A 60,948-nucleotide genomic window follows, 5' to 3' on the forward strand; every position below is an offset into this window, starting at 1 on the left:
TCAATGGAAGTCACGCCCATGGAGATATGGTAAGTGCACTCCTTCTCCCTTTTCTTTTTTTTTTTTTTTAAAAAACCTTAAAATCCCATACTATTTTACCAAATCAAAATGAAGTTTAAAAAGAACATCCACTTTAGCCCGAATCAGCCTCGAGATCTCCCTTCAACTTCGACGTCAACGAAGCAAAGAAAAGAACTCCATGGCGTTTTTTGCACGGTAACACTTCCTTTCCCTTGTTTTCTTTATTTCTATTTTTTTTTTAAATGCAGTGATGAAGCACTTCCAGAAAATAAATCAAGAAAGAAGAAAAAACTAGAAAAGCTAAAATCACCTTAAAATGTTGATTAATTTCTCTCTATTTGATTTGCCTGTGTATGCGTATAGTTCGCGTAAAATGTATAGTACAAGTGAGGGCTTTTTATAGCAGGAAAAATAACAATTTAAAAATTACAGAAATCTATTTTGTATTCTATTATTGCTGCTTCTCGTGCATTCGATTGCAGGTATGGCCGTACGGAGGAAATGACCCGAATGGCGTGAAGGCCGTGTGCGGGGATCTCACGTGGGAAGCCAACCTTCTGCTGCCCTTCCAGTGTATTCCAGGAGCTTCTGGAGTTCTTGGCTGCTGAAATTCTTTTTCTTTTGAGTTCTTTTGGGTTTGGGCTAGGTTTAGGATATGGGTTTATGAATTTGGGTTAAAATTGTATTTGGGCTGGTATAAGCTCTTTATTTGAGCCTAAAAAATTTGTAAAAGGACATTGGTAATGGACTTTTATTGGTTTTCATCTTAATTTATTTTTTTGTTTTTGTTTATTTTTATTTTTGGTTTTTTAAATTTCTATTTTTTATTCTAATGGGCCCGGGCGAAATGGGCCTATTACAGCTGCCCCTCTTTGCTCATTGTCGTGTAATGAGAATAGAGCAAAGACTTCAAATAGGGCCAATTTTTGCCCGGTTCTGTTGAATCTTGACTGTGCTCTTAAGGACATAGGAAATCTTGACTGTGCTCTTAAAGACATAGGATAGGTTAACTCTGCTCCATTGTAAATAAGATTCACCATACGATCTCCACTATTACTTGAGGAAATAAGATCTTCAGTCTTCAGTCTGCTTCCTTGCTACCTCAGGAAGATAAGACTCCATCTTTAACCCGCTCTCTTGCCACCTCAGAGAAATAAGGCTAGTGGTAAAATCTACTCCATTGCCGATACATGGAGATAGGATTCACCATTCTTGATCTGCTCCACTGCAATCTCAGTGAAATAAGATATTCAAAACTCAATCTGCTTCCTTGCTACCTCAGGAAGATAAGATTTATTATTCAACCTGCTCTCTTACTATATCAGAGGGATGAGGCTGGTGATAAAATCTGCTCCATTGCCAATACATGAAGATAATATCCACCATTCTCGATCTGCTCCACTGCAATCTCAGTGAAATAAGATCTTTAAATCTCAGTCTACTTTCTTGCTACCTCAGGAAGATAAGACTCATTCTTCAACCTGCTCTCTTCCTACCTCAGAGAGATGAGGCTGGTGATAAAATCTGCTCCATTATCGATACATGAAGATAAGATTCACCATCTGCGAAGATCTGCTTTGCTGCAACACAGAGAAATAAGATCTTCAAATCTCAGTCTACTTCCTTACTACCTTAGGAAGATAAGACTCATTCTTCAACCTGCTTTCTTGCTACCTCAGAGAGATGAGGCTGGTGATAAAATCTGCTCCATTGTCGATACATGGAGATAAGATTCACCATCTGCGAAGATCTGCTCCGCTGCAACTTCAGGGAGATAAGATCTTTAATTCTCAGTCCAATGTCACTGAACTGTCTTCAGGGGAACCTATCCTGTAGACTCCATTTTATATGCTCATGCTTATGCCAAATAATTAGGATGCTATGGTTGAAATGAACTCAATGCTTCTAACTAAATGTGTTATGAATGATATATGCAGAAATGAGGATGATTCCATTTTAACAATTTAGGGTATCGTCACTCATTGCTCATTAATATGCTGTTACTGATTTGCTCAACAATCCTCTTGACGGAATATCCCAAAGACAAACCTATCTTATTTGGCGAGCTTGCCCCATTGTAATTCCAACGTCCCTTTTACTACTCTTTTTGAGACAAAATATTACAACTCATAGTTGAATTTTTCTCTAGTCAATTTGCTACCTCACTCCTCAGATGTTATAGCTCAAATGTACCTTTTTATATTTGCACGAATACATAATATCATCTCCCTTTTCTTGAGGATAATACTGTATCTTACCTTTTTGCTCAATTATCATTTGGACAGAGATCTCAAAAAAGTGATTTATCCAAATATATCTTTGAACTTGGGCGTATTCTAAACAACTATTCCACTTCAGACTCCTGCATTATCTAGAAACTCCTAGAGTAATATGCAAAACTTCTATTGTGAAAACATCACTAGTTCATCCATCATTATGTCAATGCAACATGCTTGCAATCAAATCGTAATAATGGACAAGAATGGAATTAAACTTGAGCTCAAAGTATACTATCAAAAGAACAACAATGATCATTAATTTGGGAATGTATATCTTGAAAAGAAGGGATAATTCAAAGATAACCAATTGGCTGAAAAATGAAGACTAGGTACCCTTGTTATCGCAACCTGAGCTTCTTTGTATGAACTTCTTGAAAAATAATTCAAGCTCAACATGTGTTTAAGAGATCAGAAGCACTTTGTCAATGCCCCAAGATGCACCATACCCTCTTCGTGGTTAATTCAAGTATAGCAAGACCACAGCCCTCTCACTTTGGATCCATATTTGAGCCGCCCTTTTCGAGTTTTCAACTCAAATCCCCTTTGGTCACAAGGCGCCCTTTGCGGGTTTTCACCTTAGCCTCTCCTTTTTATTTTCTTTATTATTATTATTATTGAGTCTCAAAACGCCCTTTGCGGGTTTTCACCTTGGCCCTTTCTATTTTTATTTGGTCTTAAAGCACCCTTTGCGGGTTTTCATTTTAGCCCTTTTTTTCCCCTCGAAAGCCTCAAAGCGCCCTTTACGGGTTTTCACTTTGGCTTCCATCTCTTGTTAAGCGTAGTACTTTTTGACTGCATCCAAGTTCACTGGATTAGACAAATTTCTCCCATCCATTTTGGCTAAGATTAATGTACCACCAGAGAAAGCTTTCTTCACCACGTAAGGCCCCTCCCAATTCGGCATCCATTTTCCTCTGAAATCCTTTTATATGGGAAGAATTTTCTTTAAAACCAAATCTCCCTCATGAAACTCTCTTGGGCGAACTTTTTTGTCATAAGCCCGTATCATTCTTTTTTGATACATCTGCCCATGTTGAATAGCCTTTAGCTTTTTTTCCTCAATCAAGTTCAACTGATCATAACGAGACTGTATCCATTCTACTTCATCTAACTTCAATTCTGACAAAACTCGAAGAGAAGGTATCTTCACTTCAATGGATAGAACTGTTTCCATCCCATAGACCAATGAGAACGGTGTTGGCCCGGTAGAAGTTCTGACAGATGTTCGATAAGCATAGAGCGCAAATGACAACTTTTCATGCCAATCCCTGTAAGTTTCAGTAATTTTCCCCACAATCTTCTTGATATTTTTGTTAGCTGCTTCTACTGCCCCATTCATCTTTGGGCGATAAGGTGACAAATTATGATGTCTGATCTTAAACTGACTGCAAACCTCTGCTATTGTATTTTTGTTCAAATTCAACACGTTATCAGATATGATCTTCTCAGGCATTCCATATCGACATATAATTTCTTTCTTTAAGAATCTACTGACTGCCAATTTAGTTACATTGGTGTATGATGCAGTTTCCACCCACTTGGTAAAATAATCAATGACTATACAAATAAAAAGATGCCCATTTGAAGCCTTTGGTGAAATTGACCCTATGACATCCATGCCCCACATGGAAAACGGCCATAGAGAAGTCATAACATGCAAAGGCGAGGGAGACACGTGAATCTTATTACCATAAATTTGACATTTATGACATTTCTTGGCATAATTGATACAGTCTCCTTCTATGGTCGACCAATAATATCCAAATCTCATAATTTGTCTGGCCATTGTGAACTCATTGGCGTGCGTTCCACAAACACCTTCATGCACTTCTTCCAAGATTTTCTTGGACTCTACGGCATCCACACATCTCAACAGTACCTGATCCTTCCTTCTTTTGTACAGGATCTCTCCATCTAAAACATAATCGCAGGCAAGCCTTCTCAATGTTCTTTTGTCATTCTCTGTGGCTTGATCTGGATATTCACGGTTTCTCACATATCGCAATATATCCTGATACCAAGGATGATCATCTCTTTCTTCTTCCTTTATATTATAACAATAAGACGGGGCCTCATAAATACTCATCCGAATGGGCTTCACATCCTCTTGTCTGCTTACTTTGATCATGGAAGCCCAAGTAACCAAAGCATCTGCTATTTGGTTTTCGTCACGCGGGAGATAATTGAAAATAATATCATCAAAATTTTCAACTAACCCCAACACCAGCCTTCTATAATTGATTAACTTAGTTTCTCTTGTCTCCCATTCACCTCGAAGTTGGTAAATTACCAATGCAGAATCTCCATATACTTCCAATGATTTGATCTTGCGCTTTATAGCTGCTCTGAGCCCCATGATACATGCTTCATATTCTGCTATATTATTCATACAATCAAAATCCAATTTACATGTGAATGGATAATGATCTCCAACTAGGGATACTAGAATTGCCCCAACTCTATTACCCACAGCATTTGAGGCTCCGTCAAAATTCAATTTCCAACAGTGACCTTTTGTGTTGTCCTCTTCAGCAGCTGCTACATACACTATCTCTTCATTGGGGAAGTCAAAATTCAAGGGCTCATAATCTTCTAGAGCTCGACTAGCCAAAAAATCTGCTATTGCTCTTCCTTTTACAACTTTTTGACTCATGTAGATTATGTCAAATTCAGAAAGCAAAATTTGCCCCCTAGCCATCCTTCCATTCAAGGCATTTGACTCCATCATATACTTTAAAGAATCCAACTTTGAAATTAACCAGGTGGTATGATACAACATATATTACCTCAATCTTCGTGCTGTCCAAACCAAAGCGCAACACATTTTTTCAATCGGCGAATATCTCAACTCACACTCAGTGAATTTCTTATTGAGGTAATATATTGCATTTTCTTTTCTTCCTGATCCGTCATGTTGACCAAGCACACATCCCATTGAATTACCAAACACGGTCAAATACAGTATCAACGGCCTGTCTGAACTTGGGGGTGATAACACTGGAGGACTTGACAAATATTCTTTAACTTTATCAAAAGCCTTTTGACATTCATCATCCCATTCCCCTGGGTTATGCTTTTTAAGAAGACGGAATATAGGGTCACACTTCTCTATTAATTGAGAAATAAATCGCGTAATGTAATTTATTCTTTCGAGGAAACCTCAAACTTCTTTTTGGGCACGTGGTGGAGACAACTCCTGTATAGCCCAGACTTTGTCTGAATCAATCTCAATTCTTTTCTCACTGATCACAAAGCCCAATAGCTTTCCAGATCTAGCCCCAAAAGTACACTTTGTTGGATTAAACTTTAACTGAAACTTCTTCAATCTTATGAACAACTTTCTCAACACCTGGATGTGCTCCTTTTCAGTTCGAGATTTGGCTATCATATCGTCAACATATACTTTAATATTCTTGTGTATCATATCATGGAATAAAGTCACCATAGCTCTGTAATACGTTGCTCCAGCATTCTTCAATCCAAATGGCATCACCTTGTAACAGAACATGCCCTACAAGGTTATGAAAGTAGTCTTTCCCATGTCCTCAGGATGCATCTTGATCTGATTATACCCCGAGAAACCATCCATGAAGGAAAACAATGAGTAACCAGCCGTATTATCCACTAGCGTATCAATGTGAGGTAAAAGGAAGTTGTCCTTTGGGCTTGCCTTAGTTAGATCTCTATAATCCACACACATTCGCACCTTACCATCTTTCTTGGGAACAGGCACAACATTGGCTACCCACCTGAATACTTGATCACCTGAAGGAATCCTGCATCAAACTGCTTTTTGACTTCCTCCTTGATCTTTAAGATAATATTTGGCCTCATTCGTCAAAGCTTCTGCTGTACTGGCTTGCAGTCTTCTCTTATGGGAAGGCAATGTACCGCAATATCAGGACTTAAACCGGACATATCCTGGTATAACCATGCAAAAACATCTTTGAATTCCTGAAGTAACCCAACAATGTCTCGCTTTGTCTCTTCAGATATGCATGTTCCAATTTTTACAACTTTCCCCTCCTCTAAAGTTACCATGTCTATGGCTTCTTTATAAAGCAAAATTTGCTTTTCCTCTTGTTCTACCATCCTTAACAAGTCCGGAGATAAATCACAATCTTTGTCATCTTCAAAGTCCTGAGATCCTTCTAAACACATGTCTTGCTCAAATAGTGATTCTGAGTCAGTAACAGCGTCGCTCATGACATTGATATCCAGGGACCTATTATAGGTACAAGAATATACAAAGAATGAATAAATTTGGTAATTATTGTTTTGTATGATATGTTTATGAATAAAAGAATGATTAAAGAAAGAATTAAGATAATTATTTAAATAGAAAGAATAACACAATTTCTTGTGAAAAGAATAATATTTATTCAAAATGATAGTAAAAATGTACTTCATTAAAATAATGATGTTTGAACATGAGCCTATTTCACAGAGAAATTTTTATTGTTTCTAGACTTAAAACAACAAGTTTGTTTCGAACATTACTCTGAGTGAGCTCTAAAAACTATAGGAAGATCTTCTGCAGTCCAATTGTCTAGAATACTCCCAGGCTCATATGAACGAATATTGGACGAAATCTCCTCTTTAATTGCCTCTTCAAATATGGCATTGATGTACACATCTCCTAATGCTTCTTCTATGTTTTATTTCTCTAGTATCCCTCGTTCAGGATAAATAATGCCTCCTGATACAAAAGACTTGAAGATATGAGAAATTATCATGGGCTCCCACTTGATTTCCCCACCACTCGACCGTGATCTTCTTCTTTCTTGTCTTCTTTCTAGTTCCTTTTTTCTTTGTCTTGCATCTGGCCTGAACCCTAAACCAAAATGATCTTATTTGTCTTTCAATATTGGAACTGCAATTCTTCCTTGAAGCCATCTTCCAAGTCCTTTTCCTGGCACAGCTCCCCGGCCTACCATCAGCTGTAAAACCATCATTGTGGTTTTGGACATTTTTGGCTCCAGAATTCTACGTTCCTCAGTAATAAATGTTGCATTCACAAACTCCAAAGACCAAAAAGAACACTCAATGGCTTCCTCATCTGTTTCTACATACGGCGCATCACAGCTCACGGCCGCGATAATATCTTCTTCAGCATTTATCGTTACCAACCGCCCTTCTGACACTAACTTCAGCTTTTGATGTAATGATGAAGGTACTGCCCCTGCCGAGTGTATCTATGGTCTTCCTAACAAGCAGTTGTAAGAGGGCTTAATATCCATTACTAGAAAATCTACCTCATATGTGGTTGGGCCAATTAACAAGGGCATCTCTATTCTCCCCATGACCCTCCTCTCCGTGCCATCAAAGGCTCGTACTATGTTCTGACATCTTTTCATATGAGAACTATCCACAGGTAACTTGTTTAGTGTGGACAAAGGTAACACATTCAACGCTGAACCATTATCTACCAATACCCCTGGCAACGTGTATCCTTTACATCTGGTAGTTATATACAAAGCTTTGGTAGAACCCATCCCTCCTGACGGAATCTCATCATCATTGAAAAAGATAAAGTTGTCTGCACTTATGTTGTTAACTAACCGATCCAACTTATTGGCGGAAATAACACTGGTTACATAGGTCTTATTTAGCACCTTCATCAATGCACTCCGATGCACCTCAAAACTCAGGAGTAAAGCCAATATAGATATGCGGGCTGGCTGTTTACGCAACTGTTCCACCACACTGTACTCGCTATGTTTCAGAAATTTCAAGAATTCCTTAGCCTCCTCTTCTTTCACTGGTTCATTAACAGGCATATCAAGTTCAACTGGTTTTCCTTTCTTTTGCTCAACCAGCACATCTCTTTCTTTCACTGGTTTTATTCGGGTATCATATCGTCTTCCACTACGTGTGTGAGAGCCTATATTTTGATCTTCCTTTAACGGACTAGCTGAACTTTCCTTTCCTGGGATTGTCACATTACAATTAAGAAAGAAGAAAAAACTAGAAAAGCTAAAATCACCTTAAAATGTTGATTAATTTCTCTCTATTTGATTTGCCTGTGTATGCGTATAGTTCGCGTAAAATGTACAGTACAAGTAAGGGCTTTTTATAGCCGAAAAAATAACAATTTAAAAATTACAGAAATCTATTTTGTATTCTGTTATTGCTGCTTCTCGTGCATTCGATTGCAGGTATGGCCGTACGGAGGAGATGAACCGAATGGCGTGGAGGCCGTATGCGAGGATCTCACGTGGGAAGCCAACCCTCTCTCGCCCTTCCAAAGGTATTCCGTGAGCTTCGGAGTTCTTGGTCTGAAATTCTTTTTTCTTTTGGGTTCTTTTGGGTTTGGGCTAGGTTTAGAATATGGGTTTATGAATTTGGGTTAAAATTGTATTTGGGCTGGTATAAGCTCTTTATTTGGGCCTAAAAAATTTGTAAAAGGACATTGGTAATGGACTTTTATTGGTTTTCATCTTAATTTATTTTCTTGTTTTTGTTTATTTTTATTTTTGGTTTTTTAAATTTCTATTTTTTATTCTAATGGGCCCGGGCAAAATGGGCCTATTACATAAACATTTCAATTAAGACACCATCACATCTTATATATTTATCAAACTCTGAGAATTAAAATTTGCATATAGTTTTATACATATGCATATCAACCATATATATATTACTACTAGGATATAAGATATAACATCATTCGACTCCTACAAAACCTAACCTATTAGGTACATGCCAAATATAAGTAATGATGAAAGCCAACAAACATGGTTGAGACCAGGATTGTGGATTGGATGCTGAGGTCGATGCTCTGAAATCTTGAATTAAATCTAACCTACGTACGGAGAAAAAAAATCGTACGCTGAGTAAAGCACTCAGTGGTATTTCTATAATTTAAGTAAGTAATACTAGTATTAACAATTCTACCCTACATAAACATGTATATCTATATGCACATATCTATCTTATACTTATAACTTGAAATTACCAAGCGTTACATTCTCAATATAAACATGTTATACATACCAAAATTAACACCAATTCATCCTACTTCAATATAATCTAAAGTGACAATTCATTATACTTATAATAATAACATTTTAAACATATCAATATCAGAACATGCCCTTATCAGTCATATTTCTGATTTACCACTTCTAGTATCACCTAATTCATTCATTTCAATTAATAGACAATCATTTTACATCAATTAAGCTTTTTCGAGACTTAATCGAGATTATGAAAGCTCGATTGCTAAACTGAACATGAAATAGGACTAAATTGTAAAGTTTTTAGAGTTTTATACTAGGTATCGATACCCTTTCTGGGTACCGATACCATTTTAAGTGTCGATGTTTCATAAAATCAAATTGAATCAAGAGGTATCGATACTAGGCTAGAAGTATCAATACCTTACTATATTATCGATACTGTTTTAACATTCTGTTTTGCAAAAGTTTAAAACAAGATTTCAATAGTATCAATACCCTTGTAAAGTATTGGTACTCTAATATTAAGTATCAATACCATCTTGGCATTCTGTGTTTGAGAAATTGATTTAAAAACACATTGTATCGATACCTTATCTAAGGTATCAATACCTTGTTGCCAAATATGTCAAAATTCTGCATTTTTTTTGTCTCTTTTACATGTTCAAACTTAAAGGAAATCAAAGCTGTCGTTAGGCACATAACAAAACATGCATAAACTATCCAAATGCAACCCAATTCATCACATTGAATAAGTTCTAATCACTAATACATGTCCACAATTTGATATAAAAACTACTTATTCAATTCCAACATATATAACCATTCATATAACCATTTCAAAACTTATATCACCATACCAACATGACCAAAATAGACCATTGACTTCCATGCCAATATATCAACATTATACCTAAACAAACACTTACATTGTAACATTTTCAACCATTCTCGTTTGTATAATCATTTCAAAACAACCAATTCAATAAGGCACCAATTAGCATTAACCATACCATTTCAAGATCCATTTACTCAATTATTTATTCAGCCTATCATTAATTCATACCACAATTGCTCACCTTACCTATACATACTTATTTAAGCTACTTAACTAATTCATTTAAACATATCACATGAAACATTTCTAAAACATATTTCAATAACCATATGAATTCTACCTATCAACTTTAACATTTAATCCTACAATTCTTTACCAAGAATGCGTGTAATACTTTAACCAACTATTAAATGGTCTCATACCAATTCACTTATCATATTACCAATTTACCTGTGCCAACAAAACACTAATCATTTATGTCACATTTCCATTCCAAACTTATATAATTCTAGCTTATCATCTACCAACATTAAAACATATAATCAAATTTACTAACTTCTATTGCCAACTTTGCAAAACATAATTATAAGCATTATTAGCTTCTAACTCAAATATTCCAAACATAGCAAAATACAAGGGACTCTACCAAGTACATGCTCTTTTATATACTATCACCACTCATATCCAATTTCATGAATTAATTAAATCATGCATCTCTCTATTCTATTCAATTTAGTCTATGTTTCGATATTCACTTCCACTCTTACCATTTTCATTCAATATCTATTAATAGCTTACCTTAATGCTATAAAATGCAATATACCATAAATATGTATTAACTAAAATTAGTTTCGAGTCATAGAAATACAAATCGAAAGCTCGCATTACTGATCATTGACTTTCGCCTTTCATTTCCCTTTCGACGATCCTGTATCATTTTTAGCTGCGAATAATAATTCAGTAATGGTATAATATCCAATTCTATCCAAGTCACATTCAATTACAAGGTCCTACATATTTTGTGAATGATTCAATTTAATCCTCTCTATCAACATTTCGAAAAGATAGAACTTAATTATAAATTATTTAGTGGAATGACTTCGTGACTAAATAAGTTTATAATTAATAGGCTAAAAGCTAGAACTTAATTATAAATTATTTGAACTCTAATTACATATGTTCAATTGGCCCCTTTGCTAGCTCATTGAAACCAAAAACGAATTGCATGTAGAACCAAATGAACAGAAATGGATGGAAATAATGAAGTTAGAAAAATCGGTCACATTCACAAATGTATATGTTTTCTCATTTAGTATAGAAATTACTTGATATTAATTTATGGTTTTGATTTATTATTTAATTAATTAGTCATTGTGAATCTGTTGAATATGAAAATTAAATATATTTCCTTATAAATTTTTTACGATAAAGTTGTTATGACTTTAACGGAATTAGAATTAGGTTGAGAAAGTTATTAATTGGAAAATTAATTTATCTAATTAAATTAATTAATTAAATAATATTTATTTTGAGAAATAGAAAATATGTATTGAGTTAAATTAAATTATAAAGTGTTGGGTTAAAAATTTAAGAAACACATGTAATTGGATCCAATACAAGAGAGGCTCAAATCCTCTCAATTATAAAAGAGGGGTGACATCCCTAGTATTATTTACTAGGGTAGGGTGTGCAACTCACCCTGTTCTACTTAGAATAAAACATTATTTTCTATTAAATAATATTATTTATATTTTATTAATTTAACCAAGATTCTCCTATCTCTCCCTATAAATAGATGACATTAGTAGAACTATTAATATAAGAGTTTAACAGAAGTTCCAAATATTGTTATTTTGCCAGAAAGTAGTGAGAATTTATTCTTTAAGAATAAATTTTATTTTTTGGGAATTACAATTCTACCGATTTCTATTAAGAGAGAATTGCTTTCTTACTTAAAGCAATAAAACATTTATGATTCTATGTTTGGTTCATGATTGTTTAAACTAAGGTTTGAAGTAATTCGTGATACGAGAATAGCGGGAAAAGTTGTTCAGGTGAAAGTCGGGAATGTATAGGATCCATCTCGCTCAAAGAACATATATTTTTTAAGAAAAATTTATTACTATAAATATCATAAATCAACTTAATTTTTAAAATTTTAATTTTTCACTATATTTTTTTTTTCTAAACTCAATTTTTCGAGCACATAACTCTTCCTTAAGCCGCTTATCACGCCCGTATGCCTTGACATAACTTGTCCATTTTGCAGAACCAGCATGTTAATATGATTATCAGAAAATGATTGTAATCCAGAGACACCCCCCCTTCTACATCATAATCAAGCCGTCATTCCTTCCAACACAATCCACCAGAAAACAACCTATCATGTTGGATTGTGTACTAGGAAGGCCCATCAAACGAGTCTCACAGAAAAATACAACATCGGGAGTTTTGGAGGTCACAAGCCTCTTTTGTCCAAGAATGCTGGATCCTAAGTATCTGAGGGAAAAACAAATTTCTTGTAAAGATCATTATTTTGGTTTGTAGGTGAGGAGAAAAAGTCCATTGTAGGCATGAATAAAGAGCCTAAGCCCAAAATTTCATGCCCAATTTAAATTATTATATTTTAATTGAAAATTTTAAGATTTTTTTGGCACTTTATACTGAAGAAATGGGAACTTACAGTCTATAAATCATTCAATAAATATTCGGGTGACCATATGATGATAACTAAGTACTTTTGAGTGTATGAATTTGTTAAGAAAGTTGATGGATTTTGACCAAGGTGGCATACTGAAGGTAAATGGAGTAAAATGTGATATGAATATAAAACATGTTAGTTGCAGAGACGAAAGCAATGGCTGACAGTTGAATAGTAATTGTATTGCTAGTCGTTTCCAAAAATTAATAAATTTCTCTCTACACAAAATGTACAACTTCTAAACATGAGACTACGAATTGATTTCCATTTTTGACATAGGTTTCTTTCTAAGGTCTACGCATGTTTCTCCTTCACTTTGCAACAAATATGCCTAAATGAGGATGAAACAAAAACAGAGGGGTTGGGATGCAGAAAAGAAAGCATCATTGACCTAACCTTTAGGTCCTTCCGCCTATGTAATCCGTCTCTATCAATCAAGTCAAAATTTTGGCTTCATTTCTATACTCAAATTTATGTTTGGTATTTCAAGATAATTATTCATTTAATTTAATATATGAAATTTGAGCAAGATGTGTCAAACCAGCTGGTTTAGGTAGATTTCTATAAGACTTTTTTTTAAAAAAAATTATTTTTTTTTAGATTCAAATTTTTTGGGTTCAAAAATCTTAGTATTTAGATCAGTTCAAATCAAGTAGGCTCTGATAAATTCAAATAATTTTAATATTTTTAAATTATAAATATTTTTAATTTTAAATGTAATAATTCATTTTATTTTTATAATTAATAACACAATTCAAATTTATCTTATAAAATGCGTAGATTATATATATATATATATATAATAGAGATCATGATAGTTGGTTCCATGGCACCACTTGTTGAGCTTTTACAAGTGGGTCGGTGGTACATGACTAAGTGGTATGTCACTATATGCTTAAGTAGGGTAACGATTGGACATACTTTTAATTATCTAGGATGGGACGTAATAGTTAGAGTCAGAGATTACGATTAATAAGTGGGGCCTTCATGAGTGTTAAGTCGAAGAGTGTTTCCGATGATGCATTCGAGGCGTTCACTTCACTAAGGGCTAGTTTAGCATTACTTTTAAGAAGTACTTTTAAAAAGTGTTGTGGAAAAATGATTTTAAAAAATTTGATTTAAAATTTAAGTATTTAATATTACTGTCAAAAAATACTTTTGAGAAATAAAATGTCCATTAAAGATATTATGTTATAAAGTAACAAATATGCATTTAAATAATGTTCAATTAGTTAATATTATTATATTTTAGTAAGAATATAAAAATAATTTATTATAATTTGTTGTTAATATTTTAATATATGAAATATAAATTTTAAATATTTTAAGTAATTAATATTAATTATTTATAAAATTTAATTCAATATATAAACTAAATTTTAAATATTAAATTATAACCAATAAAAATTAAATATATAATATTATATATTTAAAATAAATTTCAATAGGAAAATAATTACATACACAATATAAATATTATATAAAATATTTTATAAAAGTTAAATTGTCATTTGTTCTTAAAAGCGTTTTTGCTAAAAGCAAAAGTTAGAAAAAATTGCTTTTGCTTTTAGGTTGAAAAGTGCTTTTCAAAAGTACTTCTGACTTCAAAAGTTCTCTATTTTGTATTTATAACACTCAAAAATATAAAAGGTTAATTACAAAAAATGATTAAGTAAATGAATAGGCTTGATGATCGAGTGTTTAATTTATTCCCTAAAGGTCTTAGAGGTTTAAATCACATTTCTTCCAATTCTTTTCTTTATTTTTTTTTCCAGCAACCTATGATCAAAATCATACTTGAATAGATATTAAATAGTAGAAAATAACCAAGTGTAGGTAGTAACCTAATTGGTTAAGTATTTTCTCTTCTCCCTTTAAACCCAAGTTCAAGACCCGCTTTCCCTTCATATTCTTTTAATTTCGGCTAAAAAGGAGAAATTACAATGCAACCCCTTAGAATTTCCAAAATTCTAAATATCTACTCTCCTAATTAGACATGGATTTCAATTTCTTTCCAACCCTAAATAGGATTTTCCCTCTTCTCTTTATATTTTTCTTTTTCTCTTTTCTTTTATCAAAATTTACATCTTTTTTGTTGAGAATTATTTTTCTAGCCCGACTTAAAATGGATTTTCGTTAACTAGTTTTCTTCACTGGTTTCAAAATTTTTGACAATCGTATCCCGTATTTTCATCAAAATTTAGGTATGTACTCTCGTTTAGATTTTTAAGAACTCGTAAATTCTAAAATAGCGTCGGATCTCGCTAATCTTTCGATTTGATTACGATCCATTGTGAATTTTGCCAAAACTCTTGATAATCTTGTTTAATATTGAAATTCATTATTGATTCATGTGTAAAACTCGTTTGAATGATCTATTTTAGGTACCCCAGACCAGATTCCCTTAAAACTTTAGGTTATTTGATTCTCACATGGCCTCAGTTTGTTACACGGCCCAACCACACGGTCATGTACCCCCTCCACACAGTCCAGGACTTTTCACACGGTCCGGTCAAACGGTCTTGTGTCCCTTATTTTTCAAATTTTATAATTTTTCCCATATTTTCCATATTTTACACTTTTGCCCCTATTTTCTAGATTTTACACTTTTGCCCTATTTTTTAGATTTTACAATTTTTCCTCTATTTTAAAGATTTTATAGTTTTGCACATATTTTTCAAATTTTATAATTTTCCCTTATTTTTTAGATTTTATAATTTAGCCCTTATTTTTTAGATTTTATAGTTTTGCCCCTATTTTTTCATATTTTATAGTTTAGCCCCATTTGTCAAATTTTATAATTTTGTCTCCTATTTTTCAAATTTTATAGTTTTTCCACTATTTTTTAGATTTTATAGTTTTGCCCCTATGTTTTCAGATTTTACAGCTTAGCCTTATTTTTTATGTTTTATAACTTTGCCCATATTTTTCAATTTTACAATTTTTCCCTATTTTTTTAGATTTTATAGTTTTGTCCCATTTTTTTAGATTTTACTATTTTGTCCCCTGCTTTACCAATTTTACAATTTTACCCAAAATTTTATGATATGTTTAGTTTAGTCCCTGGTTGATTCCCTAACTATTTTTAGTGCTTTATTTTGTTCAATTGAGCCTTTGATAATATGAATAATACTATAATCAATGATCTAATTGACTGAGTTGATGCTATATACAAATTTGCATGAATTGTGAATAGTACACATGTATATTGTATCTGTATTTGTAATTGTACGTATAACATGTCTTATGTTACCGTTAAATCGAATACTTAATAAACATGACTTTTACTACTGAGTTGATCTGTTATAAGCATTTTATTTGCTATAGTATTGAACTATTATAGCATATTGATTGTTACTGTATTTTTCTGTTAAAAGTGTAATTAAATGCTACCGTATTAATCCATTTTGAGCTTGCCATATTGTATTGCATGGGGTGGGATGATATGTATGGAGGAAAAAGTGGAAGTTTATCTGCAAATTTGCTGTGCACCCACAGCCACAGCCTAGTGACAATGTTAATCCTTTAATTGCAAATATATTGTACATCCACAACTCATGAGCAACTTTTATTTGCAAATATGTTGTGCATCTATAGCTCAGTGACAGATTTTATTTGCAATAGTTTGTAGTGTACCTATAGTCTAGTGGCAAATTTTATCTGTGATATTTTGTTGTGTACCCACAATCCAGTGGCAGGTTTCATCTGCGAATTTTTGTTGTGTATCCACAGTCTAGTGTCAGACTTTATATGCAAAACCAGTGGTGGTTAAACCACAACCCAGTGTGTAGGTGATTGGAGTTTAGGGGAACTTCCATTGTGGTGTGTAGCGGTGGAGTAAGATATTTTCTATTAAAACAAAACCGTATAGAATACATAAAGTATATTTGGAACCCTGTATGTGTGAACCCTATAGGTGGACCCTATGTGTGAACACTATATGCAAACCTGTTATGTATGTGTTAACCGAACTAAACATGTTTATTCACATGAAGAAACTGTATATATGAAATTGTTTTCAGATTGCATAAAATAATTGCATTTGTGATATTGATATGAATTAAGAGCATAAATACATGCCAATGACTGCTAGTATGAAAATCCATACACAATATTAAAATGTAAAATGTGCTTGATAAGCATATTAATCGATTATTGATTGATAAAATAGCATGACATACTAAGTTTATGTGCATAATTACATGAAATTGGGTATGAAGGACGGAGGAGTTCCGTAGGAGAAAGTGGCAAATTAAGTCCACACCGAAAGTCAGTACTGCACGAAGTAGGCGACAATGCCATCAAAATTGAATAAACTAGGATGATAGTTTAAAAAGCCATCAAAACCAAGAAATCGAGATGGTAAGTTGTTATAGTAAAAATCATCGTCACAGATGACAAGTGAACTACCATCTTCATCGGGAAATTTGGAATGGTTAGTTTTTTTATATGTGTTTTAGTGTGTCAAGTGATGCTCGAAGGCGGATAGGATGGATAGGTGGGAATTTAAAATTGAAAATGCATTGCATCATGAACATAATTTATATATAGATTGATTTATTGAATGTTCCTTAAATCATGCTTAAAGTGCTTTGATGCTATAAATTCAATGCTTTACTGTTTGTACGATTATATATAATGGTTTAAAAATTAGGCTCACACTGAGCTGTCATAAGCTCACTTCCCATTTTTCATTTCCTCTCAGGTAACGCAGAGAACTAGGTCTCGAAATGGCATCGGAGGAACCTCAAATTAGTAGCTTGTTTTCTTTATGTTTTAACATTTCAATGAAGTTTTCTATACTCATTTTATTCTTTTTAGGGTTGTAATTATTAATTATTTCTTGCATTTATATATTATGTTTAGGATTGTTTAGCTTATTAATTCTAAGCATGATACTTAGTTAATACTTTAATAATCACATGCTATTTGGTTTAGAAAACAATTATTCTTAATAATGTTTTCCGTTGCATTACAAATACTGTAATAGCGTGTTTTCAGTAAAATTAGAATAATGGTTTTGGGACCATAAATACGAGGTCAAAATATTTATTTTATTAATATTTTAATGTCTACAGCATATTATTAGTGTCGTATAAAAATATCACTAAGCAATTTTACCGTTTGCATGCTCAATTTGATAAAAAGGACTAAATTGCGTAAAGTGTAAAAGTTGAGTTCTAATAGCTAAAAGTGTCTAACGGCTATAGAACTTCAAAATGGAGGTCCTTATGTGATAATTTTACCATTTATAAAGTAAGTGGACTTTCATGGACATGATTTATATGTTTTCAAAGGTTAATATTAAAGGTTAAAAATGTAATTTAATAAATAAACATAATAAAATAATAAAAACAAAACTGTTGTCTTCCTAAATGCATCCATCCACTAAAATTTTAAGCGTAGAAACCTCCATAGAAGCTTGTTAGATTCGGCTAAGCTAAACTTGGTGCATGGTGAGTATTTTTCAATCTATTTTTAATGATTTCTATGTTTTTGGAGTCGTTGTAGCTTAATCTAGCTAGCCCAGGGACGAAATTGTGAAACTGTTAAGTATTAGAGTTTTACCATTGATGAATGTGTATATGTTTTGATGTTTGATAATAGAAAATAATTGGTTGTTGTTAGATAAACAAGTTTTGTTAAGTGATTTTGAATGAAATTACAAATTAGGGGGTTAAATTGAGAAAAATTAAAATTATGTGGTAAATGTGTTAAATAATGAAAAATATGGCCTGCTATGGGTCTAAAAATATTTCGCTGTAATGAGTGTGGATTAAATTGCATGAATTTGCATTTTTATGAGTTAGGGACTAAATTGTAAATAAGGCAAAAGTTTAAGGGCAAAATAGTAATTTTTCCATAATATGTATTTTGGGCTGAATTGAATGGAATGAATACTAAATGGATTAAATTTGACTATTTAGATCAAGTTAAGCCTTGTACGGATCTAGATCGAGGGAGAGATAAAGTATTGGACTAGTCGATCCTATTTCGTGATTTTTGTGATCGAGGTAAGTTCATATGTTAATAAGCATTAAAGTAATTATGTTTTAAATACTTTGTTATTGCTACTTCACGAAAATATTCAACGAAGATTAGGTGACATATGAAATCCCGGTTGAACCTTAAGAATAGATAGGATACAAATGACATGTCATTAGGGATTACAGTGTTTTGGGTGCTGGTCTGTACGTTCTACTGGTGGCTGAGTTTTCTGTCATGTGTTGCAATTATCGTGAGCTTATGTGAGCAGCATCGTGTAGCTAAGTCTGGTGGCTGAGTTTTCTGTCATGTGTTGCAATTATCGTGAGCTTATGTGAGCAGCATCGTGTAGCTAAGTCTTGACCGTCAGCTTATGTGAGCAGACCTAATGATAGCTCAAGAGTGAGCATTTATACGATATATGAGATAGAGATGGTTTCGACCATGTATTGGCACTTAGTGTGCGAGATTCCAGAGTATCCGATAGTATTCCAAATTTTTCAACGGGTAAAGATGATGGTACGATGATATAAAGGATGATACGAACCAGTTCAAGTATTTGTGTGAATTATGACAAGAAATTCATAATTGATGTATTCATACATGATTTATATGGTTATGATTATGTGCTAACTTTTGGACTGATTGAAACTTACTTATGTTTACTTATACTTCTTTAAATTGTGAATAAATGGTAAGTTATACTTATTAGTCATACGAGCTTACTAAGTTTAATAGCTTACTCTGTTTACTTTTCTGTGTTTTATAGTGATTTCGAAGCTTGCTCAGATTGGAAATTGTTGGAGATCTCATCACACTATCTAGCTATTATTTTGGTACTTTTGAACTTTGTGTATTTTGGTTATATGGCATTTATAGGTCATTTGGCTATTGGAAGCCTATATGTTTTGGTTATGTTGTTAGTATTTTAACATGACTTGTTTTGGTTGGTGTTGGTTTATATAAATGTGTGTTTAGCCATGTAATTTATCTTATTTTGATATACTTGGTTTATAAATATGCATAAATGATCTTTTGGTTTGAGATGTATAGTTGATTGATGAATGCCTTAATTGTGTGTTTGGTGTTTTGAGTACCAAATGTTTGAATTTGAGATGTGGTATGCATGTTGAATTAGGCACAAAGTCTATTAAATGAGTTTGATCATTTAGGTATACTTTGGATGCATATTTGGTATGAGTTTGAATGCCCAATTGTGATGTTTATGAACATTGTTTATTGTGGGTTTTGGTATAGCATGATTTGGACTTGGTTGTGATTAGTTTGAATGCTTATTGATGTTAGGGTCATATGCTATTGGATGTACTTAGGTTGATGTAAATTTGAGTGAGAAATGTGGCTTGAAACATAGCCTATTTTTGTCTACACGGGCATAGACACGGACATGTGTCTCAGCTGTGTGAGACACGGCTAGGTGATACGGCTGTGTGTCCCCTGATACCTATTTAGAAACCAAGTTAATAGCTTCACATGGCTTAGCACACGGCCTGGCACATGGGTGTGTGAGGCCATTTCGAAAGGTACACAAGCTAGTCACACAGGCGCGTGGTTGGCCGTGTGACCCAAGTCAGTGAGTTACACGGGGTTGGACACGGGCCGGGACATGGCCATGTGATCCCATCTCGAATGTCCACATGGCCTGTGACATGGGGTGTCTCTCTTACGCAACTTGGCCACACGGGCATGTGTCCCCTGTACTTTGAAAATTTTTAATGTTTTCCCAAAATTTCCTTGAGTTCTCATTTTAGTCCCGAATTACTTCTAATGCTTATTTTGAGCCTCGAGGGCTCGTATTAGGGACTATATGATTGAATTTGAATGACTTTTGTTTGGATATAAGAAATGTATGATTGTTTAAGAGATAAGTCTAGTAATACACCGTAGCCCTATTCCGGTGACGGATATGAGTTAGGGGTGTTACAAATACTTAATGATATTATTCTTAATCATATCTTAGTTTTGAAAAGTCTTATTAACTCTAACCATTTTTCAAAGCTTCACATTAATAATATTATAATTGAATTGCTAAGTAAAGCTGGTATAATTAATGGATGTTTTCCTTTAAAACAGAAGAGCGATTTTCATACAATTCCACTCAAAGCAAAATAATGGCTTTACAGGATCACTTAGGTGATCAATTATTGCCTTCGACTTAGCCGAAACTCTAGGTAGAGTCAGGAGTGTTACATTAAGTGGTATCAGATCAAAAATTTGAATCATTATTAGTTTTATATATTAATTATACATATATAATTATTGTATTAAAAATACTTTATATTCATAATTAATGTTTTAAAAATTCATTTCACATTATTATTTAACACAAAATTTTATTGCTATTAATGATTTTTTAATATAAATATGTAAATATTTATGATTGCATTTCATAAAATAAATAATTATCATTTATTTATATTTTAACTAATATCATATAATTATATTAATTATTAATGCATGTTCTAGCCGTTCAATTATAAAAAGTTGAGCTTTTAAAGCTTTAGATCGAATTTATCTCAAGCTTAGGCCGAATCGATCTTGAACACAAATCTATGGACTTCAGGTTTGGGTTTTGTTGAGCTCAGATTTTCTCTGTCTTGGGCTTTCTTGTGCTCGGGCTTTTTCGGGTTTAGATTTTCTCGAGCTAGAATCATTATAGCCTCAAACTTTCTTGAACTCAAATCGACACGAGCGAACTTCTGAGCTCAGGCTTGTTTTATCAGCTCTAATTTGGACTCTTAATTTCTATAATCCATTTTCTCTTTTAATTTTTAAGTTTGTTTTTTTAATTCTGAATTGTTTGGATAGTTGAATAAGTTTTTCAAGTTTGAACTCAAGACTTGACATCAACATTGAGTTAAACAATTTCAATAATTTGTCTTTACACCAACGACTACCGGATTACGTGAAAATATGTGTTAATGTCTATAATTCATAATCTATTATAATATTTAAAGTTTTATTAAGTTGGTGTCATTCTCAAACGGCTCCCAACTCAGCTATGAATTTACTAAAACCTTTTTTTTAACAAAAGATTAAAAATTAAGGGTATTTTTTTATTTTTTATGTTTTTATGTAAAATCTAGAAAATATATACACATAATGAGATTCAAACCCAAAATATCATAAACAATGTTCTTTCAATTTTATTTGATATAATACTTTTTTTCAATTCTTTTTATATAATATTGGGGTGGAGGATGGAGGTGACAAGGTTTGACCCTTGAATGTCTAACAAGAGTTTTAACCATCACTCCAAACAAGTCAAGATATATCATTTCAATTAAATATATATTTAATATTTAGGGTAAACTAAAAGAATAGTCACTTTTGTTTGCCTCAGATTACATTTTAGTCATTTATGTTTGAAATGTTATATTTTAATCACTTACGTTAGGGTTTTGTTACGAAACGGTCACTTTGTCGTTAAGCTCCGTTACTTCCCTAACGACAATCCTACGTGGGAGTCAAAATGGGTTTTAAATGTCAACTTGGATGTTCAACAGGGATGAAAATAGATTTTTAATTAGTTTAAGGTGTAATTAATTTAAAAATTTCAATTAATTAAATTTATTTAATTAAAAACCTATTATTATCCTAACTGGACATTCAAGTTGGCATTTAAAACCCATTTGGACTGCCACGTAAGACTGTCATTAGGGAGGTAATGGAGCTTAATGGCAGAGTTGTCACTTTGTAACAAAACCCTAACGTAAGAGAATAAAACGTAACATTTTAAACATAAGTGACTAAAATGTAATCTAAGGCAAACAAAAGTGACTATTTTTGTAGTTTACCCTAATATTTATATCAATTTTTTTTAAAAAAATTATTAAATAATCGATATCACCCACGAGTGTACCAAACAAGGTTTAAGGTGTGGGGAGAGTTTTTCTATTTTATTTAACAAAATTTAAATTTATTATTATATATTTTGAAAATATTTATAATTTTATATGTTTCTTTGAATTTTTAAAATTAGATTAAATTGAGAATATTTGTAAAATTTAAAATTATTTTTTTAAATTATGACTAAATCGATATAATATATAAAAATTAAAAGAGATAAATTTGTTATTATACCAAAATTTTAACGCCACCTCACCTTGTCATTTGTGAGTTTAACAGAGTGATCAAAATGATCAAGCTATATAACGTAAGTGTTTAAATTATAAATTTTTTATTTTGAGTGTCGAAAATAATTTTTATAATTTTTTTATAGTTAAGTGAATATTTATATTGTTTCCCTTATTTTTTACTATAATTTTGATTATTTAAATTTTAGCGTAATATATATATATATATATATTCTAATTCTAATATAGGGCATCTGTAAGAATTTGGATATAATAATTGAAACTTTTCCAATCAATTCAAGCTTTTACCATAATTGGTTGCACATGTATCTTGATTTAATTTCGTAAGAATAACAATAATAATTCAAGCCATAAACAAAGATGTGACAAGCTTCTTGAGGAGAAAATTATCTCTCATTATTCTTTGTAACAATACCATGAGTCGCTCCTACCATAATGTGCGGGAACGGGAATTAACGATCCACGGCATGCATATCTATCGAAGTACAATTAAAATGGCATGAACCTCATCACTCCGGTCATGCGCTGCACACATCTGCCTCCCACTTGGCCATCACTGTCTCGTACTATAAATTCCAATTACCCCTGTCCTGTCCGCATCATCGTAGGCACCATCTATGTTAGTCTTCGAATATCGAAATCTTTCCTCGCACCCCCCAATTGCACGACCCCAGGCCTCACGGATGCCGCCTTAAATTATAAATTCGAAAAGCTGCCTCAAAAAGTCAAGGAGCAGTGATGTACTGAGATAAACCTCTATAATTAAGACTGATAACTGTTCAATTTAGTTTTGAAAGAATTTACTATGATTTTTTAAAATGAATATGTAGAGACCTTTGAAACACTGTTTGGGCCAATGGAGTAGTGATAGGAATGGGGTCCAATGTTGTTTTATGATGGAACTGAAAATCTGTCTAATCACTGAGTTTCCCTACTTATTGGTTGTTAGTAATGTTGGTATGGTGTCAAAGTTGATCTATTATTAGATCTAGAAGTGGGGATTGGGCCAATAACCAGCTAAGTTTTGATGGGATAATGTGTACAATCAACTCAACATTTTCATTTCTTTTTTCTCTCATTTCTCTCCTATGCTTAGAGGATCCAACATCTCCAACTTTTTTCATAGGTTTCATTCAAGTCATTTCCATATCCACTCCATATAATTTCATCAATGATGCCTCTTTTTCTCTCTCAATGATGTATTTTATTTCTTTTTAAGGTAGAGTTATAATTTTATATATATATATATATAATAAAATTTTATGCATGATGAAAATCAAATATAGGTGTTTAGGTCATGTTTGGATGAGTAGAAAAGTGAAAAGAAATCAATTTTAAGTGTGCTTAGTAAAAATTAAAAGTAAGAAGAAAAAATTAAGAGAGATGATCATATTTCATATTAATGCATAAAAACAAATCATTACAAGTTGAAATAATAAGACAAGAGAGAATGGAACGTAATTTTGTTCAAAATTATGTATTTTTAAAAGTTTTGTTTTGTTTCCTTTAATTTTTCAACTCTACCAAGAAATTAATAATTTTTCTTTCTTACCAAGCACATCAATAGAAATAAAATATATTTTAGGTTTTTGCTTGGTGTAAATTTTTTTACGGAAAATGATTTCAAAAAATGTATTTATTTCTTGAAAAATTTGATATTTTTCAATGTTTGAATGGATGTGTAAAATATTTTATGTTTTTAGCAAATTTTCCTAAAATCATTTTTTAAATGTTGTTTTAATGAAACAAATACAATATTAACAAGAATTTTTTTCATAATTGATCTAAAGGACAAAGTTTGATTATTAATTAAATTAATGAATAAGGAAAATATTATACAATTAAAAAGAATTAACTTTGCCTTAAAGTTGGATTTACAATAAATCTCAAATCAATTTATAAATTAAAATTTTGATTTATTTTACAAGTTTTTTTTCAAATTCGATTAGCAAATATAATTGAAAGGTTATGTTGTTTGGTTTGTTATTATAAATTTTATTTAAGGTCAACTTGTCAAAATTCAATACGAGACAATCTTTAATATTTTTATTTTTTCCAATAAAAAAGTATAATGAATTGAATTTAAAAAAAAAAGAGAAGACTTAGCAGAAAAAAGATCCAAACTGTTTAAAAACACCGGAGAGGGGCTTTCGTAAAAAATTTTACACTTTTGTAAAGGGTAAAACATTTTACCAAGGAACAAGGCAAATTTGGGTTGATCTGTAAAAATTTTCACACAAATTGTAATACTCCATTCCCAACTCGATTGTCAAGTCTGAGATATGAAATGTCACATTTTTTGCTAAAGCAACTACATTTTCATTTCAAAATTCAATAAGACTGTTCACAAAAGATAGTTGACATTTAATACTTCTAAAGACATCATTTATTTATCTCTAGGTCATAAGTAGGCTTATGAAAGCTCTCATGATACTTCGATAACAATTGAGGGACTGAAGGGTAAAAACTATTAAGAAAGAAGGGTGTTGTCGCGAATCAACGAGTAGTGTCACGACATTGTAGGCAATAACTTTATGTCGTGACTATGAAGACAGTAATCTGATGCCACGACTTCAATAAGGAAAATATCGTGACACTAAAGACAGTGGATTTATTGTCGCGACTTCAACAGAAGCAAGTCGTGACATTGAAGGCAGTGGGTGAAGGGTCGTGACTTCAAATAGGGGAATGTCGAGACTTTAAGGACAAAGGCTTAATGTTGCAACACCAATGGATGCATGTCGCGACTTTGAGAACAAACCCTCTAAATTTTAAATATCTTTACCCAAACATGCCAATTACCAATCTTAAACAGTCTTGACCCAAAAATTTAACACATTACTTTGTAAGTATTAGTTCAAATGCCAAATTATCATCCAATCAACTTGTTACCGCATATCAACTAAACTTATACACAAACATATCGTAAAGCTTATAATAACAAAAGGACTTGATCAACAGTATATAACAAAGTACTAGGCATTTCCTAGCTCCATCATAACAAGGTTAAGCATAACACTTCTATACATGAGTTTTACCATCTTATGTACATACCACAACATTAGATACAAACATAAGCATACTCTGCCCGTCTTGTAGATAGTGTGGTATCCGCACGAAGCTGACTTTGAGAATTTCGATAGCCGAGGATCTACACATAAAGAAAAAATGATAGGTAGGCATTCAATGCTTAGTAAGTTCAAATGGAATTTACTATACTTACCTTGGTCATAGGAGAGGATGTTAACTGTAATAGTCCGATTTTGACCCTAGTCGAAACAGCGGTTTCGGGACCACATATCCGAGCCAAAAAAATAGTTAAATATTATTTTCCATGCTTATGATGTGTGAATTAGCATATGTGAAAGTTTCGTCTGAAAATTTGATTATTTGTGTGCTCAATTTGATAAAAGGACCTAATCGCGTAAAATGTAAAAGTTGTTGCTACTTGTTAAAAGTGCTTATTTTAATGAGAGGTCCTTATGTGGATATTAAGCCATTCACATGGATGATGAACATTTATGGCATTAATATATATGAATTTATAATGGTTTATAAAAGGGTAATTTGGTAAATGGTTTATTAAACATATATTAATAAAACAAACATAATTTTGGTCACATTATCCTCCATTTTACCGAATTCACCAAGAAAAAAGAAGTCATATTCTTGTTTTAGGGTTTTGGCACTTTGAAATTGAAATTAGGTATGTGTTTTGATCCGTTTTTGATAATTTCTACATTTTTGTAATTGTTGCTTCGTATACTATCAAGCCCATGTCTCAATTTCTGATTTTGATGATGATTTTGAAATGTGCCATGAATGAATTCATAAGCTTTATGTTTTTAATTGGTGAAATATGAAAGTTTGATGTTGGATTTATATGTTTTGTCTTTGGATTTTTGATGATTTTGAGTAAAATGGGCTAAATTGTAAAAATGTTATTTTGAGGGACTAAAATGTGAAATAAATGAAATTTATGGACTTGTATGAGATCTATGAAAATTCAGCTAAGCTTGTGTACAAGCAAATTATGTGTATTTTGTGATTTTGTGAATTAGGGACTAAAGTGTCAAAATGTAAATATGTGAGGGCTAATTTGTAAAATGCCCTAATTGTTTGTATATGGATTGTTTTGAATGAATGTGTGATTGAATAAGTTAAATTTGAATTGATTTAGATCGGGAATTAAAGAATACGAAATTAGATCGGGGAAAGTCGAAAGTCGTCGAGTAATCGATTCGATCTATCCGAATCCCTACAAGGTAAGTCAATATACAATAAACGTATTTGAATTGAATTCTTATTATTCACATGATATTGAATTGTGATGAATGAATGTCCGAGCTAAATATATGCTATCCGAGAAAGTATCGACAAAGTTCTGACGTCTGAAAAGCCCCGTACGAACCTTAGGAATAGTTAGGATACATATGTCATGACATAGGATTTTCGATATCTGTTTTGCGTGTAAGACCATGTCTGAGACATTGGCATCGTATCTGACTTCGTGTAAGACCCTGTCTGGGACAGTGGCATCGATGTTTGATTACATGTAAGACCACGTCTGGGACGTTGATATTGTATATGTTCTCTGAGCTATCCGCGTATCCTTATGTTTCCGAACGGTTCAAACGGGAATTCTGAGAAAATGAATAATTTTGTGAAATCATATCAGATTCAGGCATGCTTACTTTGTATAGCCTATTTGAGAATGAAATGTAAGTATTTGAATATGAGATTTGTGTTAGCATTGGTATACAAAGTATAAATGATTTGATGATACTTATTTGCTTTGAATGATATGTTTTTTTGTATATGGCTTACTAAGATTTTGAAAGATCACTTTGTGTGTGTTTGCATTATTTTATAGATATCGAAGCTATTGTGAGCTCGGGGATCGTTGAGGATCGTCACCACACTATCGAACCTTATTTTGGTACTTTGAAAATGTATATATTAAAGTATGGCATGTATAGGCTAGAAGTTGTGGAATTATGTTCTGTGATGTACATATTTAGCCATGTGATATGGCTAGTTTGTGTTTAAACTTATAGTTTGATAATGGTATATGATATGTAATGCTAATGTGAAAATTTTGGTATGTTTTGGTTGACCAAAAGAAATGGTTAATGTTGAGAAGTTTTGGTAAGTTTTGAGTATTTGATTGAATGATGTATTGGTCGTATGTTTAGGTATGATTTTAGTTTAAGTTTTGGTATGAATTTATTTATGAATTGAGATTTGAAATGATTGGTAATGTTGTAGCATGAATTATGTATGGTTTGGTATAGATATTGGCTGAAATGGTTGTGCATATATGCTTGATTTCGTGCTTGTAGGTTGACACGAATTGGGGTGGCAAATTGGCTATCCACACGGGAAGAGACATGGGCGTGTGTCTCAGCCGTGTGCAACACACGGTTATGTTCTATGGCTATGTGTCCCCTGGGGTACCCTACAAATTAAAGTCAGTATACCCTCCAATTTTGACACGGCCTAGACACACGGGCGTGTCTACTGGTGGTGTGTAGCATACGGGTTGGCACATGGGTGTGTGGTCAGCCGTGTGGCCAAGTCAGTAGCCTCCCTAATTTTCACACGGTCTGGCATACGGGCGTGTCTTGTGGCCGTGTGGATAAGCCAGTATGTATGCCCTGTTTTGCCATGGCTTAGACAAACGGACGTGTCTAAGGCTGTGTGAAGTACACGGCTTGTTCACACGGATATGTGACCTTTTAAAAGTTAAAATTTTTTCTAAGTTTCTAAAACTTATATATGTTATCAGTTTGGTCCCAAATGCATGAGTTAGGCTTTGTATGCTCGATTTAAGTTCTTATTGAATATGAATAAATAACATTTACCGAAATGATACGATTATTTGTTAATGATTGTTCTGAATGTTATTATAAGTCTGGTAATGGCTTTTAACCTATTCCAGCAACGGTTACGGGTTAAGGGTGATACATTAACTACCAAGTGAACTAAGCACAATTCTAGCTAAACAAGACACATAACATTACAAGGCAAGGTGAGCATGGGGAAGCATAAATACTCATGTGTCAAATATTATAACCGCAACCAAAAGCATCATGGAATCATACCGTTTCTTATATGATCATATCTCTCAATTCCTTTTAATAAACTACTCATTTATACCATAATGATAATAATTACAAAGGTTTATAGCATAGCATATCAAGTTCATTTTCCATTACTCAATTTCATGTTCAATTTAATGTTTCGCCCAATGCAACCTTAGTAAAAAATGGGTTTAGACAGGCGGGTGAACTACACCACACCAAGATAGCTTAAAAGAACATTAACTACACCACACCAAAGCACATGAGTGCAAAGCCTGTAGGTAGAAAATACATATACACATGCAAACACATCTATCCACGACACCAAAGCACATGAGTACAAAGCTCGTAGGTAGAAAATACTTATACACATGAAAACACATCCATCTACCACACCTAGGTCTTCGTAGAGACAATGCATACTTGATGATCCACAATAAATTCTGGATCCTGTAATATCATAACATAGTCTCCACATTAATATCAACTCGTAAATAAGTACGTATACAACCCTATTGGCATATCAACTGTATCCTAATATTTCTACTAAGTTTAAATGGGCATCTACTACTCATCTACATATATATACATAAGTTGTGACAATTACATTTCAATTTTTGTAGTTCACAAATTGTAATTGAGTATGAATAACATATACAATTACTAACATATTTAAAGATATTTTATCATTCTCATGGCTACATTTCAAAAGACATTTCAACATTATTTCCATTTCATAGTTAACATATCATTATTCAACTTACCACAAGCTAATTCCTATTCATTTAATGCTTCCTTGCCAATTATGTCAATCTGATTGTAAATTTAGCATGAATTATAACCATTGATAAAATTAAAATGAATGTCACATCCCTAAAATCAGGTTAAAAGAATTTGGATTCGTGGACCAAGATTTGTCGTTATAACTCTTAGTTAAAAGTTTGTAAAATTATAAAAAAGATTGAGTTATTGGTTAGATGGTTAAGAGTTAGTGTAATTATTATTAAAGACTTGAGTTTGATTCCCTTGCAAAGTACTAAATGTTAGTATTTTTCTCACCTTGTGAACATATTTTAGTCTGACTCAAATACTAATTTATCTTTGGATTAATTTGAAAATTTAGTAATTATCTTTAGTTTATCGATTAATCTGTGTATTTTTTTGTTTTTTTGTATTTTCACCTTTTCCTTCTTTTTTTTTTTGCCATCTTTCTTTCTTCTCCTCCATTCTTTATTTTGTTACTACCATTTAAGGTTTAAGAGATCAAGCATATTAGATCTAAAAATTGGAGTGCAAACCCATTTAAACGCTCCGGATCAACATTGACTTCCAAGTTGCTTTCATTTCTATTCGCCAAGTCGAAGTGAAAGTAAGTGAGTTTAAAAATTGGATTTGATGCTTTAGTTTAATTCTTCTATTTGGCCAAACCTATAGGGGGAATTAGGTATTGATTTTAATTCATTTTTTTTTGTCATCTCATGTATAGAATAAATCGACTCAGTCTAGACTTAACAACTAGGAGTTGCTGATTAAGTGGTGGTGCACTGATTTATCATTAATCAGGTGTGGGTTCTAAACCTTGTGTGTGGTTTTATAATGATTTATAATTGTATTTGGTTGTTGAAATTTTGCGCATGGTCGAATGGTCAGTGAAATTGGTAGATTGGCCGATTGAGGTAAGTACATTAATTGAGTGGTGTGCTTATTAAATATGTTTCATGAATTGAATTTTTGCATGACTTGAAATATGAAGATTGTGATTTTGGGTATTATTGTTTGGTAAGCATGCCATTTATTGAAATTGGATTGATCGAAGCATGAAAGTATGCCATTGTTATTGATATATGGAAAGTATGATAAGCATGAATTGTTTCATTGAAAAGAATGCAATATTGCATTGCATGGGGTTGGTTTTTATGGATGATAGAGGAGTTTCGAGGAGTATTGGCAGTATACTCGCAATCATTGGTTAGTCAGTATACAGCATCGCAGTATTAGGGAGATTGGAAGCTTGTCTGCAGTTGATATTGTCGATTTATTTGCAACTTTAATTGGTAGTTTTAACTGCAAGATTGATATTGGTGGTTCAATGACACTGAGCTTAGGCTCTAATTGTTTGGTGTTCGGATGTCAAGTTTTGGGGAACTCGTGGTGTGTAGTAGATAGTATGGGTAGGACTTGCATTGTTTAATAAAGTGCGTCATTGACATGATATTTGAGAAATTTGTTGAATTGATGCCATAGATTTTTGGTAAAATTGCTACCTGATGATTAATTGTCTTACTGTTTGAAATTGTGAATATTATCTAGTTGTCTTATTTAGACTCACACTGAGCTCTTGAAGCTCACCCCCTTAGTTTAAACTTTTCAGGTAACCCATGAGCTTAGGACTGGATTTGGGCCTTCAGAATTCTCGTTTCAGAAACTAAACTTATTTAAAGTTTTAAATTTGAGTTTAATTTTAAATTAGTTTTGATTGAAATTTTAATTGTTTTTATTTCTTTTGGGTTTGTGGATTTTGGGATGCGTTATTTGGGTGTAATTGCATGCATGATTTTTATTGTAATCAATTGACCTAATAATCAGTAATTGCATGATATTGGGTTTAAGTAAAAATTATGATTTTCCGTTGCGTAGTAAAGAAATCGATTTTGAAAATATAAACTGTTTTGCGACTTGATTGCATTTTTTTTTCTTTTCCAAAATGTCATTACTAAGTAAATGAACTATAATTATAAAGACAACCCTAAAACTTGATGTTTTAACAAAAATGGTGAGTTATGTAAACCTTGACAAAAATGATGATTTTCAAAGAATGATTTTATTTGGTCATTTCGATGGTTCATGTAATCAATGTAACCTTCAAGATCAGATTATAACGTTTAGGTCGGGTTTTGGGGTATTACAATAAAAATGGACACAATTACTCATATCAAGAAAGGAAGGATAGTAAATTCCATGAGAACTTGCCTTTCAAAACACCAAATGAATAAATCTTTTCCAAGGCTTATTCAATAACACTATCCTTTCATTTACTTGCCCCAACACTTTCCAATTCTTTCTCTATACAAGTATGTGGACACACACAACTGGCATGAACTAGACATATAATAGCCATTCAATGGCTCATCAACAATATTGTCATGAGATGTATTTAACCCTTTTGAATCATAATATCTGAAATACTTGTATTTTTTATATTTAACTTCAGACCAAAATATAATTTCATACTCTTTCATTAAGGGCCTTCTACTTTTAATCTATAACATACTTTCTTAATAGTTTTTAGTTTATTTGATTTAGTCCTTAATGTCAAAATTAATTAAACTTTCAATATTCTTTAATAAACTAATTATAGTTGTCAACGTCGTGTATAGCAACCAATCTCTCCTTACCGTCTCGGTAATCAAGGGGTAGCCCATTTGACATTACTTCTCTTACCAATATGCAACCCTATAACTTCGCGCTTAGGATTTAACTTGCTAGCAACATTAAGATTGAGAGAGACCTAGTTCTAATCAACAAACTCACCTTAGCGGAATTTATTTAAGTTAGCCCGCACAACATAGAATGCGAATCTCTATTATACCCACCTATGTTGTTTGTCACTAGTATTAGAATAAATTAAAGGAGTATGGGTTTAACAATTTTAATTGATAAGGCAAATATTCTAAGCAATCGAATACTATATCAATATTCACAAACCTAAATATTTGTAATTAAATAAGAAGACATGTAAATATCAAATAAAAATAAAAGATGAAGAATAATTAGATCTCACAAACTTTGTGAATTGAACTTTGAAACTTTCTTTGACTAGAAAGAAAGGGTTTAAATACTCATAAAATAAGAAAAAAATGCAAAAACAATATAAAATTAAGAGAGATTATGTCTAGATCTAAGTATGTCCTAGTTTTAACCTAACAATGTCTATTTATAAGGCAAAAATAATATATTGGAAAAATACAAAAGTGTCATTAATTAAACAAAGCATAGCTTTTCTAGGCTTTTCGGCAAATTTTGTATCAAACTTCCAAACCGTTTTTAGGCTTGAGTTGTGAAACAACTTTAGTTAGATCCTTCATTTCTTCTTGAATTGGTATATTATGAGTCAGAAATGGAGTCTTGTAGCTCAAGTTATATCTCAAATACTAAAGTTGTGCTGTGAGAAAGTCCAATCTGTAAAAATTTACCAAAAATAAATTTTAAACAAATATTTTAAAATTATTACAATTTTCTAGAGCTTATATATATTTTGAGAAAAAAAGATATTTGTTTAAAAACCAATAAAATATAGTAAAAATTAAAATTTTAAAAATAAATAAATTACGAAAATTAAAAAGAATATGAAAATTTATATATTAGAAAGTTTTTAAAAAATTAAGTAGTTTTCTCAAAATAAATATATAATTTTAAATTTTAAAAATAATTTCTATTATAAAACTTGAAAATAATATTAGGTATGAATGCGGGGTTTTAAAAATATTTTATTATATTTTTATTATATAAATTATTTTTGAATTTTTATATTTTTATAGTTAATTTTAGAATTTATAAATTTGTCATACCTAGTAAAGCAAAGGTTAACTCAATTACTTGTCGCGGGCATTTGTAGATTTCAGTTTTATAAGTACGAAATCATGTGGAGAAACATTAATAAAATATACAATTTGGTCTGACGATGCTGGATCATAGTATCTCTTCAAATATTTTGTTGAGCCCAACATGTCTCCCCCACACACCAGTGGTGTTCTTTCAAAGAAAGCGATATGGGACAAGCCAATGAAACAAAACAAAAATCAAAATGCATTCAACTACATTTTGCCTGGATATGAATCTTACATCCAGTATGTAATAACAGTTTTAATGGCTAAATTTATAGCCTTGGTTTATGTTTCATGCATCACATGCCTACAAAGATTTAAATTATTATTATTATAAAATTTATACACAGCTCCTTCCATGAATTTTCATACAACGTGGGGGACGTTGGAGACAATCTACAAAAGATATTGTATGTATCAATCTCTACGCATTTTAAATTCTCCAACTTGTTCTTTTCCCTGTAAATGAAGTGAAAGACATAACCTCCTTTTCATTAATCAGTTCCTATTGGTTCATGTGAATTCTGTACTCTTCTTAATCATATCAAAGCCTGTTTTCTTTTTTATTTATTCTTTTCTCTAATCCATTCCTTAATCCCTTACCAAGTTGGGGTTTAAATATTTATACTAATTATATATAGCAAATTTAAGAGAATATTTGTAGAACTGATGTAATTATTACCGAACATCCTTAATATATTAGTATAAAACTATAAATAAAGCAATCGTAATAATAATAGTTATTGATTGGAAAAATGAAGAGGTTTAAATAAAAGAAAAGTTGATGTTTTATTGACAGCATAACATGGGGATGGGAGGGTTAAAACATGAAGAGAGAAGACAATAGATTTCTTTGTTTATGTGTTGGGGTTAACCTTAGGCAACTTCTCCAGCATGTAGATCTACTTGTAAACTTTAACATGTCTGGTTTTTGTATCAATCAATGGTGCATGAAAGTATGCTTAACTTTTTCATTTAGCAATGGGCAATTTTTGTTCTCTAATATACTATATAAAACATATGTGAAAGACACAAGAATTATCATATTCTTTTTATCAATCAGGACAAGTAAGACCCATGAGAGAAAGAGAGAGGGAAGAGCATGGGCAACGCATGAAACAACCCAAAAAGCAATAATGGAGGGTTGGAAAAGATATGTATATTTATTCTGAGGAAGTTATTCTCAAAATAGGTTCAATTTGTTTTAGCTGAATATGTATGTATGAGGTCTGAGGGGAAGTTGCAGAAGCAGTTAATACTGACAGGAAGAGGTGAGAATGTGAGTGGGGATATATGTGTGGCTAGAAGGAAAGTAGGGAAAAGATTATTGCAATGAAAAAGAGAGAGAGGACCATCTAAGCTAGAGGCAGCTTTTGCGTCTGGTCCATCTTACGAAAAGCAGTTACCATCAGCAGGGTTGACATAAATAAATGCCTCACTATATGGTTTCACACACATATAATATTTGTCATGGTCCCCAAGTTTATACTTAATAAAGCCAAATAAAAATAATAATACTCTGTTTGTTGTGTGAATGAATATTTGTGCATGTGAGAGGTGGTCTATGCAGATTACATTGCATGCATTGCACTGTTTCTTCCTTACATCCCAAACACTGCCCAGGTGGGTGTTGGGGGGAAAGTTATGCAAGTCATGGATGAGTTAGTTTTTTTTAACCCCAAAAGTATGTTAGCTTTTAATTTTTTGATAAAGTAAAAACGAAAACCGAAAAGAAACAGATGATGGCTGGTGATTGAATTAGGCTTCTTCTTTATATTTTTTACGCAATGCATCCCTCTCCAATATTTGTGATTAAATAGTAATCTATGTTTTGGGATTTTATGTATCTGTTTGCATGTGAGGATAAGAGTTATGTGTCAACAGAACAATCAATGGAGGAGGAGGGTGGCTGCTCATTAATATAGGAAGATAGAGGAGACAGACCAAATAGATAAGCCCCACCCTTTCTAATTAATTCTGTCTAAACAGTTTTATACCTTTTCATATATTTTATACTATTAATATTTTAACAATTCAATCTTTGTATTTATTGATATAATTGTACTTGTCATGTAAAATTTTGAACTAATTTAATATCTCAATTATACTGATCTAAAAAGTGTTTATATTAATATTTATTGAACAGTTCAAAGTTTTTATATAAAATAAGTAGTTAAAATTTTTAATTTACGTGAAAGTTGACATGTATAATCTACATGAATGGAATATGAAATATAATGTTTGATCATTAAAATTTTAATCATACAAAAATATAGGGAAGGGTGTAAAACTATTTTAATTTTTCATAGGTGTAAGTGGATCCTTCCTCCATTAAAATATATTAATTTATCAATTCAAATATTATAATAGAATTTTTAAATCATAATTAAAGCATTTTAACATATTCAACCTAATATATTTACTTTATATAATTAATGTAAAGTAACATAATTAATATTAATTAAGTGATAATTAATATGCTTAGAATTTTATTCAAATAATAACTCTATTTAATACAACTTTAAAAAAAATAAAAGGCTTAAAGGTAAAAAATAAAAAAAATAAAAAAAAAAGTCAATTGAACTCTAAAGAAAAAAGTGCAGCAAATTGAGCCCTTAGTGGCCACAAAAAAAAAAACTAAAAATCAATTGGCCCCTTCAATTAACAAAAACCGTTAGTTGACTAGTTTAATCGCTAATCTCAATGACATGGTTGGCAAAAGTTACTAAAAACAGTCACATGATAGTAATATGACAATATGATGACGTGGCATTCCACATCAAAAAAATATTTTTTAAAAAAATTAACACAACTTTTTAATTAATAATTGTAATTTTAATTTTAATTTTTATATGTGTAATTATCACAACTTCTATTAAATTATAATTATTTTTAAATCTATAATTATTACAACTTCTATTTTGTTTCAACTTCTTTAAAATAATAATTCTAAATTAAATATTATGATTATTTTTAAATATGAATTTAGTAAGATGATAAAAATTAAAAGAATTTTCGTCAATTAATTTTTTTAAACTCGTGCTTTATATATATATATATATATATATTTGATGATTTTTTTCTGATTTATTTTGAATTAGTTGAATGATAGATTACACTAAAAAAATTACTTATAAATATTTTATATTTACATTTTATTACCTAAATTATCATTTTCATTCTAATTTCTCCAAATTTGAAAATAGTCTATTAAGAATGTGACATGCAAAAGATTGATTGGTAACCTAGGTATTAATATTTTTAACCTCTTCCAAGCAATTAAACAATTAACTTAATTTAATTATTGAATTATATTCTTATAACCCAAATCGATTAAAAACAAACCCAACAGTACTATTCTTATCCCAAGATATATGATCTTGTGTGCAAACAATATTAGCGGTAAATGTAAATGAAAATGTCAAATATATTTACTTAGTTTATATGTAATGTTATGTAGGTTTTTAGCATATAAGTTGAATAGCAGATTTTTCAAATTAGTTATCACAATGGATAAACTCGTGACACTCAACTCATGATTGTTGGAAATATATTATTAAAAACGAAATCGTTAATATTAACAAGAAATATAAATTGAGCATAAATAAATAAAATAATTACTATGCCGTGGAAGATCACTATCTTAGAAGTAAATCCGTCCTAATCGGTGTAATCGTGTAGTGAACGTCACTCCCTGAGGTCAACACAGTACTTCAATATTCGTACACTCGAATAAAGAAGGTAGAATACAATTGGTATTGCTCTTCTCGAAAGGAATTGAAAATACTGGACGGAAAATAAAACTGAAGATTTAGTTGGAAAATTTGATTGAAAAAAAAAAACTAGCGAGTTGAGAAAAGAAAAATGAGTTTGCTGTTTTTCTTATTGTCTAAAATGAGGAGAATGATCCGTCATTTAAACTATTTTTTAAAGGGGTAAAATGGTAAAAAATGCAATGTCAGTTTCCACAAAAAGTGCAACATCCAGAAACTGACTAGATTTTCTGCAACAGTCAGGGGATTTTTCGCAACTTAAAATATTCTGAAAATAAAAAAAATAAAATTATTTTTTTCCAAAAAGAAACACGTGCGATACGTGTTTACACGGGCTGGGCAACAACGACGGCACACATGTGTTTGGCCTTTATCCCTAATTACTTAATGAGGGTAAGAGGCAAGGCTATATTTAAACCCTCTTAGTAGTCTTTTCTCAATCAATACGAGATTACTCACTTTGCATTACCAACAAATGATCATATTTGAATCCGCTCTTTATGTAACCATAGCATTTAGGAAAAGCGTCAAATTGGATAAATTTATATAAAAAAAATCATTAGAAAACTCCTAGCCAGAAGCTAAAAGAGTAGGGGCGATACTAGAAGGGTAGGTAGGGGTTTTGACTTCCCTACAATGGATAATTTAGTTCCTTAAAATTTTAAAAAGTTATAAGTTAATACATTATAAAATTACATCCTGTCCCTCTTTAAAATCATAAAATTCTGATTTAGTCTTTTGAAAATTATAAAGTTTTAAGCTTACAATGAGGAAAAATTATATTTTGACTCTCATAAAAAATTTTAATTTAATTTCGGCCCCTCCAAAAAATTTAGCTTCACCAAATTATCTAGTTTGAAATATAAATTTCCGACATTATTTGATTAAGAAAATATACTATTATTGAGTTGAATGATGAAAACGATGATGATGATGTCAAAGTGAAAATTGGTGCTTATTACTCAACTAGGAATAGCACACTAGAGATATACGTAAAGTTTGAGGATGTTGAGGTAACTGGCCTGAGCTTATCCAAATTTCTTGTTAGTATGTCTTCCAATGTTGGTAAGAAATATGACTAAGAAGGCTCAAAAACATGTTTGTGTCATGATTTTGCATCGTTTTCGAAAAACACATAGTCGAGGATATTGTCATCATTTTTAGTAAGGCATTCTTTTGTAAGTGTCTTAAATTTCAACTTTGGCAAACCAATGAGGATTGCTAATAATCTGTATGCAGAGATCCCATCAAGTTCTATGGGGAGGCATTCTGTAAGAGGCTTTTATTTCAACTTTACCATGTTGATGTTATATGCTTCAAACTCTTATACATAGATTACATTATGTGGAATCACGATACATTCTATAAGCACATCCGATTTGAACATAGAATTCTTGATGGTGAATGATGTTGAGTTGTGCCTATACACTAGTGGAGGGACATTCAAGTAGTTACATTATTTGAAAACTAAGATTGATTTTGGTAATCAAGGTAATGTTGGAAAAATTCGATTTAGAAAATGGTTTTTAATCACAAAAAAAGTTTAAAATTTTTGAAAATTGAGCCGATTTTTTATATTCACAACAATAAAATTTTTACTGACAAGTGCCTATGCTTTGTGCATTATGGATTTGAATTGTTTTGGGCTTTCGACCGAGCGACCTTCTCCACTATCCTTGTACCCCAAATTGTGTCGAGTGTGGGTTTGAGCAATATGAATCAAACATAGAACAAGAAATGATTTTATTACTTTTAGTAGGAAAGTAATTCTCTCAATAGAAACCGGTAAAAATTGTCACTCCCAAAAAACATAATTTATTCTAAGAAAATAAATTCCTACTACTTTCTGGTAGAACAACAATATATGCAAACTTATTGTAAATAGCTCCACTAGTGCCATCTATTTATGAGGAGAGACAGGAGAATCCTAGTTTAATAAAAATAACATAAATAATATTTATTTAATAAAAAACACACTCCTAATCCAATTGTAGTAGGGTTGGGCGGCACATCCTAGATAATAATTCCAGGGTTGTCATCCCTCTCATGTAATATGAGGGGAGTTGGGTCTCTTTTATATTGGGTTTAATTATATGTGCTTCCTGGACTTTTGGTCCAATACTTTATAATTTAATCCAACCCAATATTAATTCTAATTTTGTTAAAGTTATAACAACTTTACCGTAAAAGAGTCAATGAAAAAATATATTTAATTTCCTTATTCAAATGGATTCATAATAACTAATTAATTTAATTCTATTTCAAATTTCATTTAATTAATTAAATAATAATTTAAAAAACTTAAATTAATTCTGAAGTCATTTATATACTTAGCGAGAAAATGCATTCATTTGTGAATGTGACCGTTTTCTCTAATTCCATCATTTTTATTCATTTTTGTTCATTTGGTTCTACATGCAATTCATTTCTAGTTTCAACGAGCTAGGGAGGGACCGATTGGATATATATAATTAGGGCTTAAATAGTTTATAAATTAAGTACCAGTTTTTCGCCTACTAATTATAAACTTATTTAGTCATAAAGTCATTCCACTATAGTATCGTGATTGAGCTCTCACTACTTACATACCATTATGAAATCTACTTAATAAGTGTTCATCTAATGACCTTATCATATATGTTCTCCCAATATGATCCTATTTTATCTTATAGTAATTATTACATTTTCCTTTATAAAAAGTCAATTATAATCAAATGGTAATCAAATCTTTTATCATAAAGACAAACGACTAGTGGCCATATGTACTTTTCATCTATCATTTAATGCCAATGAGAGGATATTTTTTACCCATTAGTTGGGCTATGAATTCTACTATTGTGAATAATGTTACATATTGCAGAAGTCTTATACCCAACGCACTAGCTTTTGGTTCCTTATGTATTTGAACTCAGGCTTTACTTACATCAAAGTATACGAGTCATGCGTACATAGTCCATTATCCATTCAATATTAAGGTATGTCACACTATGAACGTCACAAGCAAATAAATCCATAAATGGATTTAGGATCAATTCTAATTAGGTCCTGCCTGATTTACTGTTAGTTCAATCAATCACATCTATGTATCTATCATCTGGAAGTCATTTGCTTCGATGCTCAAGAAAAATCATCTCCCCAATTGGGCTTGATAAATGACATTTAATCTTTAAATTGTTTTCTAAGTTTCGATTAGACTAAGGACATGTTTAGGTTTTTCTACTAATGCAAGTTGTCTTTTCATATTACAATTTGACCACATGATACCACTTAGAATTAGTTAAACGTTAGATAACCAATGAGCCAATATTTGTTTCCATTTTTCTTTGCGTGCAAAAACATCAAAGACAATATACAAAGGGTATTAATGTAATTAATGTATATTTATTAAGTCGATTTGTTTGAAAAATGCTACATTAAGGGCACTAGATCCCAACAGGTAAATGATGTGAACATGATGAAGATCTAGCCCAAGAACTTAGCCTTGATGGTGCTAAAACAAGTTTACTTTCTGAGCTTGAGATCATTCCAATTGGTGTAAAGGTCAATGATTCTAATGGTGAAGTACTTAACAATGTTGTTGTTAACAAAAAGTGTACTGGAGGAACAAATGGAAATCTACCATTGTATGAACCCCCCATCCCATATATATAACATTGACATTAATGCAATGTATGTATTAGAATTTTTTAAATTACCTCTTTCGATACCAAGGCATGTGAACTCTTTTTCAAATTCCAACAATTTGTATATTGGGATAGAGTTTTCTTATAAAGTGGCCTTGCTTTTAAAAATAAAGCATTACAATATTAAACATTTAGTAGATTTCAAAGTTAAAAAATCTACTACGATCGAATATGTTGCAAAGTGCTTAAAGCATGGTGATGGGTGTAATTAAAGTATTGTGGCATCACTTAGATAGAGAAAGCAAGTCTAGCAGATAAAGAAATATAATGATTCGCATGTATGTGTTGTTGGAGGTATATCACAGAATCATTGAAAGTGGGATTTTAAAATTATCCGTGACTATATAGTGCCTATGGTGCAAGCCAATTTGAGAATACATGTTTTAATCTTGATCGTTGATGTCTAATCGCAGTATCAATTTCTTGTCTTATACACTAAAGCATGGCATACAAAACAAGATGATATGACTCAATTGTATAAAAATTGAGATAAATCCTTTAATGAGCTACCTTGATGGTTGAATGTAATGGAGAAACACATTTTAGGAACCGTGGTGGAAATGCAAATAAAATCAGCATACTATGGACATTGGATGGCCACATTAAAAAAAAATACAATTAATGTTTTAGACATTCAAGCCTTGTATTAATGTATTTCAAGTTTGTAAACCAATGGTTCAAAAATAATACTTGGATGTATGAGAATATATACAGACATTGTTGTTGGCTATTGTATAGGATGGTAACCAAAACATCTTGCTAATATCGATTGCAATTGTCAAAAAGGAGATGAAAGAAGCTTGGGATTTTTTTTCTTGAAATACTTGCATAGGAATGTCATCATGCAATATGGGATATACATTATATCTAATAGAGCAACAACGAAAAAAGCTGTGTTTAATTGTCTTAGAAGCCTATAGAATTATGCTTATCGTAAGTACCGGATACAACATATTAGATTTAATTATATAGGAATATTTCACAATGTGAAAAATAAAATAAAATAAATAAAATAAAGAACACACAAATTTTACGTGGAAAACCCTTTCAGGAAAAAACCACAGGCAGAGGAGAAGAAAATTCACTATGTCGAAAAATTTGAATCAAATACAAGAGGAATAGACTATGTCTATTTATAGGCTTGCAAAGCCATATTCTAGTAGGATTGAAGCACCTTATCCTAATCAATATAAAATAGATGGAGTTTAATAAGGTTTAAAAACCTTATTCTAAAATAAAATAAAAGAAGTCTAGTTCTATATGGATTTTACTTTTATTTTATTTTCCATCGTATTTTATTTAAATAAGAATTTGGGTCACTTAATTCTAACAATCTCCACCTTGACACAAATTCTCAATGAACAAGTTCTTCATCGTGAACTTTCAATAAACAAGTTCTCCACCTCTTCCATAAAACCCCTTAAGGGTTTAACTTCAACAATGAACACCAACCAAGTCTAAGCAATGCTCAAACTTGGTTATAGGAAGTGACTTAGTCATCATATCTGCAGGATTTTCATGAGTACTAATTTTGCTCACAACAATATCACCACGAGCAATAATATCACGAACAAAATGATATTGAATATCAATGTGTTTTGTTCTCTCATGAAACATTTGATCTTTTGTAAGAAAGATGGCACTCTGACTGTCACAAAATACTGTGCTGATTTGAAAGTCTTCATTGAGTTCACTAAATAGTCCCTTCAACCAAATAGCTTCTTTACAAGCCTCAAGAATCGCCATGTACTCAACTTCAGTGGTAGACAAAGCGATCAGTAGTTTGCAAAGTGGCTTTCCAACTAATTGCACAACCTCCAATTGTAAAGACGTAACCTGTGAGAGATCTTCTTCTATCAAGGTCTCCAGCAAAATTAGCATCAACATACCCTATAACTCCATCTTTAGTTCTTCCAAACTGTAAGCAAACATCAGTAGTGCCTCGTAAGTATCTTAAAATCCACTGAACTGCTTTCCAATGTTCTTTATCGGGATTTTCCATATATCTGCTAACTGCACTGACTGCATATGATAAATCTGAACGTGAACAAACCATAGCATACATGAGAGATCCCACTGCACTAGAGTATGGAACATGTAACATGTACTCAATCTCATCATCTGATTGAGGAGACAAGGCCGATGAAAGTCTGAAATGGGCTGCTAAAGGAGTACTAACAGGCTTAGCACTCTGCATATTGAACCTGCAAAGAACTTTCTCAATGTACCCCTTTTGACTTAGGTACAATTTACTTGCTTTTCTATCTCTGAGAATCTCCATACCAAGTATCTTCTTTGCTGGTCCTAAATCTTTCATCTCAAATTCTTCACTTAGTTGAGCTTTAACCTTTCTTATCTCTCCTTTATCTTTTCTTTGCTATCAACATGTCATCAACATAAAGAAGTAGATACACAAAAGAACTATCACTTTTTTCTTAAAGTAAACACAACTGTCTAAACTACTTCTTTTGAAATCATGAGAAGTCATAAAGGAATCAAACCTCTTGTACCACTTGTCTTGGTGATCGTTTCAAATCGTAAAGGGACGTTCTCAACAAGCAAACATAGTCCTCTTTTTCGAGACTATAAAACCCTCCGTTGTTGCATGTAAATATCTTCCTCAAGTTCTCCATGCGAAATGCGCTTTTACATCTAACCGCTCAAGCTCCAAATTATGCATGGCCACAATACCAAGCAAAGCTCGAATCGAACTATGCTTAACAACCGGAGAGAACACATCTGTGAAGTCCACTCGAATTTGATCAGAACCTTTTGCAACAAGCCTTGCTTTATATCTGGGTTCTTCAACTCTTAGAGTCCATTCTTTCTTTTTAAACACCCATTTACAACGAACAACCTTTTTACCTTTAGGAAGTTTCATAAAGTCCCATGTTCTGTTTTTGTGGAGTGATTCCATCTCTTCTTGCATAGCAAACATCCACTTTTCTGGGTCTTAACAGCTAACCGCCTCAGAATAATTAGATGGCTCTTGATTCGCATCTATATCTTCAGCCACATTTAAAGCATAAGCAACTAGATCAACCTCAGCATACTTCTTTGGAGGTTTAATTTCTCTTCTAGTTCTGTTTTTGGCGATAGAATATTGTGGTGAAGAAGCAACTCTATTCTCAATTTTGTTACGGCTTGAGGAGTTGACTCGTACTAATCGATGCTCCACCTGCTTTTGATTTTCTTTATTGGAAGAGTGTTTAAGAGATAAGTTAGGTAGCATAGCAGTTTCATCAAAACAACATCTCTGTTAATCACAACTTTTCTATTTTCAGGACACCATAACTTATACCCTTTTACACCACTTTATAACCAAGAAAATGCATTTAATAGATCTCGGTTCCAATTTTCCATTATCAACATGAGCATCGCAGGACACCCAAAAATCTTTAAATCAGAATAATTAGCAGGATTACCAGACCATACCTCTTGTGGAGTCTTTTTCTCAATGGCAACGGATGGAGATCGGTTGATCAAAAAACATGCAGTAGAGGCCGCTTCTGCCCAAAATGCCTTCGGTAAGTTGGCATTTGACAACATACATCGAACCTTCTCCATGATCGTTTTGTTCATTTGTTTTGCAACACCGTTTTGCTGTAGAGTATGACGAACTGTCAAGTGTCTCATGATCCCTTCTGACTTGCACAATCTATTAAACTCATCAGAACAAAACTCTAAGCCATTATCTGTGCGGAGGTATTTTATCTGTTTTCCCTTCTGTTTTTCAATCATAATTTTTCAAGACTTAAATGCGAAAAACACATCGCTTTTCTGCTTCAGGAAAAACGCCCAAACTTTTCTGGAAAAATCATCAATAAAGGTTAGCATATAATTAGCTCCACCTCTCGAAGGCACTTTGGATGGCCCCACGGATCGAATGAATATACTCCAACGTTCCTTCGTGTTATGGATTCCTCTAGTGAATCGAACTCTCTTTTGCTTCCCAAAAACACAGTGCTCACAGAAATTCAGTTTGCAAATTCCTTACCCATTAAGAAGTCCTCTTTTGCTTAATTCTCCCATACCATTCTCACTCATTTGCCCTAGGCGCATATGCCAAAGTTTAGTAATATCATCATTTGACAAGGAAGAGGAAGCGATAGCTGCATCACCAGTAACAGTAGAACTTTGTAAAACATATAACTTGGTAATCTTTCTCTGCCCCTTTCATCACAACAAGGGACTCTTTGGAAATCTTTAAAACCCCACTTTCAGCTATGTATCTGTACCCTTTTGAATCAATAGTGCTCAACGAAATTAAATTTCTATTCAATTCTGGAACATGCCACACGTCACTAAGTGTTCTGACAACTCCATCAAACATCTTAACTTTAATTGTTCCAACACCTGGGATTTTACACGAAGCATTATTTCCCATCAAAACAACACCTTCAGATACTGTTTCATAAGTTGTAAACCAATCCCGATTGGGACTCATGTGGAAGGTGCAGCCTGAATCAAGTATCCACTCCTCGCTTACTTTAGAATCATTGATGAAGCAACTAGAAGTTCACCATCGCTGTAGTCTTCTACAACATCAGCTTTACCGGAATTTTCTGGTTGTTTTCCCTTTTGATTCGCAGCCTCCCTTTTAATCTTATTTTGTATAGCACTCAGATTTAATATGCCCTTTCTTCTTGCAAAAGTTACAAGTTTTACCTCTGTTTGAAGACTTCGATCTACCCTTAGATTTACCACGAGGATTCCGTTCTTGTGTCCTACCACGATCATCATCAGTATTCTGATCTTGTCTCCCACGAACAATGAGACCCTCTCCCTGAGAGTCGGGTTTAACCACAAGATACTTCATCTTATCATACGAGGTTAAAGAATCATAAACCTCATCAATTGTGAGAGACTTGTGGCTATATAAAATCGTGTCTCTAAAGGTTGAATAAGACGGGGGCAACGAACAAAATAGAATCAACCCTAGATCTTCCTTATCATACTAAACCTCCATGGCCTCCAAGTTTGAGAGAATTTCTTTAAACACTTTTAAGTGTTCGTGTATAGACGCACCTTCCTCCAAACGATGAGTATAAAGACGCTGCTTCATATGCAACTTGCTTGTTAGAGTTTTCGACATACATATTTGTTCTAGCCTCTTCCATAATGCAGCGGCAGTTTTCTTTCATCACATCCTGCAAAATTTCGTTAGACAAATGCAGATGTAATTGTGTTAATGCCTTTCGATCCTTACGTTTCTTCTCTTCATCTGTTAATGTCGAAGGCATCTTATCTATCCCTAGCACGGCATCCTCCAGATCCATCTGTGCAAGAACTGCTTGCATCTTAATTTGCCACAACGTAAATCTGGTGTTGCGATCCAACAGCGAATTTTCATACTTCAAAGACGCCATTACCTTGATCGAGATGAATAACCCAGAAGCTCTGATACCAGTCTGTAAAAAATAAAATAAAATAAAATAAAATAAAGAACACACAAATTTTACGTGGAAAACCCTTTCGGGAAAAAACCACGGGCAGAGGAGAAGAAAATTCACTATGTCGAAAAATTTGAATCAAATACAAGAGGAATAGACTATGTCTATTTATAGGCTTGCAAAGCCATATTCTAGTAGGATTGAAACACCTTATCCTAATCAATATAAAATAGATGGAGTTTAATAAGGTTTAAAAACCTTATTCTAAAATAAAATAAAAGAAGTCTAGTTCTATATGGATTTTACTTTTATTTTATTTTCCATCGTATTTTATTTAAATAAGAATTTGGGTCACTTAATTCTAACACACAATAATGATAAATATAAACTTTAATAGGATACAAGCTTGTACGGAACCTATTACAGATGAGGAATTTTTTTGTCCACAATGACCAAAGTTCACAAACAATGTGTAATGGTGGAAATAGATAAGATATTGAAGGCATGACAACATGTTTCATAAAGATGATGGAATGGAAAGAGGATTTCTATTCTGATTTGGTGATGAATTTGGCCTTACAATATGGAGATGTGATTCCTTATAAAATATGATATCAGATGAGCAATTACTCGTATATGGTGCCTATGGGTAGCTTTCCTTCATGGAAAACCTTTAGATGGATGATCTCTAATGAATGATACCAAAGAATGCCCTTTTTTCCCCATGGAAAGGATCTTGGAAGGATGAAGATGTCAAGAGATGGTCTATTCCATAAAGAGAGTCTTGAATGGTGTTTCAAGGATAAAAAGAATAGTCCCTTATTGTGGATACTTTCTTAAGATGTGATTTTGATCCTTTACGAATGAAGTAAGGGTGTCGAAAGTTGTCCTTCAAGGTGCATTCCAACGATCAAGATGGTAATTGGGCGAAGTAAGTAAAGTAACCAAAAAAATTAACTAGGTATAAAAAGTAGTATGCTTAAAGTGCAAACAAAGTGAAGAAAAATGTCCTTGGACAAACGTATTATTATGATAAGTAATGATTTTGGTCGAGGGAGGGGTATAAAATTATATAGTAAAAAAGAACCAAAGAAAATTGCTCTTAAATGAATAAGATCTTATTTGATTGTATTATGTTTTGAGATATGATTGTTCAAATAGGCAAACCCTTTTATTTATAGTACTTTCCTTGCCAAGAAAACATATCAAGTTGGGTGCTGGCCACATATCTTCTTGTGAGATGATAGGAATTAGGTGTTTGCTTAAGGTACGTGCACATTATTAATTTTGTAAGGGTGCAAGTGGTGTTCACTTACAATTGATTATGACATTTGGATAGCCTTTCCATGCCAAAATGGGCTCTTTATTCCCCAGAGTAAGCCTCTAGCGCCCCGTAATAGGCCTGTATGCCTAAGAATGGTCATATACAATCAAGAATGAGCTCCTATGTCCATTGTCAATGGTTAGCATGGGAAGCATTCTTTTGATCTAGCCTAGTGACCATGTCTAACATTTAGTGCATCAACATGGTCTAGGAATTTCAATGCCATTTGTATTGGATCTAAAACCCCCTCCTACATTCATTTCTAGTTCTAACCTTCTTTTTACTTAGTTTAGTTTGTTTCTTAAATGAAATCCCCTCTTGCGTTCCCTCTTAATTTAGCATAATTTGCATAACATGCCTACATATGGCTTTGGTGAAGGTTAGAACAAGTTTGAATGAAGATTTGTGGAAGTGAGAAGGTGGGATGATCATGTAAAGAAAAGGAGATCTAAAGCTTGAGCAGTTTAATGTGGGCATTGTAACACCTAGCTTGATGGTTGCAGTGCTCTAAAGGTTTCCATCTGATGTTTCTTATTCATTTTTTTACTTGGAACAAGGCTATTTCGATCTTTTCGTAGATTGTGTTGTAACCCTATAATGCTATGTAAACACGTATAAATAACACATTTTAGCCTGGTTTAAGGGTGCTATTGAGTCTTTGGATAGTGTGTGCTATTCAAGAATTTTTTTTTCAATTTTATTCTCTCTAGCTTTCAAGAGTGGTTGCTTGGATAATTGCTTGTGGATTTCAATCAACTCTTGGATCAAATTATTAAAGAGAACTTTGCTTCAATCAAATAAAAATTTTCTACTCTTTTCTATAATATTTTCCTTTGCACTTATGTTTTCTTTTATATGTTGTGTTGATTTTAATTTCACCATGCACTAGTTTTTCCAAGTGGTTGAGAAATTGTATTAATGGTTTAGTAATTGAAGTAGGTTAAATATAGGTTTAGACTGTGGGTAGATTAATTATTCAATTTGTTACTATTAGTTAACCTAGGTGATAGATAGGTTAATGAAAATATCATAGAAGAATGCAACAGAATGTTGACTTAACCTTAGCAAACCCCATTGGATAGTTACCCACCTCACTAAGATATACACCAATTGTAGACTGTTATAAGTTATACACCAAATTAGGTAGTGAAGGATTGATGATAATGACACGATTAATCTCTTATGAATATTTATCAAATTCATGAATTAATATATGGTTAAGTAATTATTAATTAACTTAAAAATTTCACAAATTGGAGAATAAAAGTAGGGATTTTATTGATCTAATTTGAAAAAGAAAATTATTTGTGATATATAATATTTTGATTTTCTAAAATGAAATCAAATCCAGAATATTATTATTTGATCAAGGTTCAAATTGGTTTTTTTTTTTTATAATTATTTTTTTCAGTCCTAAAGCGAACCTTGTGATCCGTACTTGCTTAGGTACCCACATTCTCTGACAACACATGTTGCTGTCGAGTGTGGAAGCACATTCACATTCTCATGTTTTCTTTCCCTTGTATGTCCTTCACTTGATTAGACTAGGATTCAGATCGAACAAATGACATTATTACTGATAATAATCCCATAATTTGCATGGGAACTAAACTGTGGGATGAAATAAAGAAAGGAGAGATGAAGGTTGTGAAGTTAAATAGGTTGATTTATATATCTTCTTGCTTTCCATAACATTCAACATCTCTCACACATGGGTTAGGATTAATCCACCATCTGTGAGGAAACAAACTTAATTTGTACAAATTCATCTAAACCCAGAAAAACTTTATAATTCTTGGGCAAAGTTAGATTCACTACTAACTACTTAGACACGCACAAAAAAAAAAAAACCCAAGTTAATGGGTTCAAAACAGTAAATCCTAAAAAGAAGGGTGAAGAGAAGGACGTTAAAAAAAGAGAAGCTAGAAAGCTTCTTTTTGGCCATCATTCTCCAAGCCAAGCCCTATCGTTTGACGACATTAATCAATGTTTATCGAAGCATAGAAGTGAGAGAGCGAAAAACGACTTCTTCACAAGGGATGGTAAGGCCCATATCGTGGTTAAAACCAAACTCTTCTTCAGCTCGTTGAAGCAAGCATTGGAATTCAGGGTGAGTCAAGAAGGAGATAGGGACAATGTATCTGCTTCGGTTTTCGCCAACATAAACGGCGAAATGACCTTTGGGAACGTCAAGAGGGAGTCCATCTTCGTCGTACCCATGTTTCTTGCCTAAGCTTGAACATCTCTTCAGAATTTGCTTCAGAACAGCAGTTTGTGGCAGTTTGGACGACTTTCTCATTGCCATTGTTGCTGCGGCACTGGAAGCGAGAGATGGAGGATTACTTATGGGGGGAGGAGATAAAGGGTATTTATTTAATCCGAGAGATCAAGTTGGATGGAAGAGAAAGGGGGAGGGGGGCCGCCGAGGATCATGTGCGACTGTGGGGGCAAAGCTAAGCTACAGAAGGAAGTACCACGGGTGTTATCTATATATTTTGATTATAAAATACAAATAAGACATAAATAAATTATAAAAAAAAAATTGTCTGCAAGCCTCTTTTTTTTCGCCCTGATTTGTGATCTTTCTAATTCCGTTTAATTATAGGGTAATTACAATCAAAGTCTCTAAATTATTAGTAAGTTTACATTTTAGTTATTCAATTTTAAAAAATTACAAAATGATCACTGAACAATTCAAAAGTTTTTTTTATTTAAGTAATTGGGCTATTAATTCTTTTTGTAAAAGTTCGGGTAGTAAGTTTTAAGCAATGATTCGACAATCAATATAATAGATCAGTACACATTAACAAGTGGAAGAACATACATTAAATCCAAGTTAATTACGATCAAATTCAAAGATTAAATAAGAAAGTTGTTTGAATTTTGGTTTGTAAATTTGTTATGTTCAAAACTGTTTCATGAAAATAAATTGAACTATAAAAGAAAAAGAGAATGAAAGCTTTAGATTGGTGAAAGCGATGTGAACAGAAAAGTTAATATAATAGTGGTTTTAATAGTCTAATAACTTAGATAAAAAAATTTAAATAATTTAATAACCACCTTAAAAAATTTTAAGATTGAGTGACTAAAATATAAATTTAATTTTACCTTACATTATATTGAATCATCTTATGTATGTCACTCTCTACCTGAACTCACGGACCGATAATACGTGTACTATAGAGTACAACAGTTTTGTTGGTTTGGAATTTTGCGATTGTTTGGACTTGTGATTGCTGATTCTTAGTTTTAGAGACATTAAAAAACAAAATTAAATAACAACACTTGTTGAGAGTCACAGTAATACCCGGTTTTCAAATTGCAGAGACCCATGTGTTATTTACTGCTAGATTTGCAGGTTTTGACCGATGTTGCATTGTTTATTACGTGGTCGGTGATGACTTAGTTGGTCATATCTTCATCAAGCATTAAGCCATAAAAACCCTTAGGTTTTGCTTAAAACCAAAAAGGAGCATGTTTCTAATGGCAATGAATTATCCAAGAGAAGCAAAGGATGAGAAACTGGGGTTTGGTTGGTGGATGCAACTACTGCAGCTACATTTAATAAAAATGACAAGCAGCAAGTTGGGATGTGCAATGCAAATTAGGGCTGGGTTTGCATGGGGTCCTACTCCAATGTGTGGAAATACTTAATAGTTTTAGTTTTAGACGCAAAATGTTTATACTTGAAATGCGCATCACCATCTTCCCAAGGCTCAGATTTAATGTCTCATTCTACACTCTCTTCTCTTCTTGTTATTCTCAAGCCATAATCCCTAAAACAGGCCACCAACCACATATGTACTGCAAACCTATGGCCTTAACATTACCCAAATCTATGGTGTAATTTAAAAACCTGATAGGAAGGTCAAATCAAAATTCTTTGACATCCAGTGAAAATCAAGGTTGCCAGCTGCCCAGATATTCTTTCGGATTCACCGTTATGTTTTAGATATAGTTAATTTTGATTTTAATTATAAAAAAATTAGTTAAATACAAAAAGAATATACCTGGCACCAAGAGTCGCACACCGAAATGCACCAACAATTTGAAAAAGGTGATACTCAAATTACTTAATATAGATTTAAGACCACAACATTATATATCCACCAGTAGGACCTATATTGGTACGCCATTGAAGCATTGTGAAATTTGCTTTACTTTGATCTTGACAGGCTGAAAAAAGGGAGAAATAACGCCATCTATGAAAAGAACTTTTGCATGTTCTGTGAATGAGATTGGATGCAAGAGAAATATATGAAAAAATATAAAAAGGCCCATCATTGTTTACAACAATACGGTACCCCGTTGAGCCAGGAGAAATTGACAGACAAATCATTTTCCTTCTTTGTTTATAGTTGAAAATGACTTCGGCACGTGAAGGCCATGTTACTTTTGCCCCTACCAAGTTCTCCTGTAAAGACAATATCATTTACCCAATTGCTTCAAACCGCTAACCCCTGATTTTTTTTTTTTTTTTTTACTAAAACTGTATACTACAATTCTCTTGGAATCTTGGAATTTTTTTATCAGTCCCTCAAAACTTTTTTAAAAGTCATCAATTTCCCTTTGTCCCCAAATCTGATATCATGATAATACCCTCTTTTTTTTTTAAACAAATATCATAATAATACTTAAAAATAACATTCTTATTTTATAGCATGTACAATGTATGTCGAATAATTGTGTCGTATCTAAAATTATCAAATCTTTGTATGATCTGTAGCTGTATGCAAAATACATGCATGGACAATACCAAACACCACAGTTCATCTTAAGTTATGAGACTCATGATTGTGAAAAATTACTCAGGGCTAAGCTATAAGATCGTGACATACATACCAGCAATTTTTTGTGGCTTTCGTGAAAGATGGATCCTTGATCAGATTGACAGAAGGTGAGGTGAGGACATCAAAGTTTAATATAATTTTGCTCATCTATACATATTTTAGTGTAAATCATCTAAAGGAATGCCTAAACCTGAAGAGATAGAGAACAAGTAGATAGGGGTTATATATATTAAGGGTTTTATCATGTTTAACAGATGAAAGAACCAATGGAACAAACATCACTAAACATTCTTACAAAATCTGAGTATTGATCTAACTAGTCAATTCAGCGACTTCTGGAAAATAAATAACATTCATATACAATGGATCTAAAATTTGAGTGTGAGAAGACTAGATAAGGAAGTTCCTTAAGCAAAGTAGAAGGTTTGGACCCGCTATAACAAAATTAGGAAGGTTTTTGAGACAGAAGGATATATATCTAGGGCTGTACAGTATATTTGCAAAGCCAAGATGATAATGACAATGGAATCATATTGAAATGATATTGACAGCAAGAAAAAAGACCTATCGAAATGCCAGAATTGACGACTCAATTTCCATTTATAACCACACTTAAAGAGCATTCACAAGGACTGTTTTTAGTACCTGGGGAAAGGCCCTTTGATCAGGCAGCTTTATTGAAAGTTTCAGATCTAATGATGCATTTCCAGTACAAGAAATGGCAGTCTGGTAGATAATGATACAAGTTTGAAAGCCAAATTCTACCACTTCCAAAGTAACATTGAAACAAAAGTAATCAATCAAGTAGTCGGTTTGAGGTGCTTCAGAAATAACACACACACAAAAAAAATTGAACCATCTATAACCAGAAACTGATATACTGATAGCAGAATGGTAAAGATTCATCAGCCACGCATCCTCTGGCAAATGGCCATAACCTAACCAAATAAACAAAGACCATTAAAAGCAAAAAGAAGATGATATGAAATTTTCTTAGCTGGTCATATTTACAAAAGACGTGATTTTAATCTTTATCAACATGCTTATTTTACATTTAATAGTTAAAATATTGTGCCCATAGTTCTTGGTTTGTTCCTCTGTCCCTCAAAAATAACTTATTGCCACTTTAAACTCTTAGTCTTTTGGGATTAGACTAAATCATTGTCATGAGTTTTCCTAGCATGACAGTGAACTGTAGCACTGCATCTTATCAGAAAACTGCAAAAAACTAAAATTTAAGGACTAGTTCTTATTTTCCACTATATTTTACTTTCAGGCAGTATATACTTGTATATCTTCAAGGAGAACTAGCAGAAACTGGTGTTTTTTTAATTAGTGAATTTACCTTCTATTAAAGAAAGAAATAGTAGATACTGTTCCTTTTGCCATGCTTTTATTAGTTCAGAGCTCAAAAGCCATGAAAAGGAAGAAAACAAGACAAAACTCAGCAAAGTCTTAGAAAATACATATCTCAGTTACATTACTATGCCATCACGTGCCTTTGCCGCAAAATCAATTTAAACTGGAAGTGGAAGTCTCAAAATTTCCAAGACTACTGTAAATTCACTATTCAGAGTGGTTTGAACTGTTGATTCTGCCCGTCGGTCAAGCTAATTTGTCGCCTGAGCTTAGCAATATGAGCTTGTACCTACACATTCCAGTTAAAATATCCAAACATTTGAATTTCTTGACATCTTTACATGATAATGGGCCAATTATTTTGAAAAGATGTCGGTGAACAAGTTTGTGAACAAACCAAATGTAACTGGAAATAGAAAAAGTAAAGATGCTTTGCATTTCACATTTCACAAATAGGAAACTCATCCTAGGAAGTAAAAATCATGCTTGCTTACCTGCTGACGAGCAGCTGCAAGTTGTAATAGCTCATCTGCTTCAGAGAAATTCAAGAACCACTGGCTTAGGGGATGGTCCTTAGTGTCACCTCTCTTCTTTTTACTTTCATCTTCAGTTGATACTGCAAGCAATTTAGAGGTATCCTCATGAAACATAAGATTAACACCAAACAAAAAATTTCAAAGACAAGGCATAGGAATAAACCCGAGGGTGGTAAAGTAACACCAGCTGGTAACCTGGGGAAGGTTACTGCTGGATGATTCTGCACACGAGCTAAAAAACTCTCTGACGGTTCTGTGAATACAACCTCATCATAGGATTCCACAACAACAGGTTTTTTGGTCGACATGGGGCCAGATTCATCTTCTGGGTATAACTTCAGATGATGATATCTGGAGAATAAAATTTTAATATCAACATTTTGCCTTGAGGCTTTATTTAGATTTTTGGTTTTCCACCAATGGAGTGGGTGATATGTGATTTTGATAGCAAGAATTGTTAGTTAAAAACTGAATCATTGCGAGAAAATTCCAGCACTCACTAAATATCTTCAGTACGGCGAAGCTGGGGGGGTGGGAATGTCAGAAAATCCAACATTAATTCAACATAATCAGAACATTATATCTGCTGATTATTAAAATGTTTACTTTGATTCCAGCCAACTCCTTAAGAAATTGAATAATATAAAATGGAAAACAACAAATAAAGTAATTCATGTATCTCACAGTTATATCTAAATATAACCAAATCATTAATTTTCTACACTTGATTACCAACTGAGACACATCAACAGTAAAGTAGTCTTTCATGGTAAGAGTTATCCACTGTAGGCCAAATGACTATTAACAACATCAAAATTAAAACGAGTAGAAGTTCTTTCTAGTGCTACATAATTGTATGTTCTTCTCCTACATATCTTTAACAATGTCCTAATTAAACAATGACTGTATTAGGACTAAACCTCTGCTATTTCTGGAATAAACCAACTTAACTAAAACCAGATTAACAGGCAAAGCAACTCACAAGTTCAAGGGCTTCTCACAAACATCGTTATGGAAGAATAGTGTAATGGCAATCTCAAATTCGCCCCACCCTGATTCTGATAACTCAAATGGAGCAGACTCCACAACCCTTGTTGGGTTATTGAAACTGGAATGCAACTGAAAAACAGCCCGCTTTACAACCACACTAAGATCCTCATTCGTTGCCCCACGAACATACACAGTCCATCTGTGCGATTGATACCTGAATCAAGCATTGAAAATACAAACCAAACGTAACTGAAACGTGCAAATAACAAACCAAAGAAGAAAGCAGAAGTTCCAATAGTTCCAAGTGTTAAGCAAATACTCACTCGCTTGCCTTTTTACCAAGCCAAAATGCAGCATTACCATATACGATAGGAACACTTATTTCAACATCTTTGATCTTCTTCTGCACCGGAATCATAAAAAATACAACAATAAGATATTCCTGACAAAAGAACTACTTGTTCTGCAATAAAAACATTTCAAATCATAGTTTTTTAGTGCAACCAGGTTGAAAACTAATTTCTCTTTTCATAGGTTACATCATTTTGATTGCCGACATATTGGGTAAAACTCCAAATTTAAATTATGACAAATTGTAGCTCCAAAATTCAATTAAACATCAGTCAAATAGCTGAACACGGAAATTTGAAAGAAAAGAAAAAAGACAGCTTTTTGGCTTCTTGGGGTGATGTTATTTAGGTGAATTGAGTCCGAAATTGAATTGAGATTTCAAGACTACCTTCTTTTCACTGTCTTCGGATTTGCCCATTTTGGTGCGCTGTGATTTGAGCGTGGGCAAGCTAATCTCCGGCTGATCTGGATCTTTCTTTTTCGACAATGAAGTATCTATCATATCATGTAAGAAAATCGGCTCAACCTCGTGAGAAATCAAGGTTCAACTAGAAAGAAAATTAGGGTTTTTCTTTCACCTTAGTTACAGTGCCTGGTTTGCAGGGCATGGGGTTTGAGGAATTGATTGCGTAAGTGAGGTTTCTATAACACTCATGATTTTAGCCAATAATAGAGCAACATGTAATGTGACAGACGAACAAGTGCACCATAGAATGACTAAAAGGCCCTTATTTTTAATGTTATGTTCAGTAGGATTGGCCAGCTTGAGTCTGGCCCTTTTGTAGTTGGCCCAGCAGCCCCGACAGAGAAATAAGGAACAAACTAAATTGCCCCAAACTGGAATTTAATTCCAAACTTTTATGCCTATGAAATCTTGGCCGTGTTCATAAGGTTAAAGCTTTGGAATTCTAACGTGAAAATGATGTGCACTAAACATAATTTATACAACACAATCCTTGCAAGCTCCATAAAAGCAGCCAAAATGAAGATGCTGCAGTTTCCTCCAAAGCATGTTGTAACATGAAGTTATCAACGTATTCACCCTTCTAAACTGCATGCTTCAGAATCCCACATGTTCATTCAAATGAAACCATTTACATCCTACATGTCTCCTTCATGACTGATACCTGCTCTATTCAACCACTGACTTCTACCCAACTAAATGCGGTATCTTTCTTTAATCCTCTCTGCTTCATTGTCTCCCTTAACTGACCAATCTCATCCCACATTCTTAACCTAGCGTATAAATTTGATAGCTTAACATAAACTCCAACATTCTGAGGATCCAACTCGAGTGCCTTTTGAGCAGCAAATTTACCCAACTCAACATTTTCATGATCACTGCAAGCACTAAGTAAAGCCACCCATAAGGAAACACTGCCATTGTTGTGGCCTTTCTGAAGCATCATCTCATTGACCACCTTCATTGCCTTCTCTAACTCACCAGCCCTACATAGTAGATCAACCACACAACTGTAGTGCTCTGGACCAGGAATCAACTTGTAAACATGAGTCATGCAATCAAAATACTCAAGGCCTAGTCTTATTTGTCCAGTGTGACCACAGGCTGAGATGACTGTTACAAATGCCACCTCATCAGGCTTAATACCCTCCCTCAACATCTCTTTAAATAACAAAATCAAGTCTTCATAGTGTCCATTTCTTCCATACACACCAAGCATTGAAGTCCAAAGAACAACATCCCTTCTTTTCTCCCTCCCCAATCTCAGCCCTGCCAAACTGAAAACTTGGAAAGCTTGCATCACCAACCCACATTTTCCATACATTTCAATCAATGAACTTTGCAGAAATACATCCTCCACCAAATTATAAAATTTACGGAATAAATATCCATGCACTTGCCTCCCCAATTCAATAGCCGAAAGCCCTGCACATGCACGTAACATAGCCGATAAAGTAAAATGGTCATAATCCAAATTCAATCCAGGCATCTTCCTAACAAGTACAAGTCCCTGAATCCACAACTTAGCCTCACAAAATCCTGATAAAAGTGCATTTGCACAAACGGAGTTCTTAAAAGGAATTTCGTCGAACATCACAGCTGCATCGGCGATAAGTGACGATTTTGCATATAAATCAACTAGAGCACTGCCTACAAAGACACTCGACGTCCAACCTGATTTCGCCACGTGAGAATGAATTTGTTTACCAAATTCAGCTTTCTTCAATGAAGATGACGCTGATATGGAACTACACAAAGCATAAGTATCCAAAGAAATGCCATTAAAGTGCATAAAAGAAAAAGTTTTTAGTGCAAAAAACGCAAACCCATTTTTTGAAAAATCAGATATTATTACATTAAAGGGCAATGGGTTTGGGGGGTTTATGGATTTGAAGTAATTGGTTAAGATTTTAATGCTGGTTTTGCTTTCCAGGCATGCGGCATATGTGAAAATGAGTTCGCTGTGGATATTGAGTGAAACAGAAAACAAGCCTTTCCTAAGTAAGACAGCATGAAGGATTTTGGTGGCTCTTAGACTCTTTATTTGGGAACATTTTTGCAAGAATTTGGTGATGGAGTTGAAGCTAATTAAACTGGAAGAAGAAAATATTATGGAGTCTTCCAAACGCATTTTCTTCTTCAGAACGGTAGTTCGAACTTTCAATTCAATCAATTATAACAAGAGGAGATTGTTCCTTGATAAAGCCATGACACGGTGGCGATCTTGACTAACTCAGAAAAGTTCAAGAGGAAATGAAATGAAGAAGCCCTTGTAACAATTGATGGCATAACCACCTCATTTCCATTATGCTGTTTTAATGGAATGAAGAAGCCCTTGTCACAATTGAAATTCGGCTTCCTGTTATCTCCACAGCTGTTCTACCCAAAACGCCCCGTTTCACTTAAGAGACTAAACTAAAACGTGCTCGTAGTACTAACCTGCGTATATTATCATACAACGCACCGCATCTCTTCCCCTAAACTCACCGTATCACTAACAATACTAACATTAAAATGCAGCGCATTAGATTATTAACGGTAATAAAAGAAACTCAAATTTAGTTCGTGACAAATACACCCGTGCCAAAAAGATCCTTGACCTCAAGGATCGAATGTTGGATAGCAGCTCTACAAAGCTCTCCCAAGTGGCATCATCAAGGAACGTGTTGGGCCACATGAACAGCACCTTCATGGCCGCTTGATTGCCTCATTTGGCTAGGCGCCAATCCAAAATACAGACTAGTTCCTTGATTATAGTTCCATCTAAGTCCACTGCTAGAAGTATAGGTTAAACCAATTGTTGTCCCACGTGTCTTTTGAGTTGAGACACGTGGAACGTGGAGTGAATGCGGGCCCCCGGGGGTAATTGAAGGCTGTAAGCTATCTAACCGACCTTTGCCTCCACAATAAAGGGTCCAAAGTATTTAGGGGCCAATTTCCAAATGAGGATCCTTCTGGAAAAAAATGTTGTTTGTAGGGCTGAAGCTTCCAATAGACCAGGTCTCCCACTTGAAAGGCTTGGTCACTCTTTTTCTTGTTAGCAAAATGTTTCGTCCTTTTTGAGCACTTTTGAGATCGAACTGTAAAAGTTTTCTTGTAGCCTCTTAGTGTTGAAGGCTTCGATCTACATATTCCACACTAGATGAGCCAACCAAGTATGAAAGATGCTAAGGGAGAGGTTGGTCGTACAAAGCCTCATAAGTAGTCATTTGAATGGCCAAGTGGAGGGTAGTATTGTACCACCACTTAGCCAATGGAAGCCAACAAGTCCAGTTCCCTTGGCTGATCCCCAGTTATGCATCTAAGGTAGCTTTCAAGGCACTTACTCAAAACTTCAGTCTGCCCATCAGTTTGGGGATAGTAGGTTGTTAACAGGTGTAGCTTGGTCCCCAGCTTGGTGAAGAGTTCCTACCAAAACAAACTTTTAAATACCTTGATTCTATCAGAAACAATAAAGTCAGGCAAGCCATAGAGTTTGAAGATGTTATCCAGGTAAGCCCATTGTCAAAGCAGAATAAGGATGAGCAAGGGCCACAAAGTGACCACACTTTGTTAGCCTATCTATCACCCCACAAATGGTATCCTTTCCCCTTGAAGTTGGAAGCTTCCATACTCATCCAAAATATAAATTGTTTATAAACTCAATTTAAACTATCAATTAAACAAATTAAGCTAAACTTTCTTACTATTGTTTTCGACGAACAAATTAAGCAAAACTTTCTTGCTATTGTTTTAGATTATGTAAATGATTAAAATAATGATCGATTGATTCGTTAATCGTTAACTAAGCTAATAATAAACCTATATCGATTATATTGTTTGTCACTCTTAGCTAGGAATTTCCACTCGGTCTCATCCTAGACTAAAATATACCACCTAAGTTCTTTTCTCGGTCTTACTATTCAGCACAATTATATTGAACTATCTAATGATAAACTCTCCTTTCAATCTCGTTTATCTAAATTTTCCACTAAAGACAACAATTCTAGCGTATTACTTATTTCGACATAAAAGAATAACCAAACAATCAATCATAGACGTTAACTTAGTTTAACAATCAATTCATTAATTAACCAACAAGCAATATCAGCACATAATAAAGCTTAACACCCAAATAGACATTTCATCGAATAGTTGATATGCACAATATAAAGGTAAAAGTAAGAAATGCTCATTTAGATGTAGAACCAATGGCATCTAAAAGCTTGATCCATCTTCATTTACAAAAAAATCTCTAGCAAGAAAAAGAAATAAAACAACAAAAGTAAAATCTTTTCTAAAAAAAAAAAGGAAAACCTAATCTAAAAAAGGAAAAGAAAAGAAAAGAAAACCTTACCTAACCTAACACTATGAAAACTTAAAGAGAAAATGTTTAGCCAACAAAATCTGAATTCAAAGGCTTATAAAGTGGTATTTATAGTCTACTAACATTTAACCTAACATTAACCATTATGCCCTTAAATGAAAACAAAGACTTAAGCTTGTTTGGACACAAAATTGCCTCTACAATGTTATCACCCGTTAGGCAACGGTATTGCAATACCATGATAGTCTTGAATTGAAGGGTCATGGGGTGTCTTGGTATTGCAATACCACTAGAAATGGCCTCACTTCTCTTCATTTCAACCCCAAACTTTGATATCGAGATACCCCCTTGTAGGTGATGTTTTCTTCAAGTTCGACCCATTATTGACCCCTTAT

General features: G+C 32.9%; 3 protein-coding genes across 8 annotated transcripts; all 3 read right to left on the bottom strand.

Annotated features, from left to right (window-relative positions):
• Positions 1 to 49,403: 49,403 nt before the first annotated feature.
• On the bottom strand, positions 49,404 to 50,108 carry LOC108477977 (protein SMALL AUXIN UP-REGULATED RNA 12-like). Its single transcript, XM_053023482.1, has one exon. It carries the CDS (start codon positions 50,061 to 50,063, stop codon positions 49,749 to 49,751), a length of 315 nt encoding a protein of 104 aa, XP_052879442.1. The 5' UTR covers positions 50,064 to 50,108; the 3' UTR covers positions 49,404 to 49,748.
• Positions 50,109 to 53,183: 3,075 nt separating this feature from the next.
• On the bottom strand, positions 53,184 to 58,385 carry LOC108479468 (transcription initiation factor TFIID subunit 14b-like). 6 transcript variants are annotated; one of them, XR_008276037.1, is made up of 8 exons: positions 56,363 to 58,385; positions 56,173 to 56,279; positions 55,757 to 55,836; positions 55,426 to 55,647; positions 54,607 to 54,794; positions 54,402 to 54,523; positions 53,894 to 54,196; positions 53,184 to 53,486 (listed from the first exon to the last, which is right to left on the bottom strand). XR_008276037.1 is itself a non-coding variant. In XM_017782089.2 (7 exons), the coding sequence occupies exons 2-7, from the start codon at positions 56,200 to 56,202 to the stop codon at positions 54,119 to 54,121; spliced, it is 720 nt and encodes a 239-aa protein (XP_017637578.1). In that variant the 5' UTR covers positions 56,203 to 56,279; positions 56,363 to 58,385; the 3' UTR covers positions 53,184 to 54,118. The 6 variants fall into 6 exon arrangements, 2 of the variants coding, with proteins under 2 accessions (XP_017637578.1, XP_017637577.1); XR_001870475.2 differs by having other exon boundaries at positions 54,048 to 54,196; positions 56,173 to 56,454; XR_001870474.2 differs by having other exon boundaries at positions 54,028 to 54,196; positions 56,173 to 56,453.
• On the bottom strand, positions 56,173 to 58,378 carry LOC108479466 (pentatricopeptide repeat-containing protein At3g12770-like). Its single transcript, XM_053023174.1, has one exon. It carries the CDS (start codon positions 58,376 to 58,378, stop codon positions 56,921 to 56,923), a length of 1,458 nt encoding a protein of 485 aa, XP_052879134.1. The 3' UTR covers positions 56,173 to 56,920.
• Positions 58,386 to 60,948: the final 2,563 nt, after the last annotated feature.

This window comes from Gossypium arboreum, chromosome 12 (assembly GCF_025698485.1).
Source record: "Gossypium arboreum isolate Shixiya-1 chromosome 12, ASM2569848v2, whole genome shotgun sequence".
NCBI lineage: Eukaryota > Viridiplantae > Streptophyta > Magnoliopsida > Malvales > Malvaceae > Gossypium > Gossypium arboreum.

Coding starts and splice junctions, on each gene's coding strand:
- LOC108477977 (XM_053023482.1), bottom strand. CDS start 50,063: ATGGCAATGAGAAAGTCGTCCAAACTGCCACAAACTGCTGTTCTGAAG.
- LOC108479468 (XM_017782088.2), bottom strand. CDS start 56,286: ATGATAGATACTTCATTGTCGAAAAAGAAAGATCCAGATCAGCCGGAG. Junction 55,837..56,172: donor CCGAAGACAGTGAAAAGAAG/GTAGTCTTGAAA, acceptor ATTCCGGTGCAG/AAGAAGATCAAAGATGTTGA. Junction 54,795..55,425: donor TGTGAGAAGCCCTTGAACTT/GTGAGTTGCTTT, acceptor TTTATTCTCCAG/ATATCATCATCTGAAGTTAT.
- LOC108479466 (XM_053023174.1), bottom strand. CDS start 58,378: ATGCGTTTGGAAGACTCCATAATATTTTCTTCTTCCAGTTTAATTAGC.